The sequence below is a fragment of the Eleutherodactylus coqui genome, chromosome 3 (assembly GCF_035609145.1).
Source record: "Eleutherodactylus coqui strain aEleCoq1 chromosome 3, aEleCoq1.hap1, whole genome shotgun sequence".
In the NCBI taxonomy this organism is placed as follows: Eukaryota; Metazoa; Chordata; class Amphibia; order Anura; family Eleutherodactylidae; genus Eleutherodactylus; species Eleutherodactylus coqui.
In genome coordinates, this window is record NC_089839.1 from 132547042 (window position 1) to 132609615 (window position 62574).

The 62574-nt window shown below is 45.5% G+C and overlaps 1 protein-coding gene across 1 annotated transcript; it reads left to right on the forward strand.

Moving 5' to 3' along the window:
• The first annotated feature begins 7742 nt into the window (after positions 1-7742).
• On the forward strand, positions 7743-45580 carry SYNJ2 (synaptojanin 2). The gene is made up of 3 exons (XM_066594561.1): positions 7743-8029; positions 35533-35619; positions 45142-45580. The coding sequence occupies exons 1-3, from the start codon at positions 7837-7839 to the stop codon at positions 45423-45425; spliced, it is 564 nt and encodes a 187-aa protein (XP_066450658.1). The 5' UTR covers positions 7743-7836; the 3' UTR covers positions 45426-45580.
• Positions 45581-62574: the final 16994 nt, after the last annotated feature.

Consider the following 62574-nt stretch of genomic DNA (forward strand, 5'->3'; position numbering starts at 1 on the left):
CCATAACAAATATGTGAAGTTTTTTTTTTTGCTTTGATTTTTTAATGGAGATAACAGGAAACCTTTTTTTTATGTATGTTTACACCTTAGACCTCATAGGGAACTTGAACACGTGATTATTTGATCACTTATACTAAATACTGCAATACTTCAATATTGCAGTATATAGCAATTTTTGATGTGGGCTTATCAAGGGCTTGATAGGCAACTATGCATGGCAGCCTGAGAGCTTTCCATAGGCTCTGGAGTGCCACATTAGCCCATCAGCACCCCCTGCTCATGCTGCAAGGGATGCCCCCACCCTCCCACTGACTGTTTAGCTATACGATCTGCTTTGACGCTGGCATCGAAAGAGTTAACTGCCACAAACAGAGCTAACTTCAATTGCAACCATTAGATCGGGTATGAAGTGAACTCTATACCCAAGCATGCTGCATGTAACTTTTACGATCTTTGACTATAAATTTACTGTTGGCGGTCGTGAAGGGGTTAAAAAAAGGTTTATTGTGCAAAAATTGATCTGAAGGTAAATGTTATTTAACCCCATTGAAGAAATAAAAAATTCTTGAACTTTGTTTTTTGCTAACAGCAATAAAAAAATTGTCTAAAATAAAAAACTACAGGTTGTCCTACAAAAAAAAAAAGATTAGTCTTGTGTGGTGACAGAAGGACAATTTTAGTAGTAGCACAAGATTATATATCTTTTGAGCGATCATTTTGCATAAACTACTACTTGGTATAAATGCCTATTAGGACCAATTAATAGCATGTGAGCCACAGGGAGCTGTATTCAGAGAACACACAACCCGCTGTTTTCTGAATAACTTTCCTTTGTTCTGGCATGGGGCTGACAGCTGAGACAATGTAATCAGCACTCGATGTGCAGAACATAGCGTGCGGTCCTTTTTATCAACTGTTCTGCCAAACAATGGATTTCATGCTGAACTGAAATTCATCGTTTGGCAGAAAAGTGAAAGATAGGCACATTTACACACAACGATTATCGCTCAAAAGATTGCTTTACAGCGATAATTGTTGTGTGTAAATGGGCCTTCAGAGGGCAATTCTAGAGACTTGAATGCACACCATTCATAACAGACTCCTGAAGCAAACTAATAATCCAACTCTGACATGACTAATCATCATTGTCTTCTAAGCTGAGCCTGAGATAAGGATGATAAAACTCTGTCTGCAGCAGTAGGTCTTGATGTAGAGTAAGGCTCTGAAATTCTCCTACTTAAGCCCCATTTAGACGCACAGATTATTGCTCGAAATTCATTATAATGATAAAAGTGAGCAATGGTTTTGCTTTTAAAGACTGACATTTTTTTCATAACAAAAAATGGTTGGAAAATGTCGGGCTTTTCAGTCAGTGTATAATCGTTATGTAGTGTTTGCATTGAAAACTCCTCTACAATCGCTGAACGATGTTATTTTGGATCTACTTATGTTATTGACTTGATTGAATGCCTTTGTGGCTTCCGATATGTCAGACGCACCTCAAATTCTTTACGCACGAGCCTTAAGAAAAAAATTCCTGGGGGTAATCCTAGACTCAATAAAACAAAGTTCCTTTTTTGCCGGTAGACAGTGCCGCGGACCTTCAGGCCACAGTAACATCCTTCCAACGTGTGAGGACTTGCCCAATATGGAAAGCAATGTCTCTTTGGGGCAAACTTATAGCATGTGTTCCTGCAGTAGCATGGGCCCATTTTAACACCAGAGTCCTGTGACGGGCTCAGATACACGACCACTATTTGCAAGGAACATGGTCTGTGAGAGTCAGGAGTCAGTCGTCTTCAAAATTCCGAGAGTTATATGCGATTTGGAGGGCTCTCCAACACTCAGAAGGCCTGACCAAAGGACGACACTTAAGAATTGTATCAGACAACGCCACAGCAGTGGCATATGTCAACCACCGGGGGGGGGGGGGGGGGGCCCAAAGCGCACCTCTCTTCAGAGTACTGCACAAAAAAAATTTCTGGGCCCAACACCACATAAAATCCATATCCGCCACCCACCTGAAAGGCTGCCATAATACAAAAGCAGACTTCCTCAGCCGCCACAAAATAGATCAAGTGGAGTGGTCCTTTCCCAGTCAGTGTGTCAAGAACTGATACAGCAATGGGTGGGTCCCAGAAATAGATTTATTTGCCACCAGAAAAAATAAGAAAGTAAAATAATTATTTTCCCTCAATCCCGGGGATTATCCATTGGCAGTGCATCACAGGATTGGGGCTGAGGACTGGTATATGCGTTTCCCCCTCTCCCACTCATTCCAAGAGTTCTACAGAAATTTCTGAAGGAGTAGTGCACACTGATTATCATGGTACCATTCTGGTCCAAGAGGAGGAGTTTCTCCATTCTGAGGATGACTAGCGTCCAGGAACCAGTTATGCTTCCAAACATCCCAGACCTGCTCTCTCAAGGTCTTCTGACACATCCAGGCCTAAAAGATCGGCACCTCTTGGCATGGATTCTGAAAAAAGCATTTTGCTAGGAAGTGGACTGTCTGAGACAGTAGTTTCAACCATGTTGTTAAGCCAGAAGGACAGCACAAATAAGATTTATCTTAAAGTGTGGAGAAGGTTCATTTCCTGGTGTGAGGAGAGACATTCAGTTGTTTTCCCCAGATATCCCACTCAACTTGGACTTCCTGCAGGAGGGGTTCGATCGGGGTCTAGCTCCAGCTACTCTTAAGATGCAGATATCAGCCCTCAGTATTTTCCTTGATACCAGGTTATCTCAGAATAGATGGATCATTAGGTTCTAGAAAGACTAAGGCGGTAGAAAGACTAAGACCTAGAACCTCTAACCTATCTTCAATCGGGAACCTAAATTGGGTATTGAGAGTAATTTCCACAGCTAGAAGAGTGAGTGAGCTTCAGGCCTTGTCAGTTCAGAAACCATATATTAGGGTATCGGATGCAAAAATAGTATTTAAATTAGGATCCCTCTTTTCTGCCAAAGGTGGTATTTCTGTTTTTCCACTCTTCTTCCCCCCCCCCCCCCTTTTAAAAAATCGTAACTCTCATTTATCTATCAACGTACGGTAGATGTCTGAGGGCTTTTCTTTTTGCGGGACGAGTTGTCTTTTTCAATGGTACTATTTAATGTACTGTATAATGTACTGAAAAACTTTTTAAAAAATCTAACTGGAGTGAAATGGAAAATAAACAAAACCTATTTGGATGCGTCTTGTTTCTATTGTGTATGATTACTACCATACCAGATTTATATATTTTTTTCTTTTGCTGTACTATTATTTTTTTCCAAAAATATTAAATTTTTAGAAAAATTATTTTCTGTCGCCATCTTCTGCCAACCATAACTTTATTTTTCCGTCGACACAGTTGTGTGAGGGCTCGTTTTATACTGGACACCCTGTAGTTTCTATTGGTACCATTTTTGAATATATACAACTTTTTGATCCCTTTTGAGTGACCGAAAAAAAGCGCAATTCTGGTGGTTTTTGACGACCTTCACCTAAATAATGTGTTACTTTGATAGATCAGGCTTTTATGGACACAGCAATTCAAATATGTATTTTTGTTTTATTATTTAGACTCTTTTATTCTAAATATGGCAAAAGGCTTTGTTTTTTGTTTTCTTACTTTTATTATCTTGTTTTTGTTTAATAAGTAAAACTTTTAAAACTTATTTTTAACCAGAGGTGACGATAACTTGTGATGATTTGATCGTTCCTGCTGTGGCATTACATCATATCACGATCTGACAGGCATTCTAACAAGCCCTGCCACAGGCATGGCTTGATAGGCACTCTGCAATGGCAGCCCCGGGGCCTTTCAGAAGACCCCTGGCTGCCATGACAATTGCACGGCAACCCGCGATCTTATCATGGGGGTCTGTTTGGAACACCCGAACATTAGACAGGGCATTTATAATGCCACTGTCAGAAATGACAATGGCATTCAAACAGTTAACATCTCCGATGAGTGCCGTGGTATATCACAGCTGTTGTGGGAGGGTGCCGGCTGTAAGGGTACTTTCACACAGGTGTGGGAAAATTGTGGCAAAATCGCATCCTCATTACCTAAATTTTTGATTGCCCGCGCTGCTTTTTCTTGCAAAAACATTGCTGCCGCTTGCGATTTTCTCACTCAAGTCAATAGGACTATCTAGTGTTAATATCACATCGCACGAAAATCGCAAGTTCGTGCATTGCTATTCAATAAAAAGAAGGCTTCATAGGAAAACATGGGCGATTTAAAAAAAAAAAAAAAAAAATACAGAAAGATAAGGACATGCTGCGTTTTTTGTTTTTTTTTTATCGCAACATTGCATGAGTGAAAACATTGCAAATGTGAAGGAAACCATTGAAAACCATGGGTTCTATTATTCAGCATTTTTTACTCACTCCCACATCGCACGATTGTTAGAAATAGAAAAGTCCGGCAGCACACCTAACACATGCACTTCAGTGCAGAGGTTCCAGTCTGTATATGCCAAGCCACCTGTGGGGTCATGAACCCAACCCCAAATAAATGCAATGGTATCCAAGGAGGCGGCAGCATCAACGGTGTAGAGATTGTAAAAAAAGAGTTTTATTGCTCCATAAAATGGCGACGTTTCGACTTAATCTAAGTCTTTTTCTGGCTTGAAAAAGACTTAGGCCTCATGTCCACGGGGAAAATCGGGCCCGCTACGGATTCTACATGTAGAATCTGCAGCGGGTCTCTCCTGCCCCGCGGACATGAGCGCTGAAAATAAGAATAAATGACAATAAACTCACCTCCCATCCGCTCCGTTTCTTCTCTTCGCGGCGGCGTCATCTTCTCCCGTCGCGGCCGGATCTTCATTCTTCGGCTCGGCGGATGTGCACAATGACGTCGGTGACGTGCCCCACGCATGCGCCGGGCCGAAGCAAAATGATCCGGCCGCGGCTGAGAGAGGATGGCGCGGCGCCGAAGAGAAGAACCGGAGCGGGTAAGTAAAATGTGATTTTTGTGTCCCGCGGATCCGGACGGCTTCCATAGGCTTCAATAGAAGCCCGCGGGAGCCGTCCCCGCGGGAGCCCCGCATGAAAATGGAGCATGGTCCAGATTTTTTCATGCTCCATTTTTTTTAAAATCACTTTTATTGACGATCCGCGGGTATTTATCTACCCGCGGGTGGTCAATGCATCCCTATGGGGTGCGGATCCGCGCGCGGGAGAAGAGTTAAAATCCGCTGCGGATTTTAATTCTTCTTTTCCCCGTGGACATGAGCCCTTAGATTAAGTCGAAACGTTGCCATTTTATGGAGCAATAAAACCCTTTTTTTACAATCTCTACACCGTTGATGCTGCCGCCTCCTTGGATACCATTACATCGCACGATTGTATCGCCCATCTGAATCCAGCCTTCGAAACAGCACATTGTATAGAGCGGGATCCACCCGTGATTCCACTTCATACATACTCCAAAGCTGCAGGATGTACCGGTAACTGTATGTCCTGTAGCATTAAATGATTTTAAAGGGGTTAAATGATTTATGGAATGCCACCGAGGCCCCACAAGCCAAGATATTTGTGTGTGTTTGTTTGTTTTTAGAGTAGTACAACTGTAGTACCCCAAAGTTGGGTACCACAGCAGTTCGGTAGCCACTAATTATGACAATGGATATATGCTCTTAAATTGTTTATTGTGTGTTAAAATTATGTGCTTCTGCAACCTAACCTGCTACATTCTGGTAAATTACCCTAACCACCTAGCATATCTGTCAGTCACCCTAAGCTAGCCTAGGGATTGGTTAGCTAGTTAGGAAGCCTGTGATTGGGGGATAAAGCCCTCTGCATCGGTTGGGTGATTGATGGTATAAAAGGTGGGAGGGGTGAAGCCAGACTCTGAATTGAGAGAAGTCAGTGTGGGATGGGAAGGAGGAAATGAAAAGTGAGAGTACCAAAGTTAGTTTGTGTCATGGACATAGAGTCAGCAGAGAAGAGAAAAGAAGTAGGAGAGAGGTTAGACGGAAGTAATTGTCAGCCAGAATCTAGAGAAAGTAAGCAAGGAAGAGGAGTAAATCTGGAGTTGAATGAAAAGTGGATAAAAGGGAATTAAAGGGGATTCCAACTCAAAACTCCTAAATGTAGACAAAGTGATTCCTTTATTCAATTGTATTCATCTGTCTCAAGTCAGTGTACTGTAATCCATATAACTGCTATCAAGGAAGGAACTCTCCCTCTCTGCCAATAAAGTGTCCAATTGTTTTTACCATCTAACCCTGTCTCCCGGAGTGCCTTCCCACCACTTACAACATCTATATCGGTGTACCACACTCCACTCCAGGAGGAAAAGGACATTTTTATTTTAATTTTCACTTTGTATTATTTTATCTGGAGTAGGTTTCGGCCTACATATGGACAAAACATCAACTTACCCTACCCGACTATGTGGGTAGCACCCCATAGGGAATTACCATCTTACCCTACCAGACTCTGCAGGTAGCACCTTAGGGAGAACTACCAAGGTACAAAATCAATTTGCCTCTGTGTAATCCTGAGTTTCATTGTAGGGAAGCAGTGGCAGCACCCTTGCCATCGCACCCTCTGTGGTCTGGCCCACTGCACAGCATAATATATAAAACTGGTATATATAAAAATTGGTATCGTCATATTCTTACACTCCCATAGAATACAGTCATATCATTTTTTTGCTGCAGTGTGTACACCATAAAAACAAGACCCCATCCCAAAGATGGTGGAAATGTTTTGTTCCCCCCCCCCCCCCCCCCCCCCATTTGACTCCAATGAGAAGCAGCCAGAGTGCGGATACATGCGGCCCAAAAGCTGTGTGACTTCAGGAAGTAAAGCATTCAGCTCGACTGATGCATGGAAAAAAATATAAAATCAAAAACCTTTCATTGAAAATTATTAAAAATATTTTGATGCAAGACCCCAACATGCCCTTGTGTCATTATTCCTCTGTTGCATTTCTGATGTCATCCAGCACCCTCACACTAACATATTTGATTTCAGTGGGATCATTCATGTGCATGTGTTTTGCACGAGCATTTCGTTCATAAAAAAGAAAAAGGGGTAGGAGCATTGTTGCTCATTCAAACAAGATTCATTCAGGATTCTTCAGTCCCCGTAAACATGACTGAATGATCAGGGTTTCAACCGAAGAGAAGCAAATGAGCCAACGTTAAAGGGGTTGTACTGCAAATCAAAGTAAAGTTAAACACTTCTGTATGGCCATATAAATGCACTTTGTAATATACATCGTGCATTAAATATGAGCCATACAGAAGTTATATACGTACCTCCCCCCCGTGTTGGTGTCCCCGTCTCCCTGGCGCCAACCAAATCCTTCTCCTGGCTCAAATAGACGCGCTTGCGCAGTCTTCCTCTTCTGTCCCGTGGACGCGCCGCTGCAGCGTGCTCGCGCCGTACAGCCTGTTTGCGCACACAAAAAATATGCACAAAAATCATATTTTATATTCGTAGCAAATAGGCAGATTTTTTTTGTATAGATTGTGCGCATTTACACAAGTCCATTGATTTCCGTGGGCTCTTACAACATGCTCAATTAGTTGTTGCGGATTTTTTCGTGCGACTGCAAAAAGTACGCCCTTGTGAACAAGCCCATTGCAATCACTGGCTTCTATTCGCTGCGTGTTACGTCCGTGTGAACGAGCCCTAAAAGGTTCTCACACGGCACGACGGCCGGCAGGGGGCGCTGTGTGCACCTGCCATTCCCCAAACCACCGCCAGGGGCCGCCGCGGGAGACTGCGAGGAGGAGCCGGACTGGAAGGAGCTCAGAAGTCTCCTCGGGCTCCGGAGAAGTCCGCTCGGGGGGCGGGAGAGCGGCGGGACCTGCGGCTGTGACACCGGGATGCGGGGGCTCCGGGCGGCAGCAGGTGTTGTCCGAGGACCGGAGCCGCCCGGCTGCGCTGACCCGACGCCCGCCATGGCGCTCAGCAAGGGGCTGAAGGTTCTCGTGAAGTCGGAGGGTCGCAGCGTCCTGCTGGAGTCCCGCCAGAGAGAGGAGTGTCTGCTGTGCGAGAGCGGGACCATTTCCGCCCTCAGTGAGTACCGGGGGAGGAGGGGACTGCTAGTGTATAATCCCCAGTTGTCGCACACTTGAGGTGCTTTTACACGGAACGATTGTCATTCAAAAAAATCATTGGATTGTTCAACTTTGAGTGATAATCGTTCAGTGTGACTGCGGTCGATAATTAGTTCGCTTATTGCTTATTTTATGGAAGCATGAAGATCATTGTTGGCTCATTCGGTTCAAACACGGATCGCTCCGTTGCTTTCGTTCACTGGTGCAGCGACTGAACGCCTTATCTTGTGTTTACACCGACCGGCGTCATCGTGGTTTATTCGCGTGGGTGCAAGATTATCGCTACGTGTAAAAGTGGCTTTCTACTCCGTCGGCCGAGTCCTCCAGGCCAGTGTGAGCTTCAGCGCTGCAGGAAGGGCTTGTTGCAGTTGCACAGTTCAGCCATCGGGGGCAGCGCCACGGCCACCAACTGTAATGGCTTCATTTTGGTTGTAAAAAGATAAATGTGCCGCTGCCCACTGGTAGCCGGCCGATTACTCCGCAGTGAGAGGGCTTCTCCAGCATTAGGGCTGTATATCGATGATTCCCACGTGTAACTTGCATCGCACAGACATGGCCACCCGTCCACGTGGTGCGAGGGCTGACGGACTCCGCACATTTTATGCCCTATTGTTGGGTGAGAGTCACAGATAAATGAGGCACACTGCAGCTTACCTAGCTCAGACCATCGGCCCAAATGAAGAATTGCTCTTGTACATGACCCCGTTCACACCATCATGTTCTTTAGTTGTGCGAGTTCCATGCATATCACATCAGACGGAACTCGCATGAGTTTCTCGGCCGTGTAAATGCTGCCTAATGGTCCTTCTACACGGGTGGATTATCAGGCCCAAGTGCTGCTCGCTAGTGATGAACTGTCCTCCGGATGTTGGTGCAGGTTCTCTGCTTTGGAACCCTGCCAATCAGCCCGAAGGAGAGTCCGTGGCACTTGGGTGAGCTCTGTGGCCTCCTCTCAATGTACACTGCAGTACCTGACATGCAGTGGAGAGGCTGCAGCGCTCTGTCAGGTGCCACAGGAACTTCACACAGCTGGTCAATGGGGGTCCTGAGCAGCAGAATCCCACCAATCTGATATTAAAGGGGTTGTCCCGCGCCGAAATGTTTTTTTTTTTTTTTTCAACAGCCCCCCCGTTCGGCGCGAGACAAACCCGATGCAGGGACTTTAAAAAAAAAAACCGCACAGTGCTTACCTGAATCCCCGCGCTCCGGTGACTTCTTACTTACCCGGTGAAGATGGCCGCAGGGCTTCTGTGCGGTCCATTGCCGATTCCAGCCTCCTGATTGGCTGGAATCGGCACGTGACGGGGCGGAGCTACACGGAGCCGCTCTCCTGCACGAGCGGCCCCATTGAGAAAAGAAGACCGGACTGCGCAAGCGCGTCTAATCGGGCGATTAGACGCTGAAGATTAGACGGCACCATGGAGACGAGGACGCTAGCAACGGAACAGGTAAGTGAATAACTTCTGTATGGCTCATAATTAATGCACAATGTACATTACAAAGTGCATTAATATGGCCATACAGAAGTGTATAACCCCACTTGCTTTCGCGGGACAACCCCTTTAACTTGCCCTGCGGATGGCTCGTCAATACCTTAAGGCCTCATGTCCACGGGCAAAATATGATTTAAGATCCGCAGCGGATCTCCCGCATGCGGATCCGCATCCCATAGGGATGCATTGACCACCCGCGGGTAGATAAATACCCGCGGATCGTCAATAAAAGGGATTTTAAAAAAAATGGAGCATGGAAAAATCTGGACCATGCTCCATTTTCGTGCGGGTCTCCCGCGGGGACGGCTCCCGCGGGCTTCTATTGAAGCCTATGGAAGCCGTCCGGATCCGCGGGAGACCTAAAATAGGAATTTAAAAGTATTTACCCATCCGGAGCGGACCGGGAAGGTCTTCTATTCCTCACGGCCGGATCTTTCTTGCTTCGGCTCGGCGGATGTGCCCGGCGCATGCGCGCGGCACGTCGACGACGTGCCGCCGGCGTGACGAATTCATCCGCCGGCTGAAAAAGAAGATCCGGCCGTGAGGAACAGCAGACTTTCCCCGCCCACTACGGATAGGTAAATTCTTTTAAATTCTTCTTTTCAGCGCTCATGTCCGCGGGGCAGGAGGGACCCGCTGCAGATTCTACATGTAGAATCCGTAGCGGGCCTGATTTTCCGCGTGGACATGAGGCCTAAAGTCCCGGAAATCCTTTTATATCTCTGGTACTCAACCAGTCCGTTGTGAAGATTTGTCTGTCCTGTTGCCGAGTTTTTCTGTGTCTTTTGCGGTAAACCCTGCTGGCGTATATTCCATTAACTGCTTTCTGTCCATGAGTGCGAAGCAGAGTCTGCCGCACTGCGCTGTTCTCGCACCTTCGGTAGAAGTGAACAGCCGTTATGGGAACAGAGTATCGCAGCAAGCTATGCCGTTTCTGTAACTTGAGGGCTGCAACTACATTCACTTTGTGCTGCGCGGGCCAATGGACATGTTCCTTCCAACCGCAGGGGATCTGCAGAAGCACCACAGCTTCCAACAGACAATCCTCCACTGGGCAAATGTCCCTGCGGACTACCACATTAATGGCTTCCAAACAGCAACTAGCGTTAGCGATGCGGCAACACTAGTGCGAAATATACAGGACGACAGACAGTGCTGCCCCGAGCCGAGTCCTGAGATCTGCTCTGGAGACTGAACTAGAAATACACTTTAATATACATTTTTAGGTTGTGCTAAAATCCTATAACTTGTATTTAAAAAAAAAAAAGCCAACCATGCAGTCTGCGGAGAGCCGAGGTCGGCATATCTATGCCGGGGATGTAAAGCCTCATTCACACACATTTTGTCAGTATTTTTTTAGTGTTTATGGAAAACATTGTTATGAATTTCATGCGTTTTTCATTGTATTTTGGTTACTTTTTGTGATTTGTTACCTTTGTAACTCCATTATTGCAGAAAAAGGACTTGGGCTTCCTTCCCACGGACGGATTTCCGCCGCGTTGCCCGCAGCTATTAGGTTCTATTGAACCTAATAGCTCAGGGCTCTCGGTGCGGAATTCCACACCGTAAAATCTCCCGTCCTCACCCGTGGCATGCTCTATTTGCCGCGGGTGTACGCGCGGATGGCTTCCATTGCAGTCAATGGAAGCCGTCCGTTCACGCTAGCTACAGCGGAAGATAGCGAGAAATCGCCTCTCCGCCTACCGCCGGCGCGTCATGTGACGCGGCCGGCGCGTCACGACACTGCGGCGAGTCACGCCGGAGCGTCATGCGGGAGCGAGGATGCCGGATCCGCAGGTAAGTTTGGGGTCTCTGGGGGGCGCCGTGACGGGCTCCGCCGCGGAATTCACGCGGCGGGGCCCGTCACGGCCGCGTGCAGCCGGCCTAAGGCTGGGTTCTTACAGGGCGGATTCTCGGCAGAAATCTTGCGGTTTGACCGCAGCGAAAAACCGCAAGATTTCCGCCGGGAGAACCGCCGCTGCAAAAGCCGCGGCAGCTTTGAAGAGGAGAGCGCGGCCGCAGCGGGGAAAAAAAAAATGAACATGCTGCGGCTGGCAAATTCTGAGAAATCTCGTCCACATCGCTGGCTAATCCCGGGATTAGCGTCCGCATGCGGATTTGTTGCGGCGAAATTCCACACAGAATTTCCGCGGCAAATCCGCCCCGTGTGAACCCAGCCTAAATGTTTACGGATGTTTCTGGGAGTAAACCATTGACGACTTGCCCTCAGGATAGACCATCAATAGTTGATCTGTGGGGGTCGGTCGCTCGGGATCCACGCGGACTGCCTCCCTGATCTCAGTCACCCCCTCCGATCGTCCAGAAGACGGGTGAAGCAGTCCTATAAGGGAGCGCTGCTGATAGTAAGGCCCCTTCTACACTGAATGATTATCATTACAATTCTTCTCTGCTGGATAGTCATTCAGTATAAATATCTGCACATCTGAACGACTAACAGTAATTTGTGAGTTGATTAAATTGTGCAGGCATAAAAAATGAAGTGATGATCGTCCCTGGTAAACAGGCAGTTGCACAACTATGAATTGAGGCGGCCATCACGATCCCTGGCCCGCTCCACCTCCACGCACTGAGCGATGATCACGCCTGTGTAAAAGCTCATGAGCGATCATCACTGGGAAGACTGCCGGACGCTCCTGTGCTGACGGTCGTCCCGTGTAACAGGGCCCTAAGGGTCTATTCACACATTACTTTTTTTTTCTTCTATCCCTCTCACAGTGCTGCAGGATCTAAAAATAATCGCAGCATGTCCTATTTTCGGGTGATTTTTGCTTAGGAACCGCCCACGATTTCCTATAGGGGGCAAAAAAATTGCATCACACTAGCTTGCACATGAGAATTTCCCGTACACCCTTGACGGCACCTGTGAGAGATCGTCTCCAATCCGGACAGGAAGCAGGAAGCTCCCAGATCATTTTTTAAGGCGGGAACACCCCCCTTTCCTCCAGGTTTACTGTCCGTGGGACAGTTAGACGGCTGCAGGGATTTCTCCAGGTCACTTATGGTGCTGCAGAACCTTCCTCCCTCTTTGGAGGTGTTATAGGAGGTTTTTGGGTCTGGCATAACACTCCTGGAGCAGCGAGGAAGCCCACATTACCCCTCCTCCCCTGTGGCAGATGCTGGGCCCACCCTACTTCCATAGGCCTTTCTCACACGGACAGATCAGATTCCGCATGCTGGAGCCTGCAGCAGAACCCTGCTCCGACCACAGCTGGCGGCCGCGTGGAGATGTTTAACCCCTTAGTGACCAAGCCTGTTTACGCCTTAATGACCAGGCCAAATTTTGCAAATCTGACACGTGTCACTTTAGCATGGAAAAAGACCAGAAAGGTTTTGCATATCCAAGCGATTCTGACATTGTTTTATCGCCACATGTTGTACTTCATTTAGGTGGAAAAAAAAGACCGATAGAATTTGTGTTTATTTATTAAAAGCGCCAAAATTGGGAAAATTTTGAAAAAATCGTCATTTTTTCACATTTCCAACTGCAATATCTCAAATATGTGCAAACATAATATAGAAATTTTTGCTAAGATATATATTCCCATCCGGTTACTTTATTTTGGGCGCACATTGGAAAAACTTTCGTTTTTTTTTAACCATTTAGGAGACGTACAAATGTAACATTACTTTTCAGCATTTTGAGGAACACTTTGTTTTCCTACACCAATCCAAGATTGGAAAGGCTCATAGGAGTCAAAATGATAGATACCCCCACAAGTGAGCCCATTTTAAAAACTACACCCCTTAACGTATTCACTGAGGGGTGCCATGAGTATTTTAACCCCACAGTTTTTTTTCAGGAGTCAATGCAATTTAGAAGAGAAAAACAAAAATTTCATATTTTTGCAAATATGTCATTTTAAAGACAGGACTTTTTTCTATAGTACACATGAAAATTAGGATTTGCACCCCAGAATGGATACCCCTGTTTGTCCCGTGCTCAGAAACATACCCATTGTGGCCCTAATCTTACGTTGGGATGCACAATGGGGCCCAAAATGAAAGGAGCAATCGGTGGCTTTCGGAACAGAAATTTTGCTTGAAGGAGATTTAGGCCCCATTGCCCACTTGTAGAGCCATTGAGTGACCAAAACTATGGAGAACCCCCACAAGTGACCCCATTTTGAAAAGTAGACCCCTTAACGAATTTATCTAGGGGTACGATGACTTTTTTCACTTTACAGTTTTTGAATGAATCTAAGCCAAGCTGAAGGAAAAAAATTACAATTTTCATTTTTTTGGTAATTCTGTCATTTTAAAAGCAGTTTTTTTGTACAGCACATATATGAATGAAGACTTGCACCCCAAAATGGATACCCCTGTTTCTCCGGTGCTCAGAAACATACCCATTGTGGCCCTAATCATATGTCTGGATGCACAATGGGGCCCAAAATGAAAGGAGCAAGCAGTGGCTTTCGGAACAGAAATTTTGCTTGAAGGAGATTTAGTCCCCATTGCCCACTTGTAGAGCCCTTGAGTGACCAAAACAATGGAGATCCCCCACAAGTTACCCCATTTTGAAAAGTAGACCCCTTAACGAATTTATCTAGGGGTACGATGACTTTTTTGACTTCACAGTTTTTGAATGAATCTAAGCCAAGCCGAAGGAAAAAAAATATGATTTTCATATTTTTGGTAATTCTGTCATTTCAAAAGCAGTTTTTTTTGTACCGCACATATATGAATGAAGACTTGCACCCCAAAATGGATACCCCTGTTTGTCCTGTGCTCAGAAACATACCCATTGTGGCCCTAGTATTACGTCTATATGCACAATGGGGCCCAAAATGAAAGGAGCAACCGGTGGCTTTCGGAACAGAAATTTTGCTTGAAGGAGATTTAGTCCCCATTGCCCACTTGTAGAGCCATTGAGTGACCAAAACGATGGAGAACCCCCACAAGTGACCCTATTTTGAAAAGTAGACCCCCTAACGAATTTATCTAGGGGTATGATGACTTTTTTGACTTCACAGTTTTTGAATGAATCTAAGCCAAGCAGAAGGAAAAAATTACGATTTTCATTTTTTTGGCAATTGTGTCAATTTAAAAACTGTTTTTTTTGGAAAGTGTACATAGGAATGAAGACTTTCGCCCCAAAATGGATACCCCCATTTGTCCCGTGTTCAGAGACATACCCATTGTGGCCTTAATCTACTTAAAGGAAACATAGCTAGGCCTATAATGGAAGGAGCACCCGTTGGATTTCAGGGTACAACGGAATAAATTCCAGTCCCCATTGCCCACAGAGCCATTGAGCGTCCAAAACAATAGAGAACCCCCACAAATGACCCCATTTTAAAAACTAGACCCCTTAACAAATTCATCTAGGGGTGTATTGCATATTTTGACCCCAAAGTATTTGAATAAATCTAAGCAAAGCAAAAGGAAAAAATTACGATTTTCATTTGTTTGGCAATTTTGTCAATTTAAAAACTGTTTTTTTTGTACAGTGTACATAGGAATGAAGACTTTCACCCCAAAATGGATACCCCTGTTTGTCCCGTGTTCAGAAACATACCCATTGTGGCCCTAATCTACTTACAGGACACATGGCTAGGCCCATAATGGAGGGAATGCCCGCTGGATTTCAGGGCAGAACTGAATAAATTCCAGGCCCCATTGCCCACTTATATGGAAAAAAATTTGACTTCCTAAAAATAATCCCCCCCCCCCCCCCCCCCGCCATCCCCATTTTTTGGCATTCCCTAAATATTAGATAAAGGTAATAATATAAACTGCGTTTTATGTCCGAGGACAGGGGTAATTACGGAGGCTTTTTGGGATGGGCACATGGGGCAAGAAAACCGTGTATCCCCCCTCCTCTCATGTATTTTGGGGGGTATTTCGTAAACTCAGCGGCGGGGATGGGGTGTAGAAAGTGGCGCTGTGAGGCTTTGTAATCTTGCTGCGGTGCAGCGGTCTCACAGAGAAGGCGCTCAACAAGCTGCTCCTGGAACTGCAGGAAGACGAACGTTCCCGGGGCTTCTTGTAAATTACGGATTACTGGTAGCCGTCTGAATAACGCCGTGCTCACGTAACCATAGGCGGAATCCGCTTGCCGAGGCCTGCAGTGGATTCCAGCTGTGAGCCCGGCTGTGACCCTGCGTACGGCCGCGTAATGTACTGCGCATAACTGCCTACTCACACAGGCGGTTTTTTGTTTGCATTTCCCGCGCCGTCGCTTAGAGATGACTCGGGTACCCGCAGCCCGTACACAATGTGTTTGCATATGGGCTGCGGGTATATCCGCGGTCATAGAGCACAATGGGCTCTAGGTCGCAGATATCCGTGGTAAAATATAGCATGCCGTGTTCTGTTTCTGCGAGTGGATTACGTAATTCCGACCCGCTAATTGGGGGGAATTGTGTAATCCAATGCATGCGATTGATCCGTGGATTACCGCTGATCAAGTGCATGCAGAACCTGTAATTCCTCTCCGGTCATGTGTGACCGCCCTAATGTTAGATCGCTACCTTATCACGTGACCGGGGACCGCTCAGCGAGGCCGCCGGTCACTGCTCCAAGCACTCAGCGACCGTTAGTCGCTGGGAGCAAGGAGATTTAAAATTTCCTGGGCTTCCCGGCTCCTGCGAATGTGTCCGGCATTTTGCCAGCGGGCGCATGCGCAGCAGCCGGAAGGGTCCATGGAGGATAATCGCATCTGGATTCAAATGCGGAAGCCTCCGAGAAGATGTTTCATCTCCCCCAACCGATCGCATCGGTGAGGGGAAATGAAACTGCCACTTTTTAAAGAACTTTTACGTGATCGCCATTATGCATTGGATAACGGCGATCACGTGACCAGTAACCGCATACCGCGGCTCCCCATGACATCTCCAGGCTACCTTTGGTAGCCAGCAGCAGGGAGATTTTATATTTCTTGGGCAATCTTTCACTTTTGCGCATGCGTCCGCCATCATGCTGACGGGCGCATGCGCCGAAGCTGGGGTAAGATCCGCGGATCAACATCCCACCAGGGAAGAAATCCGGGACCTTGGGTACGTAATTTCATCCCCCCTTACGGATACGATCCATAAGGGGAGATGAAACTTTAACTTTTTAAACTTTTTTTTACTTTTAACTTTTTTTTTTTTTTTTTTTTACTTTTCTGATGGATAACGGTGATCATATGACTGGAAACCGCATACAGCGGTCCCCAGTCATATCTCCCTGCACTCGGCTATCTGTGACAGCCGGGTGCAGGGAGATTTTGAATTTGCCGGGCTCGCCGGCTTCTGCGCATGCGCGCCGCATCGGCACATCGCAGAAGCCAGCGGGGGGTCCCGACACCGGCCGGAGGACATCGGCGGACCTGAGGTGAGTATTTTCACCTCCCCTCATGGATCCGATCCATGAGGGGAGGTGAAACTTTTCTTTTTTTACACTTTTTTTTCACTTTTCCGCAATCGTCGTTATCCATTGGATAAAGACGATCGCGGTACCGAGGAGCACTCACCACGGTCCCCGCTGACATCTTCTGCCTCCCGGCTACCTACAGGAGCCGGGAGCCAGGAGATTTTAAGTCTCCCGCGCCGCCGGGCCTTCTGCGCATGCGGCTGAGTTAATGCCGCCTGGCGCGCATGCGCAGAAGGACGGCTACGGCGCCCGGAGCATCGGGACAGCGGGGAGCAGTGCGGCGGACATCGGTGAGTAATTTCAGCTGCTCCGATGGATCCGATCCATCAGAGCAGCTGAATCTTTAACTTTTATTGCACTTTTATTTACTTTTTTGCGATCGGCGCTATCCATTGCATAGCGCCGATCGCAATGCCGGGGGGGGGGGGCTCCGAACAGCCCGGGATGACAGCTCCATGCTGTCAGCTACCTGCGGACACCGACAGCATGGAGCTGTCACGTCCACAGCCCGAAGGGCATTATTCTCTGCAGGAAGCATGTTTTTACGTCCTCAGAGAATAAAGCCCACTTCGGGAGGACGTAAAAACACTATGGGCTGGTCGTTAAGGGGTTAAATTTGTATTGCAGATGGTCCTGGAGGTGGCGAGCCAAATATGCGCAGTATGGATTTACTTTTTTCAAATCTTTTTTTTTTTTCTTCTTTCCTGCACTGTCACTATGTGATGATGCAGGTACCCACAACCTATCCGCAATATCAATTGGTTGGACAACAATCCATAGACTTCAATGGAGGTCCTCCTTGCGGAATCCACACAAGAATAGAGCATGTTGCGATTTTATTTCCACGAGCGGAAATCTGAATCGCTGTCCGCTCATGTGCTCTATTTTTGTTAATGCGGAATACCGCACATTGTCCCCGATTTCGGCAATACAAATCTGTTAGTGTGAGACCGGCCTTAGGACTTGGTATTCCTGGTTCTTATTTTGGCCCTAAGGAGCTGCAAGAATATGCTGGCTGACCTATTCCTCCTCCCAGGCTAGGTTGCTGAATGTCATATGCAGGATGCTTGGGTCTACTGGCGGCAGTGCTTAGCTGCGGGAAAAAGTATGAACTGGAAGTGACCCGACTTCCACCAGGCACGCACTGTTCTGGGAATCGTCAGATCTGGAGATGGGTGAGGAGGGGTTGAGCCTCTGAGTGGCGTGCGGACACTGGAAGTCTATAGTAACATGGGGAAAGGCTTCACACAGTAATCACTGGGATCATCTGATATGACGATGGTGTAGTGTTGCTCAGGGGCGATCGGGTGGTGCCATTTTGAATGTCGTTGGAGTGGGAGGAGGATTAGAACCTGTGGGTCACAGGAAGTAGCAGCATTATCTAGGAGGGGGCGCTGGATGGAAGACCTAAAAATGAGCGCTGGTAAGAAGGCTCCAGCAAGCACACAGCATGTATGTTCTTTGGATACACGCTGCTTCAGGCTTTAGGGCTAATGCCTACGAACGGATTTGAACTGATCTATTGAACCTAATAGCTTTTCTGCCAGCCAATGCCGACACGCAGAATTTTACAGCGGCTTTCCACAGCGGGAAATAAATTGTGGCATGTTCTATTTTCAGCAGATTTACGCCACGGGAGGTCTCGATGAATATAGTATTAATGAACACCGCGGAAAAACGCGAGTTTTTCTGCGATCACCAGCAGGCTCATTTTGCTTACCACTGCGTTACTCCTGTGGCGTAAATCTGTGGGCGTATCCTTCAAAAATGCATAACAATGGGGAAAGCCTACAGTGCGCTGAACATCTGGAAGCAGAATCTGAGTGCGATATGGTGTTCTAGTGCCATACTTTTCTTGTATTCATAGATTTCTAGTCTTCATGAAGTGCTCAAGAAGTTGCTGGTTTGGCTTCCCAGGATCCTGATCACGTTCAGGGAGGGTTCTTATCGACGGGCAATATCCGTTCTGGGTCTCCTGAATTCATGTATTCCAGCAGTAAAGTGGGCTCCGTTTCATCCCAGAATTCTTCAAACTCGGATTCTTCGCAGATGGGATGGAAGTCAGGGTCTCTACATAATACCCTCCCATCGAATCGAAAAAGCAGTGTTGAGTGGCTAAAAACCAATCGAGGCCTAATCGCTAAGGATGCAAGCCCTTGGGGGTGCGGGGCTCATCGGGAAGGTTTCTCTTGTAGGGTCGGTAAGGATGTAATCTCAAAATGTGAGAAAATGAAAAACTGTCCTTATGGCCATGTCTCTTTCCATTGCTGTTATTTCAGGGAGCTGTGAAGATTCTTTCAGATACTGCAACTGTGGTCACATATATAAACAGGGAGATACAAGGTCTCAGAGTTTGATGGACATAGCTCATCAGATTTTAGATTTAGCAGAAGCTCAAGTCTTATCCCTTGTAACGGTTCATCTGAGGGGCAAGGACAATTTTCTGGCAGATTATCTGAGTCATCATCAAATGGCAACTAAATCAGGAAGTTTTCAATAGAGTTCAGAGTTGTGGGGTAAACCCTCTGGATTTGTTTGCAAGAAGGAAAAATTCAAAATACAAAAAATTCTTCTCTGGATCATCCTCGAGAAGTGGATGCTCTCTGCCCGTCTTGGAGAGGAGATCATCTTTTGTGTTTTTCCTCTTTTTTTTCCTTCCGAGGGTGATTCACAAGCTAAGGGAAGAAAAGACCAGAGTAATCCTAATTGTCCCGTTTTTGCAAAGGAGAGTTTGATATTTATGTCTGAAAATGATGTCTCTATCGGACCCCTGGGTTCTCCCAGAGAGACCCGACGTTCTGCTCCATCCAGAAACACACTCATTGTAAAAAAAACAAAAATCTTCCCTAGGAGGGAGTTGTCGAAGTCGATGAAACATTGTATGTGTGATATAAGCGATTACAATATCAGAGGAAAAAGATAATTTATTGTGGAAAACTGACTTCTAGTACCCTGTTGTACTGTCTCTAGTTTGGATGATTGGCTCCGTTGCAGTGGTGCTGAAGCGGATGGCGATGTCAGGGAAGCTGTCCTTTCCAGGATCGCAGGAGAGGTAGAGTCGGGGCCTCGTGTAGTAGACAGGTTCAACATGAAGCTGGTAGAGATGGGTGTCCTTGCGCCCCTCCTGTTAGATTTCCCTATTCTTTGGTTGCCCATCATAGGAAAGGAGAAAGGTAGTCCCCAAAATGTGCTGATATCGTTGGTATTCAAAGGCTGGAAGCAGGTTCTAAATTGGCAAGTGTCCTTACCCCTCCGTAGCCAGGCAACGCCCTTGGTACATGCGTATGTAACTGTGTACTACTTATTATGCATGTGAAAAATACGCATGTAATGCACAGCTTCCATACGCCCGTGTGCGTGAGCACTCATTCAGGGAAGGCTGACGCTAGACTCTTAATCCCAGTGCGAGCGCGGATTTCAGTCAGCAAGTTACATGTTACACTGAACTTCTTTACACAAGACTAGATAGCAATTCAAGGTTCCCATTTACAAGTAATTTTCCTCTGTGCAAGAAGAGATATTATCTGCAGCTACAAAAATAATCTCCGCTAAAGACGTGAAAGTTTAAAAAGAACTGTATTTGCAGGAACTGTGGATATATATAGAGAGAAAGCTAGTGTAAGCAGAAAGTCTTCAGACCCTTTTGCTTTTTTTACAATTTTTTTTTTTTTATGTTGTAGCCTTGTGTAAATGAAAAAGAAACTGAGTTTTCCCCGTTATTCTGCATTCAATACGTCATAATGGAACAGTGACAAAATGTTAGAAATCTTTGTAAATTTAAAAAAATTGAAAACTAACATTTTGCATTGACATAAGTATTCACATCCTTTGATTTGACACTTGAAATTTAGATCTAAGGCCTCCCAAATCTCTTGATCATCTTTGAGATGACTCCAATCAAAGCATAGAAACATCTGTGGGAAATTATTAAAGACACGCCCCACCCCATCTATATAAGGTTGAACATAGTAACATAGTAGGTTAGGCTGAATGAAGGCAATGTCCATCTAGTTCAGCCTGTTTCAACCCCCTTGTTGATCAAGAGGGAGGCAAAAACTCCAAGAGGCAGAAACCAATTAGCCCATTTGGGGGAAAATTCCTTCCTGACTCCATAATGGCAATCAGAATAATCCCTGGATCAACCTTTGATGGTTCCCACCTGAATGTAGGACCCAGAACAATAACCCGCTGGTCACCTAATGTCTATATCCTGTAATATCATAGCGCTCTAGATAGAAGTCTAGTCCCCCTTAAACTCCTCAATGGATTTTGCCATCAGCATGTCCTCAGGCAGAGAGTTCCACAGTCTGACTGCTCTTACAGTAAAGAACCCCCTTCTGTGTTGGTGATAAAACCTGCTTTCTTCTTGATGTAGCGGATGCCCTCTTGTTACCGACGCAGTCCTGGGTAAAAAGATCATGGGAGAGATCCTTGTATTGTTCTCTAATGTATTTATACATAGTTTTTTGATCGCCCGTTTGCCGTCTTTTTCCAGCGTGAATAATCCTAATTTTGATAGCCTCTCTGGGTATTCCAGTCTTTTCATTCCATTTATTAATTTAGTTGCCCTTCTTTGAACCCCTCAAGCACTGCAACTTCTCACAATGCATATCGAAGCCAAAACCAAGCCATGAGGAGAAAAGAACTGCCCATAGAGCTCAGAGACAGGATTGTGTGGAGGCACAGATCTGGAGAAGGCTACAAGAAATTTTCTCCTGCACTGAAAGTCCTCCATAATTCTTACATGTAAGAAGTTTGGAACAACCAGGACTCTTCGTAGAGTTTGCCAACCCACCATCAGGGGAGAAGGGTCTTGTTAAGGAAGATGACCAAGAACCCAATGGTTACTCTGGCTGAGCTCCAAGCATCCTGTGTGCAGATGGGAGAAAGTTCCAAAAAGTCAACCATCACTGCAGCACTCCACCAATCTGGACTTCATGGCTGAAAGATACCTCTCCTCAGTAGAAGACACATTAAAGCCACTTGGAGTTTACCAAAAAGCACCCTCAGACTGCAAGAAACAAGATTCTCTGGTCTGATAAAACAAAGAACAAGCTTTTTTTGCCTCAATTCTCTAAGCATTTTGTCTGGAGGCAACCAGGCACTGCTCATCACCAGCTCAATACCATCCCTACAGTAAAGCCTAGTGGTGGCAGCGTCATGTTGTGGCGGGTGTCTTTTAACAGCTGGGACAGGGAGACCGGTCCGTGAAAGCTGAAAGGCACAAAGGCACCTCAGACTGGGCAGAAGGTTCACCTACAACAAGACAATCATAAAATTATAGAATTGGAAGGGACCTCCAGGGTCATTCGGACCAGTCCCCTGCTCAGTGCAGGATTCAGTAAATCATCCCAGACAGATGTCTATTCATCCTGTGTTTGAAGACTTCCATTGAAGGAGAACTTGCCACCTCCCTGTTCCACTCATTGATCACCTTCACTGTCAGAAAGTTGTTTTTTTTCTAATATCTAATTTGTGTCTCCTCCTTTTCAGTTTATTCTCATTGCTTCTAGTCTTTCCTTGTGCAAATGAGAATAGAGCTGATCCATCTGCACTGTGACAGCCCTTCAGATATTTGTAGACAGCTATTAAGTCTCCTCTCAGCAAGCTAAACATTCCCAGATCCTTTAACCGTTCCTCATAGGACATGAATTGCAGACTACTCACCATCCTGGTTGCTCTTCCCTAAACTTGCTCCAGTTTGCCTATGTCTTTTTTTTTTTTTTTTTAAATTGTGGTGCCCAGAACTGGGGACAGTATTCCAGATGAGGTCTGACCTAAGGAAGAGTAGAAGGGGAATGATTACCTCACATGATCTAGACTCAATGCTTCTCTTAATACATCCCAGAATTGTTTGCCTTTTTTGCTGCTGCATCACACTACTGACTCATGTTCAGTCTGTGATCCATTAGTATACTCAAGTCTTTTTCACATGTGCTGCTCCTTAGCCCAATTCTTCCCATTCTGTATGTGCTTCTTTCATTTTTCTTGCCCAGATGTAGGAATCCTCTCTCTTCTCTAGTGTTAGCTATACTTCCTAGCTTTGTATCGTCAGCAAATTTAATCATAGAATCTTCTGGGATTTCTCCTGTTCTCCAGGAATTTTCACAGATTACAGCGGGTAGTTCAGCAGTTACCTCTGCTGCTTCCTTCAGTATCCCAGTATGTAATTCATCTGAACCTGGAGACTTAAATTAATTTAAGTTAGCTAAGAGTTTCCTCACAATCTCTCTTCTTATAGAGAACCTGCATTATTTTATTACCTGAATACCACAGGGAAGATCAGTTGATGTTACATCTACTTTCTGAGAGAAAACACATACAAAATAAGAATTTAAAAGTTCGGCCTTCTCAACATCCTATTTAACCAATTCACCATTTTCATCCTGTAAACATCCTATAGCATCTTTGTCTTTTCTTTTGCCTTTGACCCCCCCCTCCCCCAATCCCTTTTATTGCTTTTAGCCTCTGTTGCAAGCCTCAATTCATTATTAGCTTTCGCTTTTCTGACACTTGCCCTATAGTTACTGCAGACCGCATTCTATTCTTTTAGATGTCCCCACCCCCAACCCACCCCTCTTTTCATTTGATAAACATACTTTTCTTCCTTTTTAGCATGTGTGTACGTTTTATGTTCATCCATCCTTGTCTCTTTAATTGCTTCCTATTCTTTTTTTCTTTTAGGGATTGTTAACGATTGAGCTTTGAGAATCTCATTTCGCAATATTTCAGACATTTCTGCCCTTAAGAACATCCAGCCATAGGATTCTTCCTACCCTCTTTCTGGGTTCATTAAAATTTCTGGAATCCAATCTTAAAGTCTGGAGTTTTCGCGGGTCTTCCTCCCTTGTTATTCAAAATTCAATGACCGCATGATCACTGCCTCCTAAGGTCCCAGCTACCCTTACTTCCTCAACCATTCCTTCCCTGTTGGTAAGAATTAGATCCAAGATAGCAGATCCCCTTGTTTTTATCTTCTACCCTTTTGGAAGATAAGGTTGTCAGCAAGAGTTGAAAAGAATTTGTTGGATCCATTACTTTTGCGTGAGAGAGATTCCCAACAAATGACTGGATAGTTAAAATCTTCCAAGATCACTATGTTGTACTTTTTTGAGAGCTTGGCCATCTGATGTAGAAAGAGTTCATCAATATTTTCTGCTTGTCCAGACAGCCTATAGTAAATGCCTCCAATAGTGTCCTTTCTGTTCTCTCCTTGTATTCTTACCCAAACAGTTTCTACAGAACTACCATACTTTGAAGCTTGAATCTCTGTGAAGATGAATGTTTTCCTAACATACAACGCAACCTCCTCCTCCCCTTTTTATTAGGTCTGTTTCCTATAAAAAGGTTTTATCCTTCAAGTCTTGTATTCCAATCATGTGTATCATTCCCGCCAAGTTTCCGTGATGCCTATGACATCATATTTCTCTTCCTATGTTAGCAGCTCCAATTCTCCCTGTTTGTTTCCCACGCTCTGCGCATTTGTGTAGAAACATTTTAGTTTGTGATCGGTGTCTCTTGCTCTTCTACTTTCCTTCTCAATGTTTTGTTTTTTTTGTTGGTCCTTTCTTTCACTTCTAATAGCAAGGTTCTCAAATACATTATTTAGCTATATGTTTTTACCTGGCCTTTCACTTCCTTTCAGATATTGTTCATGTTTAAGCCTCTCCTGATGACTTTAGCAAGGCACCTGCCAAATATAGGCTTACCTGTTTTTGCAAGATGCAACTGATATCTAGCAAGGAGTTCATCATATAGGTAATTCACTCCATGGTCTAGAAATCCAGATTTTTGCTAACATAGTCCGTTGTTTACCTCTAGAATCCTGTTCCATCCCCTTGTTCCATGACCATCCACTTGGAGGATGGATGAGAAAACCACTGTGCTCCTAGTTCCTTCACTTTCCTGCGGAGGTCTTCAAAGTCTTTGCAGATAGTTGCAGTGTTCTTTTTTTGCAGTGTCATTTATCCCTACATGTATTAGTAGGAATGAGTAGTGGTTTGTAGAACTGAAGAATCTTGATAGCCTATCAGACACATCTTTGATTTGTGCACCTGGAAGACAGCACACCTCTCGTGAGGTTATGTCAGGTTTGCAGCCAGCGGTCTCTGTTCCTCTCAATAGAGAATCCCCCACAACCACCACTCTTCTTTTTTTTTTCCTTCACAACAGCACTTCTTTTTCTGCATCCAAGAGGACTCTGTGTGCGTACTACACAGTTTTTTACGGGCAGTGTCATTTATTGCTGTACCTATTTTTGCTGTGCTACACGGTTCTTTGTGGGTAGAGTCATTTCTTAATGTACCTCTTCATTGTTCCCCTGCGAGAGAACCTGGCACCAGTTCCTGAGCAGTATGGTTGCTGGCTGACTCCTGATCCTCCTGCTTCTTTGGGTCACATGCTTCCATTCCTCTGCTTCTGCAGGTACACTGAAAATTTACTGTCCTTCAACATATAAGACTTTCTTCTACTCTATCAAAGAAATCGTCATCTTCATGAGTTTCAGTGTAGATATTTTTTCCTGAAGATTTTGCACCTTTTCCTCCAGTAGAGACGCAAGCTTGCATTTCTGGCAGGTGAAGTTTGGCCTTTCCTCTGGTAGGTCTGTAAACATATAGCATATGTTGCAGCTCACCATATGGCTGCTCACCCCATGTTGTCAGTTGATGTCCACTTCCAAAGTTCTAAAGGTCAAGAAATCCAGTGATTTATATATAACTTGTAAGATGCTACTTTGCATAAAACTTCTGGCAGTGTCCTCCAAGCAACTACACAATGGTTCAACCCACTAATCTTCCTGCTCACGGCAACTCTTCTGAGAATGCATCGGGAATATGCAAATTATCTTCCTGGGGCTCCAATTTCTGGTCAATGACCCTAAACACACAGCCAAGACAACACAGGAGCAGATTAGGGACAACTCTGTGAATGTTCTTGGATGGCCCAAGAACCCTCACCCACCATCATCCGGTAGTGCAGCTGCAGCGTCATGTAGTTCTGGCTAGAATTGCTGTTCAAGCCAGAGCCCAATGGAACATCTCTGGAGAGACCTGATGATGGCTGTCGCCAGACTGCCCCCATCCATCCTGACAAAGAAGAATGCCCATACTGCCTGGCACAGCGCTGTGATAGTTTTCACTGGTGCTGGTAGCAATAGCTCTGCCGGTATGTTATCTATGCCTGGTGCTTTATTTTTAGCTGGTTGTTTCATTGCCATAACCACTTCTGACTCCATAATGTAGGGCTCCAAGTCCACAGGCTCCACCTTATGCAATGGTCCAAATATGTGGTTACAGGCATGTAGTTCCTCTGAGTATTCCCTACACCTGTCCTTGATACTCTGTTGGTCATTCACTTTCTTTCCATTTTTACACTTTATTGTGCTGTTCCGTGCCAAGAAAAGTATTCGGACCATCTTGACCTGTGAGAATAGGCCTCACGTATGGCCTTTCATGGCTTCTGCTTCGAGTTGTTTGCAACGCTCATTCCAGTGTGTTTCCTTGTCTTTCCTTGCCGCTCACTGAAAATCGGCATTTAGTTGCCGGACGCCTTTGCTGTTATTTTATCAGCTACAAGACGACTAGAGGCTGTAATTAGAGATGAGCGAGCGTACTCGGATAAGCACTACTCGCTCGAGTAATTGGCTTTATCCGAGTATCGCTGGGCTCGGGTCTAAAGATTCGGGTGCCGCTGCGGCTGACAGGTGAGTCGCAGCGGGGAGCAGGGGAGAGTGGGCAGGAGAGAAAGATCTTACCTCCGTTCCTCCCCGCTCTCCCCTGCAGCTCCCCGCTCCGTGCCGGCACCCGAATCTTTAGACCCGAGCACAGCGATACTCGGATAAAGCCAATTACTCGAGCGAGTAGTGCTTATCCGAGTACGCTCGCTCATCTCTAGCTGTAATCCCTGCCAAAGGTGTTTCAACTAAACACTGACCACAGGGTGTGAATACTTATCTTGGTGCAAAATATTAGTTTTTCAAACAAATTTACAAACATTCTGTAGAACATTCTGTTGTCACTTTGTTATTATGAGGTATTGAGTGCAGAATGATGGAGAGAAACTCGATGGGTTTTTTTTTGCACAGGCCACAAAATGTAAAAAAGGGAAAGGATCTAAAGACTTTCCGGGCCGCGGTATATGCACACCATCCTGCTTTGCTCACCTCTCTAGCAACCAGTCGGTCACCTTGAGCTGTCTCCTTCACTGTGCAGAGACGCTTAAATTAAAGGGGTTGTCCCGCGCCGAAACGTTTTTTTTTTTTTCAACAGCCCCCCCGTTCGGCGCGAGACAAACCCGATGCAGGGGTTAAAAAAAAACAAAACGGACAGTGCTTACCTGAATCCCCGCGCTCCGGTGACTTCTTACTTACCTTGTGAAGATGGCCGCCGGGATCTTCTCCCTCGGTGGACCGCAGGTCTTCTGTGCAGTCCATTGCCGATTCCAGCCTCCTGATTGGCTGGAATCGGCACGTGACGGGGCGGAGCTACGAGGAGCCGCTCTCCGGCACGAGCGGCCCCATTCAGAAAAGAAGAAGACCGGACTGCGCAAGCGCGTCTAATCGGGCGTTTAGACGCTGAAAATTAGACGGCACCATGGAGACGAGGACGCTAGCAACGGAACAGGTAAGTGAATAACTTCTGTTTGGCTCATATTTAATGCACAATGTACATTACAAAGTGCATTAATATGGCCATACAGAAGTGTATAACCCCACTTGCTTTCGCGGGACAACCCCTTTAATTTATCCCAGAAGATGGATTGTGGGACGAGGTTTGTCACCACAGTGCTGGCATCTTGTCCAAAAAAATGTCATAAAGAATGACTGGTGTTTTCATCTGAAGTCCCAGCTTTTGATAACGTCTGGGAAATCAGAATTCATGGTTTGTTCATGTTATCTATTAAACATGTCTGTATTTCAGCACCTGTTAGCAGGTTTTATCTAAATCTGCCATTACTAGATAATGTTTCTAAGGACGTCTCTTCCAAGTTGTCCACTTCAGTATTCTGTATAAAAGGTTCTAACAGTCTAAGCTATATGTAAAATACTAGTAACATTATAGGAGGAGCACCTACGGATCGGCAGTGGACACGTGATATAACACAGTGACCATGGGGGGTGTGGGGTTATTAGTGTTATTTATAGTACTAGTGTTTCTGGTGGCGCAATGCACCACTTATACTATAATACAGTGAATGACATCACATGTAACTCACTGAAGGACCTGTGATGACTGCTGGAGATGGTCAAAATATTTAAAGACCTGTGATGACATTACAGTCATGTGATCAGGGGTGGAGCTCAGAGCTCCGGTGATTCAGCTGCTCGTTGAGGTGAAATCGTGGCTGGGATGAAGGACCTATGATGTCACCGTTGTGATCAAGAGCGGAGCATGTAACTCACTCGACAAAGGTCCTGTGATTATGTCACTGTCATGTGATTAGGGGGTGGCGCGTTTAACTCGCAGACAAGTGGTAGTTAGTACTTTGACTGACCGGGGGTCATTTCTGCAGTGAAAATGAGGGGGCTGCAACTATGTAGTGCATCCTGGAAGGTCCAAATTGCCAGAATTGTGGCAGAGCTAGCGGTGATGTCACACATCCAGTGGACTGTCCGTCAAGACAGAATGGGCGCAATTCTAGCCAGGACTGCAGCAGCAGCACTACCCCGATGAAAATGGGTGAGCGTGCTATAACTTCTTATTCTATAAAATACTAAAACAGACAATTTTGACAGGGCCGTCTGTAGAGAAGGGTTATGTAGCAGTAGAATAAGGCTGCCTGTCTATGGGCAATAGTTCATTGCGTTACCCGCGGCGATAATCCGTCCGCGGGTAACGCAGTGTACGCTTTCCATAGACTTACCATAGAAAGCGCAGCCCCGACGTCCACAAGCGGAGAATCCTAGTGATTCTCTGTTCGCATGCCGTGATTCTCTGTGGTTCAGATAGGTCTCTGTGGTGAGCCTAACAGCTCTCCTCCCTGCTCCCCCATGGTGGAATAGCGCTAGCGATAGTCTGTCACGGAAATGGACAGGGGCCTAAAATGGCGGTGGTTTAATCTCCAAAAATCTGCAAAATGTCGAGACGAAATGGATACTTTTTGTAGCACAACTTTCCATTTTTAACTATTGAGTGACATCTGCCGTTTGCAACTCTGTCTTCCATTGGACTGCAGTGTAGCTTGAAATTAAAATTGGACATTCACACTACAAAGCCTCTATGTGGCCCCAGACTAAATAATAACTGAATGACAATGACACTTGTAGCAGAACTTCTATTGAATTAGACCTCAATACATAATACATTGCATGTAAGCAAGGAGTTTCCCCGCCATTGGCAGTGCCGGGGGCTGCTGCATGTTCTAGTAATGATCTCTACAGATGATTCTCAGTTGCAGATTGTATCGTCTAGCCTTGCATTGTATGACAACCAGCAGAATTATGAGCAGCTCTGAACTAAGAATACAGGCTCTAACTTGGAATCCATGCATAATAAGTAATGCCATGTTGGTCACCTTTTTATGTACATTCAAGGGTCCTTTCCAGAAAAGTTTCCATTCACTGAATTCCTTTGGACCTTCTATGGCAATAGTTGAAAGATCTTTCTAGGAAGTTCAAAAACAGCTTGGAATTTTTCACAGCCTTCAGCAGAGCAGACGGGTGCGTTACATGGAAGGCAAATAAATTTACAGCAGCTGGTTAATCTCTCATGTGACAGGAGGACAAGGAATAACAGATTTCTTCGAAAAACTTTTCTGCCGAACCCTCATGTAGGTTGCGGGAGCCACTAGTACTCCCGGTTTCCTGATAATTGCGCCGATGCACTAGCCCAACAAGCTGTAACAGTGCTAATTTCTGGGTGGCATCTATGCTCACAGGTGCTGCCCGGCAATGTCGAGAAAACACGTGTGCAAGCGGTGGCCGCTCGTGTAATTGAGCGCTTAAGTGTAGCTGCTAGCTGGTAATCAGTAAAGGGAACATGAAGTTGTTCTCTTTGGCACCTCTTGCAGTGACCGTGATAACGGCTGTGTGGAAAGAATGTAGCCGAGAAGCACATTTTGTGAAACTGATTTTCAATGTCTTTTTTTATATTTTTTTTGAATGAATGAATGAATGAAAATATATATTTATCTGCAAGTAAGTGAAACATGCAGTTTGCTACACAAGGAAGAGTAATCTAGTTTTACCATTTTGACCATTAGGATGTAAGTTGTGATTTCTACTTGCTATGTCTAAAATGTAGGTGCATTGATGCAAATAGACGTACAATGACATCCAATGGGTGACACAGGACACGGTTCCAGATGGTGACCAAAATTGGCGCCAACGTGACAAGTTTTTTCATACTGTGGGGGGCCCTAGATGTGTATATTGGAATGCACGACTAAATTATTCTGGGGGTGCCTCCTTCTGCATATGGTTATTGGGAGGAGAGGGTTGGATGATCTGTGCGGATTATACTGGGGTAGGATTCTGGATCGCTGTATGTAATTTATGGTACAGGAAATTTTTTTGTTATATGTTTAAATTTGGCAAATACAAATCTTAATTTGGCTTTTACATTTTTACTTTGGGAGCCGATGGCTTGTAGGTCCTGGAGCATTGCAGCCCGAGAGCTGATGAGTGTTTTGGTGTACGCTGCTGCTGGGGGGATTGGAGTTGTGGCAGTTGCCCTGTCCCGCTTCCTTATCCCCTCATGTCATGTTCAGCTTCTTGCTGCTCTGTGAAAATGTTTTCCCGGCCACTTACCTACATCCGTCAATAGTCACAGTATGGTGGCGGGATTATGGTTCAGCCGAGTCCCCTCCACTGTCATTCCCTTCATGGGGAGTTTTGTATCTCGGCATGTCTGAGAGTTGTAGTATTTCCCCACAGGGCAAAGGAATATTTCCATTTACAGTGTATACTATAATCCTAAATGTCACTGATGAGATCCCAACCTATCTGGAGAGCGATGCGCCACTAACTCTGTAGTGCTCGCTTCAATACAATTAAACCACCCCAAGTATAAGTCCCCTACGAGTATTTAACAACAACAAAACAAAAAAAAAGTTAACATTTAAAACAATAAATAAATAAAAAATACTGCTTTGTTGAACAACTTTTTGCTGTTCAAAAAAATGTGAACAATATAAAAATAAAGATAATTGGTATCGTTGTGTCCGTAATAGCGGACTATTTAAATATTGCATCATTTATCCTGCTGGAGGGTGAACACTTGAAGAGAAAGAACACACTGCCAGAATTGCTGGTTTAAGTTCCTTTTACATGAGGTCATTATCACCAAAATAATAGCTAGAAGCAGTGAATTCAGGCGAAAGTCGGCTCGTGTACACGTGGCCACTGACAGGCACTGAGCGAGAGATTTGTCACCCGACCATTGGTTTGGCACTCGCTAGAAGTTGCTGGGTGATGGGTGGGCATTGTGAGGCGAGCATATTGCTGCACTCTGCTGCGGAAAAGTCAAAATTTGCACAAATGATGGAATTTTGACTGTTTTAGATGCGAACATGCTGTGGAATTTGCGGTGGAAATTGTGCAGCATTTCTGCCCCGTGTGAACATACTCCAGGGGCTACCAGCACACTTTTAGGGTCATTTTAAAGCCAGTAATTATAACTTTAGGCTACATTCACACGGACGAGTGCAATATCAGGCTGGATTCAGACGAACCTATATCGGCTGGATTTTCACGCCTAGCCGATATACGTTGTCTCTCTCTGCAGGAGAGTGGGGGGAATGGAAGAGCCAGGAGCAGTGCTCTGAGCTCCCGCTCCCTCTCTGCCCCTCTGCACTATTTGCAATGAGGAGAGGCGGGTCGGGAGCAGGGCTAATTCTTGGAACTTAGCCCCGCCGTCCCGCCTTCTTTCATTGCAGATAGTGCAGAGGGGCAGAGAGGAGGCAGAGAGAGGGCGGGAGCTCAGTTCCTGCTCCTGGCTCTTCCATTCCCCCCACTCTCCTGCAGATGAGGACACCGTATATCGGCTCGGCGTGAAAACCGAGTCGATATACGGTCGTCTAAATCCACCCTTTAGGCTGAGAAACTCTGCCTGCTATTGTGCTTGTCAATGTGCATTTTACCCGCAGATGCAAGGCATTTTTCCAAAAACGCCTCGCATCATTTCTGTGAAATTGTGATCCTCCAGTGCTTTTTTCGCTTCTTGGTGGATTGGAAGTGTTCCACATTGATTTCAATAGGAAACATCACATTGCACTTGTGTGCACATGCATGGCATGGGATGTGATTGACTGTCCCATTGAAAACAATGGGTGATGCGTTCCAAGGGACATGAAAAAAATAGGGCATGCAGCAATTTTTCATCGCTATGCGGGAAAATACCATATATATATATATATATATATATATATATATATATATATATATATAACCCTGTTCATAAGAATGGAATTCATATTGGCATGAGTTCTGTGCGTTTGACAATAGACAAAACTTGCGTATGATTCGCGCTTGTGTGAATGCAGCCTTAAAGTGACATCAAAAGCACTTTGGTAGCGTCGGTACAACCGGAGCTGCAGACGTTTAAAATGGAACGAGCTCCAAAACTGTAATGTCATTCTCCCTCAGAACGAACAGCTCGTCCAGAACTGCTGGGGTTAAACAACTTGTGCTTCACCTGCCGCCTATAGGTGTGTTCACACGTCACTGATTTGCTGTGGATTTTGGCACAAACCTGCAGCAGATTTACCCCTTTAATTTGAATTCAATTGAAAGGGTGAAATGTGGTGCAGATCTGCAGCGCACCCTAATGTAGCCTACACCTGCGCAGCTGCTGCTATCGCAGGATAATGTTATTCCCGTCACTGCTGTGGACCAGTATTTCCAGGATTACTTGTTTGCTCCACGTTGTTTGCGCTGTGGACCAGTATTTCCAGGATTACTTGTTTGCTCCACGTTGTTTGCTGGTGTGAGGCTTTGTACGTCGGGCGGGGAACTTCAGTCTGTGACATTGAAAGTTTCCAGTGTGATGAATGTTAAGCAATGCATACTTGGCCAGGTTTGCAGTGACTTCATATCCTGCTTGGAAGCTATTGTGCTGCCGAATCCCGTTCTGCTGGAAGAAAGTTAACTTTTAAGAAGCAGAACACCCTTTTTGAATGAACCGTTTGTGTGCCACATGACAAAACTTGAGAAGTTTAGAAGTTTTACAATTAGGTGAGAGGCAAGTAGTGTGCACAAAAACGGCTAATCAAAAATGCAAAGCTGTGTGTAGATATTACAATCTAGTCAAAACTTCATTCAGGTTCTAGGGGGAACGTCATGTAATCCACTACTTCCTTTGTGGAATTTAGTAAATGTCATGATGTAATTGTGTTTCTTCTGACTTTTTCCTGACCTCTAAAAAACTGCTATCTCGGCAGGCAATCCAATAAGGGTAGTTAAACAGTAGGACATAATATCCAACTTCTTTCCTATTAAAACAATTGAAAACCAGCATAAGATACACATTTTGGGTTGAGCTCCTTCATCAGTCAAGCTGGATGGGTAAGACATCACTCTTGGAACTGAAGAAATATGGATCCCAAAAATGCTGGTAATACCAGTGGCAGAAGAAACTGGGGCTGGGGACACCAGGAGAAGTGGAAGAATCTTTATGGAAGGATCCATATTTCTTAAGTCCCAAGAGTGATGTCCTACCCAGCTTGACTGGTGAAGGGGTTCACCTGGGAAAAACATATCTTGTTCTGGTTTTTAATTTATTTGATAAAAGTGAAGTTTGATATTATGTCCTACTGTCTCACTATCTCTATTGTAGATTTGCGTCTAATTACCAGTTGTCTTTTTCTTTTTAGTCCTCACATATTTGGCTTGCCCACCATTAGTTGGTTCTTCTAGTTGTTAGCACCTCCATTATCGATCTAATTTTTGGAACCCTCTCTAAGGCCTCCCTCACACAGGGCGTTTGCAGAAACGCAGCGTTTTTCAACGCTGCGTTACTGCAGATTCCGCCCCGTTTCAGCAGCGCTGGCATACTTTATGCCAGCGTTTTGGCTGCGTTTTCAGCTCGGCTGAAAACGCAGCCAAGAATGCTGAAAAGGAAAAAAAAAAAGCTATACTCACCTAGCCGCTGCAGTCCGGGTCGCAGCCGCTGGTCTCTGCCGCTGATCCGGGCTTCCTCGGCACCCCAAAGTCTATTGCCGGAGGCCAGGTTTGAGAACCTCGCCTCCGGCAATAGAGTGCTGTGATTGGTTGTCGGTGCTTGCTCGATGCCCAATCACAGCCCTTCATTGACTGTCTCAGCCAATCAGAGCTTGCCGGCACTGATTGGCTGAGACAGTCAATGAAGGTCTGTGATTGGTTATCGGCATGCTCTATGCCCAATCACAGTCCTTCATTGACTGTCTCAGCCAATCAGCGCCGGCAAGCTCTGATTGGCTGAGACAGTCAATGAAGGGCTGTGATTGGGCATCGAGCAAGCACCGACAACCAATCACAGCACTCTATTGCCGGAGGCGAGGTTCTCAAACCTGGCCTCTGGCAATAGACTTTGGGGTGCCGAGGAAGCTCGGATCAGCGGCAGAGACCAGCGGCCGCGACCCGGACTGCAGCGGCTATGTGAGTATTGCTTTTTTTTCCCCCCACCTAGCAGGGACTGATTTTCGGGGTAGGGCTTCTATTACAAGCCCTCACCCCGAAAATCGGCGAGCGGTTAACGCTGCCAAAAACGCGGCACCAAGTGTTGCCGCGTTTTTAGCAGTGCCAAAACTGCTGCCCATTCATTTCAATGGGCGACGCAGGGCTGAAAACGCCCCAGAATAGAACATGCATCGCTGTCAAAGCGCAGCGTTGGGAGGCGCTACGTTTTCAGCCCTGTGTGAGCAGCCCTATTGAAATGAATGGGAGTGTTGTACAGCGTTTAGCGCTGGGCTGAAAAGGCAGCGCTAAACGCTGTATAAAACGCCCTGTGTGAGGGAGGCCTAAGGCTATTGGCTTCTAGATATTCCTCTGGGACCCAAGCCTTTGATACCATTGGATTTGCTCAACCCCTTTTCCTTCTCACTTTTTTTCCTGCTATCAGCCATCTGAGGCAATTCAAAGGACTACCACATAGAAAGAAGCATTGGGCTCGTTGGATTTTAATATAGCAATGTTTGTTCCTGCGGGAGATAAGCTGCTGCTGGAGGCTTCTGGTAGCTACTTATTGCCTGCTCATAATGGAATTATGAGGAAGAGCTGTTAGCGGGAATAATGTTCAGCTGGCACCTGTTGTATTGCTGGCTTAGCAGTTCAGCCAGCATTGGGGCCAGCGATGGTAATAGATCTTATATCTGACAATGGCTGTTATAACTGGCCAGGCTAGCCCATTTACTTATCTAACCCTTTACTCTACATAAACCAGTGCATGTGTACCCCCATACAGTCGTTGGTCACTGAGCCACTTTCCCAGCATAATCCAGAGATTGGAAACTAAAACTGTGATAAATATGACTAGTTGAGTATTCTTGGAGTACTGATGGATTCTCAAGCATTGCCATGGCCGATTGCAATAGAAGCACTCCTGTCAGAAATCAAATAACTGAAGGATAGTCTGCTCTTATAATCCTCATTTATAGAATCTCTTCTTATTTCTTTAAGCACCCGAAGAAAAGGAAGCAATTAAAGGACAATATGAGCGACTCCAGGAAGCGTACGGGTGCCTGGGGGTGCTGCAGCTGAAATCAGGTAACTTATTTTCTTCCTTGATGTTGTGAAGGGTAACGACAGCCAATGTCCATGCAAATGTCTTAAGATCATGTTAAATACACATGTCTGAGTAGTAAGAATCTGATGAATTCATCGTATTAGCAGTATAGATATAATGTATGGGCCACCATCCTCAGGGGAACTGGCACGACAAAGACCAACTCTTTGTATGGCCGGTCTCACACAGACAGGTCGGATTTTACATGCGGTAGCCCGCAGCGGAATCCAGACCTGTCACTAGCCGGAGTCTGCGCGTTCCTTTCAATTCCTGTATTGCGGATGGTCGCAGCGATCATCCTTCTTTTTCCCACACCATTGCTAGGCGATGATGCAGATACCCGTGACCTATTCGCAGTGTCATTTTCGGATAAGCCGCGGGTCGGACAGCTTTGTAAGTGTGCATGTGAATGTTTCATTCTTGTAATGAATGCGGAATACCACGGATCGTCCACGCGGGTGACTATCATGGATTCCGCAATTCAAATCCGATTGTGTGCAGCTGGCCTTAATGAGAAGTATTTTTGGGTGCGCACAGTCCAGATGTGAAATGTTTGGAACAAGTGGAGCGATTTTACTATTTGTCCTAACACTAATAAACAATTCCTTAAAGGTAATCTGTCATGTACTTCATGCTTCCCCCAGTGTGTTCCTGCAGTCCCAGCATAGACGAGTCACATTTATTCATGATGTGTTACTAGCCCTGTCCACTTTCTGTGATTGTCACTTTTCTCGGTATTCCATGTAATAGCTAGAAAACTGCCAGTTACACAAGGTAGGCGGTCCAGCGGGTTATCTGGGATTTGCAGGAACAGGCTGTAAATTCTTACCAACCACTGTACATTACCCCATAAATGACCGAAATCACCACGTCTGCCGCAGTTTTTATCTTGAGTGCATTTATTTTAGGTCCATTGCTTTTTTTCAAAGCGCAGCATTCTCTAGGTTTGGCTCTATTTTATTTATTGTTGCTGCTGGCTTTTCCCCATAGACCTCTTTTTGGGGAGAAAAAAGTCTGAAGAAAAGACAAGTCTGTGTGCGAAAAATGCCACCAAAAAATCTAGTGGCCTAAATACAGCAATGTTCACCAAAGTTTTGGCACAAACTAAGCCAACCAGGTTGGTAAAAGGTAAAGTCCTCTGGTGGAAGTACCAAGCCATGACTGACTCCCTAGGGTGACGTTACATCACTCCCAGCAAGGATGGGTGGCTACCTGAAACACGCGGGATTGAAGAGAGCTTAGGACTGCATTTCTGCTGCCTTAACACTCTGCGCCACACGGGACCAACCAGAAGGTGGTTCAAAACAACCCACAAATGTTTAAAGACAATAAGTACTTCACTCCTATTCTTTCTGATTGATTTATCCTCTGGAGCGCTGGGGTCTTTTTGTGGTCTGACCATTGCCTATTTCCCTGCATCTTATCTGTTACATCCATTTTGGATGTCTGGTGGACCAGGGCTGATGAACTTAATGGAATCTTGTTTATTATACTGCCTACCAGGATTGGAGGCATGCTGGACTGTCCCTTTTAGGAGGTCCGGGCCCACCAGGGTGACTTATATATTTAATTTCTCACCTTCGCACTTAACATTAAAACTGTCCTATGGTTTTCATCTTCACTTTATCCCTGGAGTGCTGTCTTTAGCTGAATATTTTACTGTAAAATCTCTCCACAACATTATCAATGAATATATTAACAAGAATAGGGCATAATACTGCCCCCTGTGGTACCCCATTAGTAAAAGTGACCCCTCCAATACTGCCCTCTGTGGTACCACAAATTTTGAGCAATAATCGTTGTGTGTAAATGGGCCATTTGTTTTACTTTTCTGCCGCCTATTGAAGTACTTCATTCCTATTCTTTCTCATTGGTTTATCCCCAGGAGCACAAGGGTCTTCTTATGGCCTGACCATTGCCTATTTCTCTACAGTAAAATATTAATATTTGCAGATGATACAAAGCTATGTAAAGAAATTATTACAAGAGAGGACAGAATATGGTTACAAGAGGATCTGAATAAGTTAGGGACCTGAGTAGAAAAATGGCTAATGAGGTTTACCACTGATAGATGTCAGGTTCTGCACACGGGTAGAGAAATATACTTGCTGTCAAAAGAAATCGAGCCTCTAGAAGTTGTCAGATGGATAAAAATTTCTCTGTGATTGTAACTTTGATATAAATAAGTGATTACAATATCAGAGCAAAATGATCATTTATTGTGGAGAACTCTAGGGAATGTGTAGGGAGGCTCTAATATCCTGTTGTACCGCCTCTAGCTTGGCTACTAGATGTGATGCTGGCGGCATGGAGGCTCTAGTACCCTTTTGTACCGCCTCTAGCTTATATACAAGATGTGATATGGGCGGGCATGGAAGTTCTAGTACCCTATTGTACCGCCTCTAGCTTGGATACAAGATGTGATATGAGTGGACATGGAGGCTCTAGTACCCAATGTCCTTCAGCTAAGTGCCTGCAAGTGGTTCTGACAGACAAAGGGGTGTAACGATGGCGCTTCCTGTCTATGGATGGCGGACAATGATACAATTGGAGCTGCTTGTACTTGTCAGATGATCAGACAATCGTCTTAATTGGTGGTTTGTCGAGGGTGTCCTGAGCCTGGTCTGTGTGTGTCCTTGCGCATCCACTGGTCCCAACAATCTGGTAACGGGGTGAAATCTCTTCTCTGCGTTGTAGTGGCATCTACAAGCACTACGCAAGCGGAAGAAGAGGTCACTACACACAAGGATCCTCTGAGAGCCTTTTATAGGGCAGGGGAAACCACTTTTGGGACCTCAGGTAACAAGACTATTCATCTAATCATACCACAACTCTCATCATCTGCATATCTGCCTGAAATCTTACTGTGTGCGGAGTTCTGCATCAAAATAACACCAACTTCTGGGGACGGGATTTTTTTTATTTTTTTTTACAAAGAGTGTACTTGTAACCATTACATACTAAATGGGAAACCACTGGGAAACACTGCTTGTGGATTTTAATTAATTGTAAACTTAACTGGAGCAACAAGTGTCAGGCAGCTGCTGCCAAGGCAAATAGGATCATGGGGTGTATCAAAAGAGGTCTAGGGGCACATGACAAGAACATTGTTCTTCCTCTTTACAAGTTACTGGTCAGACCACACATGGAATATTGTGTACAGTTTTGGGCACCAGTACTCAAAAGGGACATATCGGAGCTTGAGCGGGTACAAAAGCGGGCAAGTAAAGTAATAAATGGAATGGGAAGACTACAATGCCCACAGAGGTTATCAAAATTGGGGTTAATTAGTTTGGAAAAAAAATGTCTGAGAGGTGATCTAATAACTATGTATATAGATATTTAGGGGTCCGTACAGAGATCTCTGCCATCATCTATTATACTCAGGACTTCAACAAGGGCGCGCTCTAATACCTACCGTATGTATAGATATATCAGGGGTCAGTACAGAGATTTTGCCCATCATCTATTTCTACATTTAGAAGAAAGGTTTCTACACAACATAGAAGGGGGTTCCTCACTGTAAGAGCAGCTGAGGGGCGACCAAGTAACTATCTAAAAATATATCAGGGGTTAGCACAGAGATCTCTTCCATAATCTATAGAAATGGTCTTTCTACCACCACATGCGCACTATAGTTTTTGTTGTCATGCCATTTTCTGAACCGTTCTAGTTTCTAGAGGGATGATGTTTGACAACATTTACATTATGAGAGCTGGAATGTTGCTTGTTACGAGTAGATAAACACTTTCCACTCTTATGCATTTAGGTGTGACCATCTTCTTATATACTGTTTCCTTGAAAATAAAACACGGTCTTATATTAATTTTTGCCCCAAAAGAGGCACAGTGTCTTATTTTCCGGGGAGGGCCTTATACTCATCTGGTCCGAGGCGTTCCGATGCCTCGTGATGGTCTGCAGCGGCGCTGCAGTGTCCTCCCTGTCTGCCATCTCAGATTCTTCTGGTGAGAGGGCTTTGAATACCCCTCCGCCAGCAAAGCAAGCGCTGTGATTGGATCGAGCGCCAACCCAGTGGAACATGGACTGTATATCCTGATCCTTATGTTATTTGGCTTGAAAAAGACCTAATTAAAGGTCGAAACGTTGCCTATCTTAATTTGGACGCAATAAACCTGTTCCTTTGTATGACATAATTTTTTGCATCATTTTATGTTGCCGCCTCCTCCTCCATTCTTCTACTTTGCATGTTTCATGGGGCTTAGGTCCATAGCCCCTAGGGTGGCTTTGCATTTATTGCTGACTCTTAGGTCTTGGAAATAATTTTTTTCCCTCTCCCCCGAGTGGATTTTTATCCCGCGGGTTGTCTTTGCGAGTGCAGTGGTCTCCTCTCTTCTACAACCAATCACAGCCAGCGCTCGATGAGCCAATCACCGCCATTCAGTGATGTCATTCACTGAGTAGCTGTGATTGGCTGCTGGCGCTCGATCAGCCAATCACAGCGCCCGCTTTGCTGGAGGCGGGGTATTCAAAGCCCCGTCACCAGAAAGAAGCTGAGATGGCAGACAGGGAGAACACTGCAGTTTGCCACAGTGCCGTCGGAGACCATTGGGACGCCCCAGACCAGGTGAGTATTGATATTTTTTTATGCAGGTTAGCTAGGTCTTATTTTTTGGGGAGGCCTTATACTTTAAGCCTCCCCCCAAAACTGGGGTAGGACCTATTTTCTGGAAACACTGTATTTGCTGTCTTCTAGAGCAGCAGTCCTCTCAAAGAAGGTCAGTATACAAAGTATATAAGGCTACAGTATAAAGCAAAAGTGGTCATTTTTTTCCCCTCATAACAGCCCCCTGATATTGCTGGGTAACCAAAGGCTAAGGGTCCTTTTAAACGGGCAGCTGTTGGGCACTTAAGTGCTCGACAGTCATTCCAATTATTTCTCCAGTGCTTTCATATAGGAGTGATAATCATTCACTGAATAGAGGCGGAGTGTGCCAGAGATCTCTCCCAGGCGCCCACTTCCATTCACAATAGACATTTCATAAATGATACTGCATGTTTACACGGGCCGATTATCGTTTGATTTAAAAAAAAAAATTCTATGCCTGCACAAACTGACAAGCGCTAAGCAAACAAATTCGTTCCGTCGCTGGCAGTGATTACCCTTTATGATTATGGTTCAGTTTCGCAGGATGCAGCGATAAGCTGATTAATAATTGTTCAGTGTAAAAGGGCCTATGGTTTTATATTTGCATGAAAGTGCTGTTAGTACTGCGGGCAACAGATGCTTCCTATGTGATGGTGTTGTAAGTTCTTGTGGTTATAACGAGCTTTTCTCGTTAAACTTTTCTTGACGAAATATCTTCAGTAAACATTAGACGTAGGTTTATTTATGAGTGGGGACTAAGCTCCTTCCAGTGTGTTTTGGCCTGTTGTAGGGTTGGTGAACATATCAGTATCTTACCTGTTGACTTGAACTGGTTTTTCGCACATGAATTTGATAAATGCAAGGAGTTTTCTACCACTCCCACTTTCCTGGCAAGCAGTATACAGTGCTGCGTTGCCCGCATTGTCTACCCCAGCACAGTGCATGTCCCTAAACTTGGCCCTGCCTGATACTGCAGCTCTAGGTGATCTGAACCTTGATCAAGGGTTGGGCTTGGATATTTGCATTGCCGAGAACCAACAGCTATGACTTCATGTTTCTAAAGCACATGTAAAGAACATATTAAGTCATATCTTTTTGGCTACAGTGTAGTGTCAGGTCAGCAGTGAAATAAAACCTCCATACTAACACATAATAGTGCATATTGCAGCCATCTAATAAAATGCTAAGACGCTAAATAGCAGTTCCTTAACATAATATATATAGTCTTTAATCTAATGAATCTGAATTGCAGCGGGTTTCAGATATTTACAGTGGGGAAAAAAAGAATTTAGTCAGATACCAATTGTACAAGTTCTCCCATTTAAAAAGATGAGAGGCCTGTAATTGACATCATAGGTGGACCTCAACTATGAGAGACAACATGAGAAAACACATCCAGAAAATCACATTGTCTAATTTTTAACGAATTTATTTGCAAATTATGGTGGAAAATAAGTATTTGGTCACCTACAAACAAGCAAGATTTCTGGGTCTCACAGATCTGTAACTTCTTCTTTAAGAGGCTCCTCTGTCCTCCACTCATTACCTGTAGTAATGGCACCTGTTTGAACTTGTTATCAGTATAAAAGACACCTGTCCACAACCTCAAGCAGTCACACTCCAAACTCCACTATGGTGAAGACCAAAGAGTTGTCGAAGGACACCCAGAAACAAAATTGTAGCCCTGCACCAGACTGGGAGGAATCTGCAATGGGCAAGCAGCTTGGTGTGAAGAAATCAACTGTGGGAGCAATAATTACAAAATGGAAGATACAAGACCACTGATAATCTACCTTGATCTGGGGCTCCACGCAAGATCTCACCCGTGGGGTCAAAATGATCACAAGAACAGGGAGCAAAAATCCCAGAGCCACACAGGGGAACCTAGTGAATGACCTGCAGAGAGCTGGGCCCAACATAACAAAAGCTACGATCAGTAACACACTACGCTGCCAGGGACTCAGATCCTGCAGTGCCAGACGTGTCCCCCTGCTTAAGCCAGTACATGTCCGGGGCCGACTGAAGTTTGCTAGAGAGCATTTGGATGATCTAGAAGAGTATTGGGAGAATGTCAGATGGTCAGATGAAACCAAAGTAGAACTGTTTGGCAGCAACACAACTCGTCGTGTTTGTAGGAGAAAGAATGCTGAGTTGCATCCAAAGAGCACCATAGCTACTGTGAAGCATGGGGGTGGCAACATCATGCTTTGGGGCTGTTTCTCTGTAAAGGGACCAGGACGACTGATCCGTATACATGAAAGAGTGAATGGGGCCATGTATCTTGAGATTTTGAGTGCAAACCTCCTTCCATCAACAAGGGCACTGAAGATGAAACATGGCTAGGTCTTTCAGCATGACTATGATCCGAAGCACACCACCAGGGCAGCGAAGGAGTGGCTTCGTAAGAAGCATTTCAAGGTCCTGGAGTGGCCTAGCCAGTCTCCAGATCTCAACCCTATAGAAAACCTTTAGAGGGAGTTGAAAGCCCATGTAGCCCAGCGACCGCCCCAAATATCACTGCTCTTGAGGATATCTGCATGGAGGAATGGGCCAACATACCAGCAACAGTGTGTGCCAACCTTGTGAGGACTTACTGAAAACGTTTGACCTCTGTCATTGCCAATAAAGGATATATAACTTATATTCTCCCTATTCACAAACTGGGAGAGGAGCTGTCAGTCGTCATGCAACATGCGGGAAGGGGCCAGCGTGGCCCGCCTCTATGACTCGGAGCTCAGCTTCAAGTCAAACTTCACAGTGTGTTTACTCTGAAGCACTGTAGCATTACACCATAAAACACTCACAGGGCGCTAGGCTTTCCCTTCTCAAGGCCATGCTGCCTGTGGTGAATCTGATGAAAAAATCCTTTTAAACAGGTTTTTCAGGTTTATTGCACTGAAACATATAAATTTTTTTTATTGATTTTATTTTTTACATCCATCGGAACTCGTGCGGACAAATACTGTTTAGCCTGGGGATCTGTTGTAATAAACCAGACCTACAAGTGGCTGTTAGGGTAAAGGTTCATATGGGATGACATTGTATTTTTTTTATCTCCCAATGTTTTCTCCTATTTAAATTGGTCCAATCAAACAGATTTGTGGCACATAATAATCTTTCCTGCCTCCCGTGTATAACCATACCAAATGCATTAAAAAGGCCTACAATTTAATTGTGCAATATTCTTTGCCCTTAGCTGATATTGTGTTTAGCCCTATTTGAGTTCACATTCGCTCCTCTCACCTCTAAAGGATTTGGCAGTATGTCATCCTCATCTCTTTATTGGTAGAGTGCCATCATTTGAAATCAGCAATAAAAGGAGAAGATGCATATTTATACCCCAGCACCATATAGCCATAAATCTACAAATAATTGTTAATATAAAGGGGATCAATCTAAGGCTGCTTTCACAGGGGCGCACAATATTTTCGCAACGCGGCAGCGCTACAAATCACATGTATGTGAAGCCCATGTTTTTCAATGCGTTCCTTCATATTAGTGATGTTTTGTAGGTTGCTACATTGGGAGAAAAAAATCACGGCATGCTGAATATTGCTGTGATTTGTGATGTTTTGTTGCCCATGTTTCCTTATGGAGCCTTCCTTTGTGTTGCGTCGCACAAAATTGCAGTTTACGTGCGGTGCGATGCAACTTTTACAGTAGCAGGTCCTTCTGTTTGTCCCTAAAATAAGCCCTACCTGCATTTAAAAAAATGTAAAAAACAATACCTAACGGGCGCTGTCCGCTCTGCCGTGTTTCTCCTCCTGAAGCTCCAGCACACTTGTCTGCAGTCTTCAGCCGCAGCTTCCTGGTCAGGATGGTCATAAATCCTGCCTCCTGGAAGCGCTGGCTCCGATTGTTTCTTGAGCGCCGTGGGTCAGCCTATCAATGCAGCCCTTGATGAACCAATCACAGTCATTCAATGCAATGGTTGTGATTGGTACATCAAGCGGTGCATTGATTGGCTGACGCATGGTGTTAGAGAACCAGCCAGCACTTCCAGGAGTCAGCATTTATGAACCCCTTATCAGGAAGCAGCGGTTGAAGACTCCAGATAAGTGTGTCGGATCTTCAGGAGGAAAAGTGCGACGGAATGGGCAGCGACTGTTAGGTGATGTATTATTTATTTATTTATTTTTTTAATGCAGCTAGTATTTATTTTTAGGGTAGGGCTTATATTTCAAGGCCCCTAAAAATCCTGGCAAAAGAGTGCTACAAAGTCGTGCGACTTTGTAGCGCAACTAACAACGAGAAAACAAAGAGATATCACACAGAAATCGTGGGAACACAGCTGCGATATCGCAGCGATTTTCTTGCAGCAAAATTTCTGACTCCTATGTGAAAGAGGCCTCATCCTCATAATTTCTGTTCCATTCAGCCAATGAAAGGCAAAATGCTGTATGCAATTAATTGTGTATATATGTTAGTATGTATATTAGTTCAGACTTTAGATAGTTTTAAATGTTTCAATTTACAGAATGTAACGAGTTCACTTTACATAATACATTGTGGGTGTATTCAGTTTTGTGGTGATCTTGCTTAATTTTGAATGTGTTGTCAGCTTTATCTGAAATATGGCAATTTTTAGTCTGCTTTATGATCTTAATCTGCTTAATGATCTGGTTTATAAGCCTGAAGTCCAGCTTGTACGACCATCTTCATGCTGTCAGGCCATTCAAATCCTGATTTAATTTTTTTTTAAATAAATGTAGTCACATTGGCTGTATGCACCCTCGCCTCTGGTCCAGCTAAAGTAAACTTTGTGAAGCACTAGCGTGGAATATAGTTATATTACACCATCAGACATACTCATAGTTTATATAATGAATAACTTGCGTGTTTGCCATTTTGTTTAGCTTTTCAGATAGTTTTTTTTTACTTTTCTTGTTTTTTCCAGGGAATTGTCGGTTGCACTTTCTTGTCTTGGTAAGTGGATGCAGCTCTGTTGGAAGAATTTTGGATGCCGAAGTTTACAAAATCACATCAACTGAATTCTGTCCACTACAAGAAGAGACCAAAGAGGAGGAACGAGTTGTCGCTCTCAGGAAGATACTCAATTCAGGGATGTTTTATTTCTCTTGGCCAAATGCAGGATCACAGTTTGACCTCACCGTTCGAGCCCAAAATCAGTCTGACAAAAGATGTTATGAATCTGGAAACTGGTTCTTCTGGTTAGTATAATTGTATAGTTACTGAGGGCTCCATTCAGCCTGCAGCACTGAAAAGTATATACTGAATAATGTAGTCATTTATTTTCATAATGTAGTTAATCAGTTACCTAATGAGCCGTGCATTGCTCTACACATGCAAATATAAGTATATCCATAGACTGACAGCTATCTGAATATGGGATAGCACTGACAATGTGGTTAGTAATAAACCACAATATTAAATATATATGACTGCAGCATATACTGGGATTTAAATATTTTGGTTTCTATGCGCAGTCTTTGTGTTATTTCATAAAAGTTATAATGAAAACAAAGATCTGGTACCGTGTTAGCCAGTAGAGCAAATGTGATTGTTCTCAGCAAGAGAAAAGACGTAATCTTGTAGATATGATACCTTTTAATGGCTAACAAAAATACATGATGTAATAATAGCGAGCTATGGATGATGAGAGAGATCTCTGTATTGTCCAATGATATATCTATCTATACATAGTTATTAGGCCTCATGTCCACGGGGAAAATCGGGCCCGCTACGGATTCTACATGTAGAATCTGCAGCGGGTCCCTCCTGCCCCGCGGACGTGAGAGCTGAAAATACAAATAAATAAGAATTTACCTATCCGTAGCGGGCGGCGAAGCTCTGCTCTTCCTCACGGCCGGATCTTCTTTTTCGGCCGGCGGATGAATTCCTGACGCCGGCGGCACGTCGCCGGCACGTCGTCGACGTGCCGCGCGCATGCGCCGGGCACATCCGCCGAGCCGAAGCAAGGGAGATGTGGCCGTGAGGAAGAGAAGAGCTTCCCGGCCCGCTGCGGGTGAGTAAATGCTTTAAATTCCTATTTTAGGTCTCCCGCGGATCCGGACGGCTTCCATAGGCTTCAATAGAAGCCCGCGGGAGCCGTCCCCGCGGGAGACCCGCACGAAAATGGAGCATGGTCCAGATTTTTTCATGCTCCATTTTTTTTAAAATCCATTTTATTGACGATCCGCGGGTATTTATCTACCCGCGGGTGGTCAATGCATCCCTATGGGGTGCGGATCCGCGTGCAGGTAATCCGCTGCGGATCCTAAATCATATTTTGCCCGTGGACATGAGCCCTTAGAGCGCCCCGTGTTACAGTCCTGGGTATAAATAGATTATGGGAGAGATCTCTGTATTGTCCCCTGATATATCTATACACTAGCCGCGTTGCTGGGGTTTAGTCTGGTTAAATAGAAAAGAAAGAGCGCACGTTTCTAATATGTTTAATTTTGCAATGCTTGTTGGTATACAATATTTTTTGTTCCATTGTCTGTGCAGATATAGAGATTGTCTGGTTTGCCGACTCTAGAACACGCAACATGTAATTGTCCATGTGATAAACAATCCGTGACTAGATCTAAACCGCACAGTTTTAACCCCTTCCCGCTCCAGGACGTACATTTACGTCCTGGAGCGTCGGGGTATGTATGCAGAGAGGTCGCGGGGCGACCTCTGCATACAGCGCGGGCGTCAGCTGTTTAGTACAGCTGACACCCGCAGGCAATAGCCGCGATCGGCCGATCGCGGCTGTTAACCCTTTAAATACCGCTGTAAATTCTGCCTGTCAGAATGCAGGAGCGATCAAAGTATCGCACATTGTAGTCCCCCAGGGGGACTTAAAAGTAAAGTGAAAAAAAGAGCAATAAAGTTTTTTTAATTGTAAAAAAAAAAAAAAAAAAAGGAATAAAACTTTAAATCCCCCCCCCCCTTTTTGCTATATCTATAATTAAAAAGTCTAAATAATAATAAAAAAAAAAATACATATTTGGTATCGCCGCGTCCGTAAAAGTTCGATCTATCAAAGTAGCGCATTATTTCCCCCCACGGTGAACGTCGTCCGAAGAAAAAAATAAAGAAAGCCAGAAGTGCACTTTCAGTCGCCTTGTCTCCCAGAAAAAACGCAATAAAAGGCGATCAAAAAGTCATACGTATTCCGAATTAGTACTAACGGAAATTACAGGACATCCCACAAAAAATGAGCCATCGCTGAACTACGTCGACGGAAAATTAAAAAAGTTATTGCGTGCACAAGATGACAGCAGAAAATAATTTTAAAAAATTAAATGTCTTTGAAAAAAAAAGTACCGTAGTATAGTAAAAAAAACAAAACCTATACAAGTTTGGTATCGTAGTGATCGTACTGACCCATAGAATAAACTTATGTCGTTTTTGTTGCAGTCTGTGCGCCGTAGAAACAAGACGCACCGAAAGATGGCAGAATGTAGTTTTGTTTTTTTTTCATTTTACTCCACTTAGAATTTTTTAAAAGTTTTTCAGTCCATTATATAGGAAAAAACGAAAATGGGGGGGGGGGGGGGGGGAAAGGGCCGCGTCATGAAGGGGTTAAAGATTGACCCTGAGCTTTGTTGATGGTGATTACAAACGCCAATCGAATTTGGGAATTTCAATCTCTTAAATTGAAATGGCATATCCGTTGGAATCATAGGAATGCGAGGATTGAGGACCTCTTCACCTTTGAAAGCCGATTTTTAATTACAGTACATGTGGTGGCATCCCTGGCAGTTCAAGTGAATTCAAAAATTCTGTTGGATAATTAACCGCTTCATCTGCTTCCACAACAGTGTCCACTGACTTGTATGTGACTGCCTCGCTTTCAATGTTAGACTGAAGTAAGAGCTGTTGTATATCGTCCCAAGCTGGATTGCATGTGAATGTAATGAATAGGTCTGGATGCCTGTAGTGACGAACATACGCAATTGCATCTTGAGCGTACTCGTGCATATAACGTGGACTGCCTGTATATGAAGATGGCAAAATCGTTAGTCTTCCAACGTTCGTTGTATTACCATCATTTACAACTGCATCTCGCAAATGAACGTATTCTTCAGAGCGAAGCTTCCTCTGATTCAAATGGATGAATATCAAATGTTCTGTTTTGATTTTTGCATACATATCTACGATGTATTGGTGAAACAATTGTCGGTATTTCAAAATGTGATTGTCTTAATTCTCTCGAATCATTAATCGGTATGAATAATTGTTCATTGCGCTGCATTTCATATTTGTTTCTTCACCACTGACTGGATTTATCATCCTGGCATTGAAGTGATAACCATTGGCACCATCTCAAAAAATGATAGGATATTGTAGGGCATCGTAGCATCGATGAGTTTCAGCAACTTTTGTCAATTGATGGTTTCTCCGATGAACTTCGTCTATAGTTGGAGCATTGAATCTTTGCACATGTTCTCCAGCAGGCGTTTTGTCAGCACAAATAACAATCTTGTGTGTATCACATGGCATCATGTCAATTGCTGTTTTGAACAAACGCACAAAATAGTTTCTTTCGTGAAGACGTTCTTGCAGTTGGGAAACGATGGACCTTTTTATGCTGCTAGAAATTCCGCAGCGTGCATTCAATTCATCATTGCCATCACCGATTAAATAGATTTGTAGGAATTCATGTTGACCATCTGGGAACGGAAGCAGGGAGCCGGTTTTATGACAAATTTGTCCTTTAACTTTAAAGTTGGCATGAATTAGCTGTTACAATTTCTGCGCCGAATGATGTCATTTGGAAGCATGAGTTGTATTTCTTGATGTTCGATAGGAAATGCTTTGATTCTGCAATATTTTCAAACAAGCAAAATTTTTAATGGCTCTGGCTGTTCTCATAATTGAGGCAGTTTAATTTTTCCTTTCATTTCTCCATTAAATTTCTGAGCCTTGCATTAAGGACACACTTCAGTTATAGTGCCGATGAGAACATGCCGGCTCAAACTATAATCAGCTGGGTTGTAACGTAATGCAAGGCGATTATAATCGCGTGATTACTGAGCATCGAGTCATGTTTGACGCTGATCTGCTGTTTCTCGTTGACGTCTTTCAGCCACTCTCAGCCTGTTGAGAATGAAACTGATCTGAAGCTGCAGAACGCAATTGTCATGCTCGCAAACGTGCATCCTCAAGTCTGGCTGCACATCGCTCTGCGGCTTCCTCGGCACGTATTTGGGCCATTCTTTGTCTGTTTCGCTCGTGCACTGATGCCCGTTCTTCCTTTGATTTGCACATAAAAAATTGCAAAACATGAAAAAAGAAAAAAACACGAACTAAACAATGATGAAACATTAAAGTGGAATCATAAAATATTTAGTATAGCATGTGTTGCTTTTACGTCCAACAAATAGCGCTGTTTTTCCAAAAAAGCATGTTTTTACCTATCACGGGTGTAACATCTATATTATAGTAGGTATATAAAAATGCGTGCGTATTCAAATGCAACGTTGCGTCCAAATTTCAAAGCAATCTGAATAACTTTCGGAGATTTAAGATTTTGAACAAACGAACATTTTACATTTTTATTTATATACATAATTATAAGGTCGCCCCTCAGCCGTCTCTTTCTAAACTAAATAATCCCAATTTTGATAACCTCTGGATATTGCAGTCCATTCATTCTGTTTATTACTTTAGTTGCCCGCCTGTGATCCCGCTAAAGCTCTGATATATCATTCTTGAATACCGGTGACCAAAACTGTCAACAATATTCCATGTGTGGTCTGAACAGTGACTTGTAAAGAGTAATATGACACTTTCTTGTCGTATGCCCCTACACCTCTTTTGATGCACCCTTGACACTGCCTGACACTGGTTGCCCCAGTTAAGTTAACAGTTAACTAAAAACTCCAAGTCTTATTCAGTGGTTTCCCATTTAGTGTGTATTGGTGACATGTTGTCAGGGTTTAAACCCCGGATCTCCTGTATTCCTGGTGGCAGCTCCACCGGCTGAGTTATCCAGCCCTTCAGATAGCTCCCCCTGCATGACCTGGTCTTGGGTCCCTGCTCCTGTTTTCCTGATTGGCCCTACCCTGTCCCTTGATTAGCCACACCATATAAACCTGGCCTCGCACCTCCCATCCTTGATAGATTATTGTGCTCCTAGCCAGTAGTCAAGCTTTTGCACCTGCTGCTCCTCTATACTGCTGCATGATATACCTACCTGTGTACCGACTTCCGGCTTCCCTGGCTACGCTACCCGCCTGCTCATCTATACTGCGAACTGATACCTACCTGTGTAATGACCTCTGGCTTTCCATGACCATGCTACTGATCTGCATCGGTTAAAACAAGAGACTGCAAACCTGAACTGGATCGTTCCACATGTATTTCCATGCCCATGTGCATTCATTTACATTTATCAGTGTTAAACCTCATTTGCCACTTTTCTGCCCAAACCCCCAACTTATCCAGATCCTCTTGCAACTGCTTTGTGTCCTCTCTTGTGTTAATTACTTAGCATAGTTTTGTATCATCTACAAATCTTGATATTTTACTCTGCAATCCTTCTACCAGATCATTAATAAATATATTAAAGAGAATAGGGCCCAGTACTGTCTCCTGTGGTACCCCACTAGTAACGGTGATCCCTCCAATATTGCCCCCTGTGGAACGTAATAGTAACGGTGATCCCCTCTAGTATTGACCCCTGTGGTACTCCACTAGTAACAGTGACCCAATCAGATTATGTACCATTTATAACCACCCTCTGCTTTCTATTACTGAACAGTTACTTATCCACTTACACACATTCTCACCCAGACCAAGCATTCTCATTTTATGAACCAGCCTTTTATACAGCACAGTATCAACTACTTTGGAAAAGTCCAGATACCCAAGATCCAATGACTCACCCCGGTCTAGTCTAAAACTTACCTCTTCGTAGAAGCTGATCAGGTTGGTTTGACAGGAGCGATCTCATCCATGCTGATAGGGAGTTATACAGCTATTTTCCTTGAGGTTCTCCAGGATAGCATCTCTTAGAAATCCTTAGAACATTTAACCCACAATAGAAGTAAGACTTACTGACCTGTAGTACCCAGGTTCAGTTTTTGACCCCTTTTTGCATCCTATTTGCTATGCACCAATCCAGTGGAAAAGAGCAGTCATTATAGAGTCCTTAAATATAAGAAACAATGGTCTATCAAATGACTTAATTCCCTTAGAACTCGGGGGGTGTATGCCATCGGGACCCATCGATTTGTCTATTTTAATGTTTTTAAGGTGTGTCTGCTCTTCTTCCTGGGTTAGACTGGTGACATCTAGTGGAGAGTTTACTTTATCACTCTGCATCTCACCTGACATTTCATTTTCCCTAAAGGGGCAACACTTTCAGTATTAATCTGTTTACTATTTATAAAATTGAAGAATAGTTTAGGGTTCGTTATACTGTCTTTGGCAATAAGTCTCTCTGTCTCCACCTTTTGTTGCTTGTGTTTGCTTTTTTTCATAATTTTTCTTTTTTTCCTTTTATAGGCTTTTGGGCTTCTTCGCTGCCTTCTTGTTTTAAAATTTTAAACACTTTATCTTTGCTGTTTGCTGCCCACTTTACATCTTTATTGAGCAATATTGGTTTTCTTCTTTTCCTAACCCTTTTATTTCTGTAAGGTATGAACTGTGCACAGTAAGTTTTTAAAATAACCACTGTTATTCGGTCAGGCCCATTGGTTAATGTTAAGTCCAAAATGGCATTCCCTCTAGTTTGGTTCTGAACAAATTTTGTGAAGTAATTATGTTTAGTAATCAACACAAAGTTTTTACTTTTATGAGATCTGTATGTTCAGGCTTCTCAGTTGATATCCGGATAGTTAAAGTCCCCATGATAATTACTAGAGATGAGCGAGCGTACTCGTCCGAGCTTGATGCTCGTTCGAGTATTAGGGTACTCGAGATGCTCGTTACTCGAGGCGAGCACCACGTGATGTTCAAGTCAATTCCATTTCCTTCCCTGAAAGTTTTTTGCGCCATTTTCTGACCAATAGAAACACAGGGAAGGCATTACAACTTCCTCCTGTGACGTTCCAGCCCTATCCCACCCCCCTGCAGTGAGTGGCTTGGGAGATCAAGTATTTAAATCTGCCCCGCCCGCGGCTCGCCAGAGACACACGCTAAGAGAGATCAGGGAAAGTGCTGCTGATGCTGCTGCTATAGGGACAGTGTTAGCGTCTTCAAGAACTACAACGGTCCTTCTTAGGGGCACAGCTCACCTAGTGCATTACTGTTGTGGCTGCTGTGAACAGTTTTGCACAATTTTATTTTTTTTAATGTATATCGGGCGTGCAGGCTGTAGCATTCTCAGGCTGCAGGCTGTACTTGAGTATAGGGGCAGTATTGGTCAGGCAGGGACAGTGGTAGTGTAGAATCCTGTCTACAAGAACCCCAACGGTTCTTCTTAAGGCAAGCTGTGACCGTGTGCATTTAACTCCATGGTTACTAGGAGTTGTAGTACCTCTGTATTGCGCAGTAGAGCCTGCGTGCAACCTTCATTTTAACATTTTTCTGTCCGCACTTTGCGTTGTGTCAGTTCAGTCTGCCTCTAAGTGTACGCCAAGAAACCACACATTTTCTACAACGCTCTGTGTTATACGTGTGCTGTCTCACAAGTGCACGGTGTGCCCGACACCCATAGATTGAAAGTGCAATACACACTGCATAGCCTCAGCCTGCATTGCATAGAAAAATAAGGAGATTTTTTAAAAAATTCCTTTTTACGGCTACCGGAGACCCAGTGCATTTGCCTGCGTGGCCTGTGGGACTTCACGCCCATCCAAACTGCATAGTTCACAGCAAGGCCTAAGTGTAGCCTTCCTTATAATTTATCTCTGGCTTCATTTTGCGTTATATTACCGCTGGCAGCCACCAACTGCGTGGCAATAATTCACAAACATTTTTACACCGCTCTGTCTCTGCTCGATTCTTAATCCAGCATTCTGAGGGGTAGGGGCAGAGGTCGCGGTCGAGGAAGCGGAGTCACAAGGGAAGGTGTGGGCATAGGACGAGTTCCTGGTCCAGGTGAATCGCAGTCGGCTGCTGCGGGAGTAGGAGAGAGGACAGTTTCTGGGGTCCCCAGCTTCATATCGCAATCTTGGGTCCACGTCGTAGACCTTTAATAAAAAATGAGCAGTGTGAGCAGGTCCTGTCGTGGATGACAGAAAGTGCATCCAGCAATCTATCGACCACCCAGTCTTCTACGCCGTCCACTGCTGCAACTCTGAATCCTCTGGCTGCTGCTCCTTCTTCCTCCCAGCCTCCTCACTCCATGAAAATGACACATTCTGAGGAGCAGACAGGAAAAAGACTCCTAGGAACTGTTCTCGGGCCCCTGCCCAGATTGGGCAACAATGGTTCCTCTCCCACCGGAGGAGTTTGTTGTGACCGATGCCCAACCTTTGGAAAGTTCCCGGTGTCCGGGGGATGAAGCTGGGGACTTCCAGCAACTGTCTCAAGAGCTTTCAGTGGGTGAGGAGGACGATGACGATGAGACACAGTTGTCTATCAGTGAGGTAGTAGTGAGGGCAGTAAGTCCGAGGGAGGAGCGCACAGAGGATTCGGAGGAAGGGCCGCTGGACGATGAGGTGACTGACCCCACCTGGTGTGATAGGCCAACTAAGGACAGGTCTTCAGAGGGGGAGGCAATTGCAGCCGCAGGACAGGTTGGAAGAGGCAGTGGGGTGGCCAGGGGTAGAGGCAGGGCAAGAGCAAATAATCCACCAGCTGTTTCCCAAAGCACCCCCTCGTGCCAAGCCACCGTGCAGAGGCCAAGGTGCTCTAAGGTCTGGCAGTTTTTCACTGAGACGGCGGACGACCGACGAACAGTGGTGTGCAAACTTTGTCGCGCCAAGATCAGCTGGGGAGCCACCACCAGTATGCGTAGGCATATGATGGCCAAGCACCCCACAAGGTGGGACGAAGGCCGTTCACCGCCTCCAGCTTGCGCCACTGCCTCTCTCCCTGGGCCCCAACCTGCCACTGAGATCCAACCCACCTCTCACGACACAGGCACGACCATCTCCTGGCCTGGACCCACACCCTCACCTCCGCTGTCCTCGGCCCCATCCAGCAATGTCTCTCAACGCAGCGTCCAGCTGTCGCTAAGAGAATCGTTGGAGCGAAAGCGCAAATACGCCGCCACGCACCCGCACGCTCAAGCTTTAAATGTCCACATAGCCAAATTGATCAGCCTGGAGATGCTCCCCTACAGGCTGGTGGAAACTGAGGCGTTCAAAAACATGATGGCGGCGGCAGCCCCGCGCTACTCTGTCCCCAGTCGCCACTATTTTTCACGGTGTGGCGTCCCAGCCCTGCACGACCACGTCTCGCGCAACATCGTACGCGCCCTCACCAACTCGGTTACTGGCAAGGTCCACTTAACAACGGACACGTGGACAAGCACAGGCGGGCAGGGCCACTATATCTCCCTGACGGCACATTGGGTGAATTTAGTGGAGGCTGGGACCGAGTCAGAGCCTGGGACCGCTCATGTACTACCCACCCCCAGAATTCCGGGCCCCAGATTGGTGCTGGTATCTGCGGCGGTGTATGCCACCTCCACTAAACCTTCCTCCTCCAACGCAACCTCTACCTCGCAATCAAGACTTGTCAGCAGCAGCACGTCGCCAGCAGTCGTGTCGCGCGGCAGCACAGCGGTGGGCAAGCGTCAGCAGGCCGTGCTGAAACTACTCAGCTTAGGAGAAAAGAGACACACGGCCCACGAACTATTGCACGGTCTGACAGAGCAGACCGACTGCTGGCTTTCGCCACTGAGCCTCCAACCGGGCATGGTCGTGTGTGACAACGGCCGTAACCTGGTGGCGGCTCTGCAGCTCGGCAGCCTCACGCACGTGCCATGCCTGGCCTACGTCTTTAATTTGGTAGTTCAGCGGTTTCTGAAAGGCTACCCACACTTGTCAGACCTGCTCGGCAAGGTGCCCGGGTCAGCGCACATTTCCGCAAGTCCAACACGGACGCTGCCACCCTGCGCACCCTGCAACATCGGTTTAATCTGCCAGTGCACCGACTGCTTTGCGACGTGCCCACATGGTGGAACTCTACGCTTTACATGTTGTCCCGCCTGTATGAGCAGCGTAGAGCTATAGTGGAATACCAACTCCAACATGGGCGGCCAAGTGGGAGTCAGCCTCCTCACTTCTTTACAGAGGAGTGGGCCTGGATGGCAGATATCTGCCAGGTCCTTGGAAACTTTGAGGAGTCCACCCTGATGGTGAGCGGCGATGCTGCGATCATTAGCGTCACCATTCCCCTGCTATATGCCTGTTGAGAAGTTCCCTGCAAAGCATAAAGGCTGATGCTTTGCGGGTGGAAACGGAGGCGGGGGAAGACAGTATGTCGCTGGATAGTCAAGAGCACCCTCATGTCTATATCTCCGTGCGTGGAGGAGGAGGAGGAGGAGGGGGGGGGGGAGCCTGAGGAGGAAGAGACAGCTGGGCCCACTGCAGAGGGTACCCATGCTACTTGCCTCTCATCCATTCAGTGTGTATGGCCTGAGGAGGAGGATACTCAAAGTGATCTTCCTAGTGAGGACAGCCATATGTTGCGTACAGGTACCCTGGCACACATGGCTGACTTTGTTAGCATGCCTTTCTCGTGACCCTCGTGTTAGACGCATTCTGGCCACTAGGGATTACTGGGTGTACACACTGCTTGACCCACGGTATAAGGAGAACCTTTCCACTCTCATTCCCGAAGAGGAAAGGGGTTTGAGAGTGATGCAATACTACAGGGCCCAGGTGGACAAACTGATGGTAAACTTCCCATCTGACAGCGCTAGTGGCAGAAGGCGCAGTTCTGAGGGCCACGTAGAAGGGGAGGCGCGGAGATCAGGCAGCATGTTCAGCGCAGGCAGGGGAACACTCTCCAAGGCCTTTGCCAGCTTTATGGCTCCCCAGCAAGACTGTCTCACACCTCCCCAGTCCAGGCTGAGTCGGAGGGAGCACTGTAAGAAGATGGTGAGGGAGTACGCAGCAGATCGTACCACCATCCTCCATGACGCCTCTGTTCCGTACAACTACTGGGTGTCAAAGCTGGACACGTGGCCCGAACTCGCCCTGTATGCCCTGGAGGTGTTGGCGTGCCCTGCGGCTAGCGTCTTGTCAGAGAGGGTGTTTAGTGCAGCTGGGAGAATCATCACAGACAAGCGTACCCGCCTGTCAACTGACAGCGCCGACAGGCTTGCACTCATAAAGATGAACAAAGCCTGGATTTCCCCAGACTTCTCTTCTCCACCAGCGGACAGCAGCGCTACCTAAAGACCTTTGTCAATCTGTGTATGATATTCGTCCTCCTCCTCTGGCTCCTCCTCCTGAAACCTCTCGTAATCACCGCGAATGGGCAATTTTTCTGTGGGCCAAAAGGCTCAAATAACATTTCGAAATATTTATCTGTTTCAATTCTCATTAAAGCATTGAAACTTCCACCTGAACCAATTGTTTATTAAACTGGGCTGCCTCCAGGCCTAGTTAAAAATTAAGCCACAGTACGCTAAGGGATTAATGGGTTTCACCTGCCCTCTGGGTTGGGCATGGGCAATTTTTCTGGGGTACATTTGTACTGTCGGTACACCAATTTTTCGGGCCCTTGCCTACAATGTAATCCAAGTAATTTTTATGGGCTTCGCCTGCACTCATGGTACACCACTGTGTCTGGGGTTGGTCTACACTTTTGCTACAGAAATGTAACTCTGTTCTGCCTACCTATACTTCTGCCACAGTAATGCTACAGGGGTCTAACTATACTGCTGCAACAGAAATGTAACTTCGGTCTGCCGATACTTCTGCTCCTGAAATGTTACCTTGGTTGGTGTATACTGTTACTACTGTAATTTTACTAATACTGGGCTCTGCCCATAATGCTTCAACGGAAATGTTACTGGGGCAGGTCTATGCTGCTATAACAGAAATGTAACTAATAGTGGGCTCTGCCCATACTGCTTCTACGTTAATGTTACTGGGGCCTGTGTATACTGCTACTACTGAAATCTTATCAATACTATGCTCTCCCTACACTGCTACCAGGGAAATGTGAATCTGCTGCTTTGCCCATACTGCTTCTACGTAAGTGTTACTGGGGTCTGACTATACTGCTACTACTGAAATGTTACAAATGCAGTGCTCTCAGTACACTCCTGCAAGGGAAATGTTTATCTGCTGCTTTGCCCATACTGCTTCAACGTTACTGTTACTGGGGTCTGTCTGCACTGCTGGAACTGAAATGTGACTGGGGCATGTCGCAACTGATATTACTGAAATGTTAGTGGGGTCTGTCAATACTGCTGGAACTGAAATGTTACTGGGGTCTGTCTAGACTTATACTACTGAACTGTTACTGGGGTCTGTCTATACTGATACTACTGAAATGTTACTGGGGTCTGTGTATACTGCTGCAAATGAAATGTTAGTGGGGTCTGTCCCACTGCTGCCAATGAAATGTTATAGGGGTTTGTGCATACTCTTACCGCTGAAATGTTACTAATTTTCGGCTCTGCCTATACTGCTGCTACTGCAATGTTACAGGGTAGTGGAAACGGAGGCTACCCAAAGGAATGATGGTGGCGAGGCCGCGCTACTAGGTTCCACAGGCGTGACAACTTTTCAGCGACGCGGTCACTGAGAAGGTGCATATAACCACGGACACGGGGACAAGACATGTACTTTCTCAAAAACTTCTCCGTCGTCCTCCTCCAACAATGAAAACATACTTGGCCGAAGCCCACCTGTATTTCATCTGTCGTTAGCTCTGCTGTCCAGGGCACTGCAATGGGATATATTTATGTACCGCCAGTGGGTTCCAGGGAGCCACCCATGCTGTCGGTCCACACGGACTTCACATAGGGGATTTGTACCTGCCTGTGTCTATGTATTAAAAACCCCGGTCAGGTTGGGGCATGCAGTGTGGGCCGAAGCCCACCTGCATTTAATCTGACGTTACCTCAGCTGTGCTGGGCAATGCAATGGGATTTATTTATGTACTGCCGGTGGTTTCCTGGGACCTTCCCATGCTGTTGGTCCACACGGACTTCACATTAGGGAGTTGTACCTGCCTGTGTATACTTATAAAAAAAACCAGTCTGACTGGGGCATGCAGTGTGGGCCAAAGCCCACCTGCATTTAATCTGACGTTAGCTCTGCTGTCCAGGGCTCTGCAATGGGATCTATTTATGTACCGCCGGTGGGTTCCAGGGAGCCACCCATGCTTTGGGTCGACACGGAATTCCCATTGCGGAGCTGTACCTGCCTGTGTCTGTGTTAAAAACCCCGGTCAGACTGGGGCATGCAGTGTGGGCCGAAGCCCACCTGTATTTAATCTGACGTTAGCTCTACTATCCGTGGCACTGCATTGGGACAAACTACAGGGGCAATACAGCGCTAATGAGACGTGCACAGCTACGCTAGCATTGGAGTCCGCTGTAGGCCCGCAATTGCTGAGGGTTTGTGCAGAGGCCTATGTCCTGGGTGCAGTGCAAGTCCGCTTCCTGCCTAGGATTGCTGAAGCTGTGGGCCGAGGCCTATGTCGTGGGCGTGGTGCAAGTCTGCCATGTTTGGCCGCTCAGATCAATTTTTTGTTCAGGTCTTGGGTTTCCTAGGACCCACCTATGCTGTTGGTGCAAACTTAGTTCCCATCGCGGTGTTTGACCTGTCTGGCACAAAGACACTGACTGACTTGCGTATGGGGGCAGAGCGCAGACGGCTTTCCCCTTGCAGTGTCGATTGAGCTATGCGACACCTTGACAGAATGAATACTGTGTGGCACATGGATTCCCCATTGCTATGCCCGCGTTTGCAGCTCCTGACGGAGGTGGCACAGGACTCGATTTCTCAGTGCTTCTGTACAGCATTGTGGGCTATCGCCCCGCCCCCTTTAAAGAGGGTCACTGCCTGGCCCTGCCAACCCTCTGCAGTGTGTGCCTGCGGTTCCTCCTCATGGCTGACGCACTTATAAATAGACATGAGGGTGGTGTGGCTGTGAGGCCAGCGTGTGGCATGAGGGCAGCTGAAGGCTGCGCAGGGACACTTTGGTGTGCGCTGTGGACACTGGGTCGTGCGGGGGGGTTGGGCAGCATGTAACCCAGGAGAAGAGGCAGCGGTGTGTCCCGCAGGCAGTGATTGTGCTTAGTTGGAGGTAGTGTGGTGCTTAGCTAAGGTGTGGCTTACTAATGAGGGTTTGTCCAAAGTAAAAATTGTTAGGGGCGGCCCACTCTTGTCGCTATTGCAGCTTAATAGTGGGACCTGGGAACCTGAAATGCAGCCCAGCATGTTGCCCCTCGCCTGCCCTATCCGTTTCTGTGTCATTTCCATCACTTTCTTGGGTTTTGCCCATTTTCACCAATGAAAACCGTAGAGAGCATCGGCGATATACAAAAATGCTCGAGTTGCCCATTGACTTCAATGGGGTTCGTTACTCGAAACGAACCCTCGAGCATCGCGGAAAGTTCGACTCGAGCAACGAGCACCCGAGCATTTTGGTGCTCGCTCATCTCTAAAAATTACCTAATTGTGATTTTTTTAATTTATTTATTTTTTTGATTTATTTGTTAGCTTCATCTATTTTGCTTAAAGGGGTTATTTGTTTTTCAATAGCCCCCCCGTTCGGCGCGAGACAAACCCGATGCAGGGATCAAAAAAAAAAAAACAGATAGTACTTACCCAAATCCCCGCAGTCCGGCGTCTTCATACTTACCTTGTGAAGATGGCCGCCGGGATCTTCACCCTCGGTGGACCGCAGGGCTTCTGTGCGGTCCATTGCCGATTCCAGCCTCCTGATTGGCTGGAATCGGCACGTGACGGGGCGGAGCTACGAGGAGCCGCTCTCAGGCACGAGCGGGCCCCATTCAGAAAAGTAGACGACCGGACTGCGCAAGCGCGTCTAATCTGGCGATTAGACGCTGAAAATTAGACGGCACCATGGAGACGAGGACGCTAGCAACGGAACAGGTAAGTGAATAACTTCTGATAACTTCTGTATGGCTCATAATTAATGCACAATGTACATTACAAAGTGCATTAATATGGCCATACAGAAGTGTATACCCCCACTTTGTTTCGCGGGACAACCCCTTTAATAATAGATTTACAGTAGATTTAGCTATATCTGGTAGTCTATAGAAAACCCCTATTGAATTTTTTTTTTTTTTTTTTTTACCTCCATGTATTTCTACTCATAGAGAATCCACATGTTCATTTCCCTCTCATTTATCTTCCCATAATGTGGTCTTTCAACGGGCTTTTACATAAAGACAAGCCCTTCCCACTTTCTGGTTTTTACAATCCTTCTGAACAGACTGTAACTCTGTAAGGTTCACCGCCCAGTCACAGCTTTCATCACGGTTATGTCTCAGTTTTTCCTCAGACTTTATTACTTCCGGTTGATCAACCTTATTGGTCAGACTTCTAGCATCAGTCCCCTTGTTGGGTAAACTTCTAGCATTAGTCACCTTATGATCAGACTTCTAGCATTAGTCTCCATACACTTTAGAAGGTTTTGGATATTTTTTATATTGTGTATCCCTACTAACTGTTCTGCCAGTTCTAAATGTATTAACTCCTCCCACCACCCCGCCCCCATTTCATTACTTAATCCCAGGTCACTCTCTACACTGTCTTCCCCTCTATCTCTTTGCTTGCCCTCCACAGTTTCTAGTTAAACACTACTCCAATGTTCTAGCCATCTTCTCCCCCCTCCCCCCCCCCCCCCCCGCCCCCAGCACAGCTGCCCCCTTCCCATTGGTATGCAGCCCGTTCCTACAGTAGAGCCTGTAGCCAACAGCAAAGTCAACCCAGCTCTCTAGGAACTGAAACTCCTCCAGCCTACACCAACTGTGGGGCCACTCGTTTACCTCTCTCCTCTCCCGCTGCCTTTCTGGTGTGGTACAGGCAGTATTTCAAAAAATACTACTTTTGAGGTCTTTGTCTTAAAGGGGTTGTCCCGTGGCAGCAAGTGGGTCTATACACTTCTGTATGGCCATATTAATGCACTTTGTAATGTACATTGTGCATTAATTATGAGCCATACAGAAGTTATAAAAAGTTTTTTACTTACCTGCTCCGTTGCTAGCGTCCTCGTTCCCATGGAGCCGACTAATTTTCGCCCTCCGATGGCCAAATTAGCCGCGCTTGCGCAGTCCGGGTCTTCTGCTCTCTTCAATGGAGCTGCTCGTGCAGAATGCCGGCTCCGTGTAGCTCCGCCCCATCACGTGCCGATTCCAGCCAATCAGGAGGCTGGAATCGGCAATGGACCGCACAGAAGAGCTGCGGTCCACGGAGGAAGAGGGATCCCGGCGGCCATCTTCACCGGTAAGTATAGAAGTCACCGGAGCGCGGGGATTCAGGTAAGCGCTCCGGTAAGCTTTCTTTAGGTCCCTGCATCGGGGTTGTCTCGCGCCGACCGGGGGGGGGGGGGGGGGGGGTTGAAAAAAAAAAAAACCCGTTTCGGCGCGGGACAACCCCTTTAAGCTTACATGCCAGTTCCCTGAAATCGTTTTTAAGGACCTTCAACCTACCTCTAACTTTGTCATTGGTAATCACAATATAATGTACTGAAACGCACATGCTGTAATAGAGAGGTGGCTTTTGCTAACACTGTGTCTACAGATATGTCAGCCTGTGAGTTCAGGGAGTGAGCCTGTAAAGGTAGCTCCACCTTCTACAGCTAAGGAAATGTCCTAGTTTCCCAATTAATACAGAAGCTTAAAACCTAGCAGCTGGCAGTGGATTACAGAGGAGCTAAAAGTGAGACCATTTTATTAAAGTATATCACAAGATTGATGAGACTAACACAGGCTATCAGATGAGCAGAAGTTGTTTGAAACATTGTCCCTTTAAACATCAAATGTATTGCTGGTTTACTCAATCTGTATATATGCATTTAGATGGAGTTTCAGTCTTGATTGTATTCACATCTGCGTCAGAGGCTCAGTTCACTGCCTCGGTGCAGACCGGATATGAAATGCCAGACGAAAGAGTCATGCATGCATGCATGCAAAAATGCAGTGTGGTTGCAGTAACGTACCCCATTATAGTCAATGGGGTCTATTCGGCACAGTTTGGTTCCACTATGAAACGGATCCGTTTGTCTAGGGGACTGAGTTTTTCCTGCTCCCATAATGGAATCCTAGTATACAGATGCAAACTGTGGAATTCACTTGTTGCTGCAAGATGTTTGTTGATTAGAGATGAGTGAGCATCAAAATGCTCGGGTCCTCATTATTCGAGTCAAGCTTTTCGTAAAATTCGAGAGCTCTATTCGAGCAACGAACCCCATTGACTTTAATGGGAGACTCGAGCATTTTTGTATGTGACCCGCTGGTTGCCGAGCCTTTTTTTTCTCA

What these genes read in the sequence shown, in the direction of transcription:
- SYNJ2 (XM_066594561.1), top strand. Translation starts at nt 7,837, where the DNA reads ATGCGGGGGCTCCGGGCGGCAGCAGGTGTTGTCCGAGGACCGGAGCCG. An exon ending in CGGGACCATTTCCGCCCTCA is followed by an intron (nt 8,030 to 35,532) that starts GTGAGTACCGGG and finishes TATTTCTTTAAG; the next exon opens with CACCCGAAGAAAAGGAAGCA. An exon ending in GGTGCTGCAGCTGAAATCAG is followed by an intron (nt 35,620 to 45,141) that starts GTAACTTATTTT and finishes TGTTTTTTCCAG; the next exon opens with GGAATTGTCGGTTGCACTTT.